Raw genomic sequence first — 56,012 nt, 5'->3', positions numbered from 1 at the left:
TTCTCGATTTGCCCTGGTGCGTTGGCAATCGGGGTAATAAGCCCATAGCTGCCACTAAATCCTAGATTAATCATGTCTCCACGAGATACCTTCCATGATTAATCTGTAAGTTACAGTAAATAAACACACACACCTGAAAAAATCATTTATTAGAAATAAAAAACAATAACAAATTCCCTGGTTCACCAATTTAATAAGCCCCAAAAAGCCCTCCATGTCCGGCGTAATCCAGGATGGTCCAGCGTCGCTTCCAGCTCTGCTGCATGAAGGTGACCGGAGCTGCTGAAGACACCGCCGCTCCTGACAGCTTCACGCAGCAACTGAGGTGAGTAGCGCGATCAGCTGAGCTGTCACTGAGGTTACCCGCTGTCACTGGATCCAGCGGTGGCCGCGGGTAACCTCAGTGACAGCTCAGCTGATCGCGCGGCTGTCTTCAGTTGCTGCGTGGAGCTGACAGGAGCGGCGGTGTCTTCCTCAGTCGTCGCTGAACGGGGGCGTCACTCACTTAGGACGCCGACCCCCGTAGTGTAGGAAGGAAAAAGGATAGGGAAAATTTCTCTCCGCTTCCTCCTCACTTTTAATCTAAATGATTATGTGTGTTTGTGATTATATAAATTAATAAAATTTATTTTTATGGAAAAGTAGTGAAGACTATTGGTTTTGAGCCAACATCTACTTTGCATGACTAGAATTGGTATATAACCTAACATATGGTTTCTCATGCTGGAGGTGCCCAAGCTGGAAGTATTTTTGCCTCTGCTAAGCTTGGTCTGACAGATTTGACAAATGGCAACCGTTTTGTCCGAAGGAAGGACTCTTGAAAAAAAAAACCCTACACAATCACACCACGGACCCTTGGACTCTGAGATGGCTGAGGTGGTGCATGGCCCCTTGGACTCTGAGATGGCACAGGTGGTGCATGGACCCTTGGACTCTGAGATGGCACAAGTGGTGCACGGACCCTTGGACTCTGAGATGCCACAGGTGGTTGCAGACTATGGGCACATGCTCCTCTGCACTGCTGCTCTCGAAATCCATGCCACCTGTACATGTTGGATCAGTCACCTCATCATCGACCAGGTCGTCTTCAAATTCCTGAAGGTCAATATCTTCAGGAATGGAGGTTTCAGGCTGACCGGAGGGCAACTGTGTATCATCATACTCCAACACTTTCACCTGATTGCCCAGCATATCATGGCCAACAACATGGCTTTCTTCTGGCCTTGGGTGCTCAAAGATCTGTGCATCACTGCACACCACGACCTCACCTGCGTTGGTGGTGTGCGGTGAGAGGCAAGAAAGGTCAAAGGGTCCCGTAAACAGTTCCTCAGAGTAACCTGCTTTGGTGTCATATGTTTCCTTAGGCTGCTTTCAAACATCAGTTTTTTGGCATCAGGCACGATACGGCGAAAAAACTGATGCGACGGATCTAGCGAAAAAACTAATCAGTTGCATCAGTTTTTTTTCATCAGTTCCTTCAGTTTTTTAACAGATCCGGTGTGATTCTGAGCATGCTCAGTTCCGTTTTTTTCCGCATTACGCCGGATCCGGCGTCTATAGGCTTCCATTATAAAACACGCCGTGCAGCGCCGGATCCGGCGCAATCTGTTTTTTTTGCCGGACACAAAAACGTTCACTTAACCGTTTAATCCGGCCGCCAGACAAGTACATTTTGCCGGATCCGGCAAAAGATGGATGAAACACAAGCCCATCCGGCACAATCCGGCGCTAATGAAAGTCTATGGGGGAAAAAACGGATCCGGCGGCAACAGACACCGGATCCGTTTTTTCATGCTTTTGCCGGATTGTGCCTGATGCCAAAAAACTGATGTGTGAAAGCAGCCTTAGAATACTGATGTTGTGAGGAAGGAGGACCAGGCTGAGGATTCGATGGGCCAGCCTCTAGGCTACTCAAGTCTGTCTGTGTGGACCTTTGGGATTTGCTACTCGACAAGTAACTGGAGGCATTTTCTGCTAGCCAACTTGTTACCTGTTCGCGCACTGTTCAGGGCGAAAGAGTGCTTTCCCATGTGGACAAGAAAATTGGGATAGGAAGGCAGAGATAGATAAAGCAGGAACCTTTTTCTTTGGCTCGATCACACTGCTTGGGCGACCACCACTGTCACTACCACCTCGTCCATGGCCCTTACCCCCTCTTTTTCCCATTTTTTTGGTTTGATTATTTGAAGGTTCTGCTGAAGAAAGCTAGTGCAATCTGGAGGCCTACGCCAATAGCAACCACTCAGATGGCCCCCTTCTTTTACCATTGTTCCTTTAATCTACAGCGCTACAATCTAGTTCATTGCTATGTTCTGCAAAGTCACACTTTCCTTACCATTATACTCAGGCAATAAAACTATGAAGCTCCTGAATTGGAATAAAAAAGCTATATTTTTTCATGCAACATTACAATATGTGGGAATAAACATTGTCTCTGTGAACTGTGTGGACTTTGCTGCCTCAACAAAGATGGCTGCCAGGATCAAAGAAAGGAAGATCAATTACTGTAGCGAACCTCCTGGAATTAACGTCACTGTGTTCGCTAGTTGCCGTCCTCTCTGGTCTCCGACAAAATGGCGGAGTGTTTGCACTTTTGTTGACTGGTTCCTCTCTGGTGTTCCACTGTAGTTCGGCGATTTCCCAGCATTGTGTGAGAGGTGTGTAGTGATCCAGACTTCCCGATGCAGCACTTACGGGTAAAGTGACACGACACAGAGAGAGCAGCGAGTGTGTGAGCACAGAGCTGGATATATGGGCGGAGGGAACTGTAGAAAGTGGCACATACAGTGCCGGGTATATGAGTACTGGGCATGAAGTAAAGGGTACAGTCCTGATCATGTGGAGAGAGGACTGTGAGCATAGAGGAATAGGAGCAGTGCGCGTCCCGGACAGTGTAGGTGGAGCAATGGGGGAAAAGGCTGCGTGCATGGCCAGAGTGCTGTCAGTGCTGGTGTATAGCTATATAGTATATGGCCAGAGCGCAGTCAGTGCTGGTGTATGGCTATATAGTATATGGCCAGAGTGCTGTCAGTGCTGGTGTATGGCTATATGGTATATGGCCAGAGCGCAGTCAGTGCTGGTGTATGGCTATATAGTATATGGCCAGAGCGCAGTCAGTGCTGGTGTATGGCTATATAGTATATGGCCAGAGCGCAGTCAGTGCTGGTGTATGGCTATATAGTATATGGCCAGAGCGCAGTCAGTGCTGGTGTATGGCTATATAGTGCAGGTGTGTGGCCATAGCGCAGTCATTGCTGGTGTATGGCTATATAGTGCAGGTGTGTGGCCATAGCGGAGTCAGTGCAGGTGTATGGCTATATAGTGCAGGTGTATGGCCAGAGCGCAGTCATTGCTGGTGTATGGCTATATAGTGCAGGTGTATGGACAGAGGGCAGTCAGTGCTGGTGTATGGCTATATAGTGCAGGTGTATGGCCATAGCCGAGTCAGTGCTGGTGTATGGCTATATAGTGCAGGTGTGTGGCGGAGTCAGTGCAGGTGTATGGCCTTATAGTGCAGGTGTATGGCCTTATAGTGCAGGTGTATGGCCAGAGCGCAGTCAGTGCTGGTGTATGGCTATATAGTGCAGGTGTATGGCCAGAGCGCAGTCAGTGCTGGTGTATGGCTATATAGTGCAGGTGTATGGCCATAGCCGAGTCAGTGCTGGTGTATGGCTATATAGTGCAGGTGTGTGGCGGAGTCAGTGCAGGTGTATGGCCTTATAGTGCAGGTGTATGGCCTTATAGTGCAGGTGTATGGCCAGAGCGCAGTCAGTGCTGGTGTATGGCTATATAGTGCAGGTGTATGGCCTTATAGTGCAGGTGTATGGCCAGAGCGCAGTCAGTGCTGGTGTATGGCTATATAGTGCAGGTATATGGCCAGAGCGCAGTCAGTGCTGGTGTATGGCTATATAGTGCAGGTGTATGGCCGGAGGGCAGTCAGTGCTGGTGTATGGCTATATAGTGCAGGTGTATGGCCAGAGGGCAGTCAGTGCTGGTATATGGCTATATAGTGCAGGTGTATGGCCAGAGGGCAGTCAGTGCTGGTATATGGCTATATAGTGCAGGTGTACAACCAGTGCTGGTGTATGGCTATATAGTGCAGGTATATGGCTATATAGTGCAGGTGTATGGCCAGAGCGCAGTCAGTGCTGGTATATGGCTATATAGTGCTGGTGTATGGCTATATAGTGCAGGTGTATGGCTATATAGTGCAGGTGTATGGCCAGAGCGCAGTCATTGCTGGTGTATGGCTATATAGTGCAGGTGTATGGTCAGAGGGCAGTCAGTGCTGGTGTATGGCTATATAGTGCAGGTGAATGTATAACGCTCACCGCAGCACGACGAGCGTGGATGTGTGAGCCCACTAGACCCTGCAGTAGCTGATCACAAGCAGGACACGGGAAAGGGTAGATGGTGAGCAATAGACTGCGTTTATTGACAATCCTTAAATAGGAAAGGAGTGCGAAGGTGACCGAGAGAGGCTCCACCGGACCATGCACCGGAGTCCCCTGGAGGAGCAACCGAGAGCAAACCCCTATACAGGGGATGTGTGGCCCAACCCCAGGGGGCATAAATGCACGATCTCCCAGACAGTGGTTACGGCTCACCGCGTCACAAGAAAAGAGCAAAGTCTCAGGTTAGGCTAAGTTCACATTTCCGTTGATTTGTATCAGTCACATGCGTCGCTTGACGCATGTGACTGATGCGCTGTTCAACGCTGTACAACGGATGACAAAGAATTCTTTGTCGGATTCCGTTGTGTGCGGGGGGCGGAGTTCGGGTGCAGAGCCGAGCGGGGGGCGGGGCCAGGCGCTGAGGATGTCAGTGGAAGTCCTGCGGTCTGCATGGCTGGGGACAGGTGAGTGTATCTGTGAGTGAGTGAGTGAGTGTGTGTATGTGCATGTATGTATGTATGTATGTATGTATGTGTGTGCACATGCAAAGTGCGGGAGGGGGCGGAGCCGAGCGGGGGGCGGGGCCAGGCGCTGAGGATGTCAGTGGAAGTGCTGCGGTCTGCATGGCTGGGGACAGGTGAGTGTATCTGTGAGTGAGTGAGTGAGTGTGTGTATGTGCATGTATGTATGTATGTATGTATGTATGTGTGTGCACATGCAAAGTGCGGGAGGGTGCGGAGCCGAGCGGGGGGCGGGGCCAGGCGCTGAGGATGTCAGTGGAAGTGCTGCGGTCTGCATGGCTGGGGACAGGTGAGTGTATCTGTGAGTGAGTGAGTGAGTGTGTGTATGTGCATGTATGTATGTATGTATGTATGTGTGTGCACATGCAAAGTGCGGGAGGGTGCGGAGCCGAGCGGGGGGCGGGGCCAGGCGCTGAGGATGTCAGTGGAAGTGCTGCGGTCTGCATGGCTGGGGACAGGTGAGTGTATCTGTGAGTGAGTGAGTGAGTGTGTGTATGTGCATGTATGTATGTATGTATGTATGTATGTGTGTGCACATGCAAAGTGCGGGAGGGTGCGGAGCCGAGCGGGGGGCGGGGCCAGGCGCTGAGGATGTCAGTGGAAGTGCTGCGGTCTGCATGGCTGGGGACAGGTGAGTGTATCTGTGAGTGAGTGAGTGAGTGTGTGTATGTGCATGTATGTATGTATGTATGTATGTATGTGTGTGCACATGCAAAGTGCGGGAGGGGGCGGAGCCGAGCGGGGGGCGGGGCCAGGCACTGAGGATGTCAGTGGAAGTGCTGCGGTCTGCATGGCTGGGGACAGGTGAGTGTATCTGTGAGTGAGTGAGTGAGTGAGTGTGTGTATGTGCATGTATGTATGTATGTATGTATGTATGTGTGTGTGTGCACATGCAAAGTGCGGGAGGGGGCGGAGCCGAGCGGGGGGCGGGGCCAGGCACTGAGGATGTCAGTGGAAGTGCTGCGGTCTGCATGGCTGGGGACAGGTGAGTGTATCTGTGAGTGAGTGTGTGTATGTGCATGTATGTATGTATGTATGTATGTGTGTGCACATGCAAAGTGCGGGAGGGGGTGGAGCCGAGCGGGGGGCGGGGCCAGACGAGGGTGTCAGTGGCAGTGCTTGTCTGCATGGCTGGGGACAGGTGTGTGTGTGTACACACATGTGCGGAGTGCGGGAGGGGGCGGGGCCGAGCGGGGAAGTGTCGGCCTCCCTGCACACGTAACCAGCCTAAATATCGGGTAACAGCAAAGCACCCGATGTTTACCTTGGTTACCCGATATTTACCTTGGTTACGGGCCTACACCGCTTAGCGCTGGCTCCTTGCACCGTAACCAGGGTAAATATCGGGTAACCAACCAAAGCTGGTGACGTGTGCAGGGAGCCAGAGAGCATGCGCAGCGAAATCCGACGGATCTCGCTGCTCAAAAAACGTTACATGCTGCGTTCCTCCCGCCCGGCGGTCAGTCGTTCCACGACTGATCAGTCGGGCGGAGGGTGCAACGCAGCATCATCAGTCACAATCCGCTGCTCATACAAGTCTATGGGAGCAGCAGAATCCGCTAAACGGATTCCGCTGTTTACAAGAGCAGCGGATTGTGACTGATAGATTTTAGCGGAAATGTGAACTTAGCCTTAGTGTACCCCAACAGTGGCACTGCACAACATGCAAAGACATGGCAAACATGAAAGAAGGGGAAGTGGCTCCTCCGGATGTGGCACTGATACAACAAGGCTCTGTGGACGTGGAACCAAGAGTGGAGCTGGAGACCAGGAAGGAGGCACAGCCTGCAGGTAACAAAGAAGCAGCGGTTCCGGAGGCTCAGCAAACAAGAAGAAACATGAGGATAGGAAATGACATATTCGGAAGAGGCACGCAGCGCGACCCCTACACTGACAACACAACACACCTAAGGAAAGGAAATGCTGCCCAAGCGCTTCCCATAAGGGGAGGGTGCTTTATGTATACAGGGCTGCTCAGCAATAGGCTAGGAGGGAAAAGCACTCAGAACAGCTCTGTACTAACAGGACCTGCGATGATGTCAGAGGGAGGGGAGGAGTCAGAGATCACATGATCCCTAGTGAAAGCAGGGCTCTCTGCCACTGTGGACACAGGAAATCAGGGCGCACGCGTGGGCTGTGTCAGCTTGCTGGAAACGGTAAGTACAGAACGGACAGAAGCTGTTCCAGCCCTGGTGACGCTGCGGAGACGCCCCCGGTACCCATGGCCAGAGCGCAGTCAGTGCTGGTATATGGCTATATATAGTGCAGGCGTACAACCAGAGCGCAGTCAGTGCTGGTACCAGTGTGCGGGCAGAGTGCGGCCAGCGGTGGGGAGGGTGCCGGTGAGCGGGCAGAGTGCGGCCAGCGGTGGGGAGGGTGCCGGTGAGCGGGCAGAGTGCGGCCAGCGGTGGGGAGGGTGCCGGTGAGCGGGCAGAGTGCGGCCAGCGGTGGGGAGGGTGCCGGTGAGCGGGCAGAGTGCGGCCAGCGGTGGGGAGGGTGCCGGTGAGCGGGCAGAGTGCGGCCAGCAGTGGGGAGTTTGCCGGTGTGCGGGCAGAGTGCGGCCAGCAGTGGGGAGGCCGGCGGTGAGCGGGCAGAGTGCGGCCGGCGGTGAGCGGGCAGAGTGCGGCCGGCGGGCAGAGTGCGGCCGGCGGGCAGAGTGCGGCCGGCGGGCAGAGTGCGGCCGGCGGGCAGAGTGCGGCCGGCGGGCAGAGTGCGGCCGGCGGGCAGAGTGCGGCCGGCGGTGAGCGGGCAGAGTGCGGCCGGCGGTGAGCGGGCAGAGTGCGGCCAGCGGTGGGGAGGGTGCCGGTGAGCGGGCAGAGTGCGGCCAGCGGTGAGCGGGCAGAGTGCGGCCAGCGGTGGGGAGGGTGCCGGTGAGCGGGCAGAGTGCGGCCAGCGGTGAGCGGGCAGAGTGCGGCCAGCGGTGGGGAGGGTGCCGGTGAGCGGGCAGAGTGCGGTGAGCGGCCAGAGTGCGGCCAGCGGTGAGCGGGCAGAGTGCGGCCAGCGGTGGGGAGGGTGCCGGTGAGCGGGCAGAGTGCGACCAGCAGTGGGGAGGGTGCCGGCGCGTGGGCAGAGTGCGGCAGCAGTGGGGAGGACAAATTGTGCCGAAAGTGTCAATATTTTGTGTGGCCACCATTATTTTCAAGCACTGCCTTAACTCTCTTGGGCATGGAGTTCACTAGAGCTTCACAGGAGCCTCTGGAATCCTCTGCCATCCTCCATGACATTATGGAGCTGGTGGATGTTAGAGACCTTGTGCTCCTCCAGCTTCCATTCCATGAAGCCCCACAGATGCTCAATAGGGTTTAGGTCTGGAGACATGCTTGGCCAGTCCAGCACCTTTAGGCTGCTTTCACACTACGTCTTTTTAACATGCGTCCTGAACGTTTTTTTGCTGCAAAAGCGGATCCTGCTTTTACAGCAAAAAATGCATGCAAACGCATGTGTTACTTTGCAGGATCCTGTCACTGGATGTTTAGGGGCGGGCATTGGAGTCATGTGATCGGGAGTGAGGGGAACTAAACGTGCCAGACTGGGAGCCGGCATCTGACAGCTGCGAGGCTCGTAACCAAGGTAAACATCAGGTATACTTGCTTGGATACCCGATATTTACTTTGGTTACAAGCGTCTGCAGCTGCTAGGAGCCGGGCTCCCTGCACACGTTACCAATGTAAACATCGGGTAACTAAGATAAGTGGTTACCCGATATTTACCTTGGTTACGAGTGTCCGCAGCTCTCAGGTGGGGGAGAGACAGAGAGAGAGGAAGGAGAGAGAGGGAGCAGAGGGAGACTGATCATGCGAGGCTGGTTTCTGGGCATGCTCAGTAGAGCAAGCAGGATCCTGCCTATCAGCACGCCAGCGTTCACATGCGTTTGCGTGCAGTATAGTCAGGATCCAGCAATTTGCAGAAGTTGGTCGCAGCTCAAAAACACTACAAGTAGCGTTTTTGAAAGATGTTAAAAAACTGCAAATCGCTGGATCCTCACTATAACGCACGCAAACGCAGGTGAACGCATGTTGACACGAGTCCATTGCAAATGCATTGAAATGAAAACGCATTTGCACTGGATCCGTTTCTGCGTTAAAAAAACGTTCAGGACTCATGTTAAAAAGACGTAGTGTGAAAGCACCTTTACCTTCAATTTCTTTAGCAAGGCAGTGCTCATCTTGGGGGTATGTTTGGGGTTGGAATACTGTCCTGTGGCCCGCTTTCTGAAGGGAGGGCAATATACTTTGGGTCAGTATGTCACAGTACATGTTTTAGCATTCTTCATACCCTCAATGAACTGTAGCTCCCCACAGTCGACAGCGCTTATGTAGCCTCATATCATGACTCTCCCACCACCATGCCTGACTGTAGACAAGACACACTTGTATTTGTACTCCTCATTTGGTTGCCTCCATACACACTTCACACCAACTGAAACAAATAAGTTTCTCATTCATCAGACCATGGTTCCAGTAATCCATGTCCTTAGTCTTTTTGCATCATCTCCCCCCATATATGCAATTTACTCAGCAGATGGCCGAAGCAGGAAGAAATGATATTAAATGCATAGACAAGGTTAGGGCAATTGATCTGTGTACAGGTGGTGCGACCCTCTGTGACAATATTATAAGAATGAACCAAGCCAACCAATTATATACTTATATCACATACCACTATAGCCTGGGTCCATCCCTGTAAACCCCATGCACAGCCTTAGGAAGGGGGTTTCAATCAGAAGTCAAATCTGAACCGTATGAGCACTCGTCTCACAGTCTGCGTGGCCAGGCCTATCCGTTATTCTCCACTACCTGCACTGTGCTCAATAAGCATCTTGTAACACTGATGAGTCACATGACACCGGGAGGGAAAATGGCTACTTAGGCCTTTTTAACTTAGGGGTGTACTCATTTTGTTGCCAGCTGTTTAAACATTAATGACTTTGTCGAGTTATTTAGAGGGCACACCAGATATACACTGCAAGGCTATATGTGCACTTTGCAGATTTAGTGCACACATTTTCTGCAGCAAATCTGCACCTTCTGGCAGAAAAATGCACCAAAAAACGCACGCGGTTTTATATCATGCGTTTTTCTTAATGAAGTCAACGGGTGCAAGGACTAAAATCGCACCGAGCATTGACATGCTGCAGATTCTGTTCTGCAAAGAAAACATAAGCAACGTGCGCACAGCACTTCAGAACTCTCATTGACTTTGCTGGCGTGCAGATTTGTGCCAAAATATGCATCAAAAACGCACTGTGCGCACACAGCCTTATACACGCTGTACACTGACTACTTTACATTGTATCAAAGTGTCATATCTTCAGTGTTGTCCCATGAAAAGATGTAATGAAATTTTTACAAAAAAGTGAGGGGTGCACTCACTTTGTGACACACTGTATGTATTATTGTGTATTGTTATGTTTTGAGTACAGTCATGGCCAAAAGTTTGGAAATTGCCACAAATTGTTTTTCAGTTTGCTGCTCCAGTATTTTTAGATCAGGTTTCTATTGTTGCTGAGCTACAATTATCAGCAATGCAGACGTTTTTACACTTGTATTCACAAGATCAGGTGTATGTAAAGACAATATTTCCAGTGTTACCCCTTATATTACAAGTCTTCTGGCTGTCGCCTCGACACAGATCCTGACTGATGACAACACATTTCTGCCTAATGGGCAGCTCAGTGGTTAGCACTAAGGTCTAACAGCGCTGGGGTCCTGGGTTCAAATCCCACCAAGGACAACAGCTGCCAGGAGTGTGTATGTTCTCCTGATGTTTGTGTGGGTTTCCTCCCTGTTCTATTTCCTCCCACATGCCAGATACATACTAATAGGGATGTAGATTGTGAACCCCAATGGGGACAGTGATGATCACGTATGTAAAGTGCTGTATAAGTAAAATAAATCCGGTGCTTAGCATTTGAAAGCGAGAAACTCCGGAGCGCTCCTTGTGTAAGCCCGTAGAGCTCAGCGAAAGCGAGCCAAATGTCTGCGAGGCTCACCTGAGAAGGCTGTGCAATTACAGGAGGACGATTGCTGCACTCATCGATGGCAAAGGAAAGCCACAAAATTGTCATCTGGTTCAGCCAGATTACGTTAAACCCAGGATTTATTGGAATAAAAGAACATGATACAATTCTTTTCTAAAGCGGACCGCTCTTCTTCACGTTGGACAAAAGACTTCATAGTATCTTATAGTTAACCCTCTGGTGAATTAGTACTCATTAACCCTTAAGAGGGCTTTACACGCTACGATATCGTTAATGTATTATCGCCGGGGTCACGTTGTTAGTGACGCACATCCGATATATTAACGCTATCGCAGCGTGTGACACTTATGTGCGATTTAAAACGATCGCAAAAGCTGCAAAAACCGTTTGTCACGGAGAGGTTGTCCTAAAACAAAAAATTGTTCTCTTTGAATTAGCGATGTTGTTCCTCGTTCCTGAGGCAGCACACATCGCTGTGTGTGACACCGCAGGAGTGACGGACATCTCCTTACCTGCCTCCACCGGCAATGCGGAAGGAGGTGGGCGGGAAGTTACGTCCCGCTCATCTCCGCCCCTCCACTTCTATTGGACGCCTGCCGTGTGACGTCACTGTGACGCCGCACAACCCGCCCCCTTAGAAAGGAGGTGGTTCGCCGGCCAGAGCGACGTCGCAGGACATGTAAGCCCGTGTAACGGGGGTAAGCGAGGTTGTGCGACACGGGCAGCGATTTGCCCGTGACGCACAACTGACGGGGGTGGGTACGATCGCTTGCGATCTCGCTAGCGAGATCGCAGCGTGTAAAGCCCGCTTTAGTACTAATTAACAGGCAATTTAAACATGCACACACCATATACAGAAATAATAGATGTTGCCAAAATTAAAAAAACACAAATGCAAAAAAACACCCCCCCACCCCAATAAAATTTAAAAAAATCCATAACTCCACAAAATGTGTATTGAGTCATGTATATTAAAAAAAAATAAATTGATCAACACACATTTGGTTTGATCCTTCAGGAACTGGTAAAGATAACTTGTAAATCCAAAACCTCTCCCTCTTAAGGCTGCTTTCACACCTCCGGTTTTAGCAGACCCGGCCAATCCGGCTCTAAAACCTATGCAACGGATGCAGTGACAAAAACGCATCCTTTGCATAAGTTTTTGACATGCGGCCTATCCGGGTTTTCTTCAGCGCTCTATTGGGAGACCCAGACGATTGGGGTATAGCTACTGCCCTCTGGAGGCCACACAAAGCACTACATCAAAAGTGCAAGGCCCCTCCCCCTCTGGCTATACCCCCCCCGTGGTATCACGGGTTCTCCAGTTTTAGCTTTGTGTGCGAAGGAGGTCAGACATCCATGCATAGCTCCACAGATTTTAGTCAGCAGTAGCTGCTGACTATTTCGGATGGAAGAAAAGAGGACACATATAGTGTCCCCAGCATGCTCCCTTCTCACCCCTGGATGGTGTTGTAAGGTTGAGGTACCTATTGCTGGTACGGAGGCTGGAGCCCACATGCTGCTTTCCTTCCACATCCCCCTGAGGGGCTCTGTGGAAGTGGGATCCTGCCGGCCTCAAAGCTCTGACGCCGGGCTCCATCCACAGACCCATTTGAACCTGTTGGATACGGAGCTGGAGTACCGTTCAGGGACATGGCCCTGCACCATTACAGGTACTCTGTGTCCCCGGTCACACGGACACAGCACACTCCAGACTTGCTGGGTGTGCTAGTGCGCCGGGGACAGTAATGGGTTACAGTCACTACAGCTTTGCTGAGTGACTTTGTGTTTTGGGAACTACCGCGCCGGACGCTCCGGGAGCGGCGGCGCGGCTGGGACTTGTAGTTCGCCGGGGACTGGGCGCCGACCGCGCTTTTACGGCGGCGGCGCTTATAAATCCAGTCCCCGGCTTCTGCGGCCTAGTGCCGCTTCGTTCCCGCCCCCTCCCTGTCACTCAGGGAAGGGGACAGGCGCTGAGCAATCAGCAGCGCCGAGGGCTGGAGCCTTTTTACATGCTCCAGCCCTCACTGCACACTGTCGGGCGCCGGATTCCCGCTCTGCCTTGGGGGCACGCCCACGGCCCGCCCCTCCTCACATGAGCTGGGGAAGAAGCCGGCAGCCATTACTGAAGTCCGAGCTCGGATTTTCAGCAACCAGGCAGGACGGTGGCGATCATACACCCGCTTATAGGCGGGCGGTAAGCGGCACACATAGTGCTGACCACAGATAACTGCAGTGTGTACATGTGTTGTTTTTAACTGCACAGGTCGCTATATGCCCGCTTGGGGAGCGACACATCAGCAGCAGGAAAGCAGGTGTGCTAAGGCACAGGCTTTCTAGGCTGCTTGTTTTGCACGACTGAGGTGTTCATTTGTGTTTATGTGTTATACATTGCACTGTACAGTCGCTAGTCTTAGCTATATTCTTCTGGAATGGCTAGACTACAGCAGCAGAAAACCAAGGGTGCTGGGGCACAGGTTTTTTTTTCTATGCTGCTTGTATTGCATGGGCTGCAGTGTGCATTTGTACTTGTGCTTGTATGCTATACATTGCACTGTATGGTCACTCTTCTGGGCTATATTCCCCTAGATGACCAGTCTACAGCAGCAGAAGAGCAGAGGTGCCAGGGCATAGGCTTCTATGCTGCTTGTATTGCATGTGCTGCAGTGTTCATTTGTACTTGTGCTTGTATGCTATACATTGCACTGTAGGGTCACTCTTGGCTATATTCCCCTAGATGACTAGTATACAGCAGCAGAAGAGCAGGGGTGCCAGGGCACAGGCTTCTATGCTGCTTGTATTGCTTGTGCTGCAGTGGTCATTTGTACTTTATGCCTGTATGCTATACATTGCACTGTACGGTCACCAATCTTGGCTATATAATTCTAGATAGCTAGTCGGCAGCGGCAAAACGGCAACACAGATTTTCAGTGCTGTTTTTACTACATGGGATGCTGTTCATGACACCGTCCCATTGTGTGCATGCTCCCCCGTAGCACGTGCCGGGGTCTCTAGCACTTCGTCTGCCTGGGTCTCTACTAGTTGTGGCCAAAGAAACCACCTGTCAACCCTGTCCATGGACAGGGACGGAGTAGTCATAATATAGAGACTTGCAGTCCAGACAGGCCATGGGCAATCTACTTGACCAAAAGGCAGCTCTTCAGGGCTTTGATACTGACATAGCTATCGATCCGGATACACCGGGTGGTAACGCCATACGGAATGATCCTATACCGCCCATCAATGGAAGGTTGGATCTTTCTCCCTCAGCTCCCCCAGTGGAGATAGGAGACGAACAGGAGAAGTCCCTTTTCAGTATCTCACACAGATGTTGAGTATTTTTCTGGCCACGCTGACTTCAGAGAAGCAGTCCAGGAACACCACGCTTACCAGATAAGCGTCTTCTCCAAACGTTTTTAGGATACACGTTATCCCTTTTCCCCTGACGCGGTCAGTGCTGGACCCAGGGTCCAAAGGTGGATTCTCCAATCTCCAGGCTTGCGTCTAGAGACATAGTTACACTGAAGATGGGGCTTCACTTAAAGACGCCAGTCACAGACAGATGGACTCTGGTTGAAATCTGTCTAGGAAGCTATCGGCGTGTCGGTTGCTCCGGCATCCACAGCCGTATAGGCAACCTAACCTTTTCAGCTGTTCTTGCGCAGCTGGCCTTGAGCACAGGGACATCTGTACCGCAGAGGCGTCCGTAACCCGCAATGTCTGCACTGCGACTTACCCTGTTAATACTGTCCTAAAAGTACAGTCGAGGTTTCGGTCCTTCCCAAGCTCCGGTAGGTCCCAATTGTCCTCGGGCAAAAGGGCTACTAAACCTCAGACGGGCTCAGATTCCGGCCGGGCTCAATCACGCCCAAGGAAGGCAGTCGGAGGAACCGCTACAAGGCGGTCTCCTCAGGACTCTCAGTTCTCTCTCTCTCTCCGCATCCGCGGTTGATGGCAGAACCCCCCGCCTTTGGCGACATTTAGCTGCCACAGGTCACAGACCGGTGGGTGGCGAACATTGTGCTCACGTGCACAGGACAGTGTTCTAATCTCGTCCTCCGACTCCATTTCCCTGCTGCAGGCGGTGGATGCTCTAAGAGCAGAAGGAGTGGTGATCCCTGTCCCCCCTCAGGAACGAGGGCGAGGGTTTGTACTCCAATCTCTTTGTGGCTCCAAAAAAGGACGGTTCCTTCCGTCCCGTTCTGGTCCTGACACTGCTCAACGAGCATGCGAACTCCAGGCGGTTCCGGATGGGATCCCTCCGATCCGTCATTACCTCAATGTCTCGAGGAGACTTCCTTGCCTCAACAGACATCAAAGATGCCTATCTCCACGTGCCAATGGCTACGGAGCACCAACGTTTTCTACGTTTTGTGATAGGAGACGAACATCTTCAGTTCGTAGCTCTGCCATTCAGTCTGGCGACAGCCCCACGGGTGTTCACCAAGGTCATGGCAGCAGTGGTAGCAGTCTTGCACTTTCAGGGACACCCGGTGATTCCATACTTGGACGATCTACTCGTCAAAGCACCCTCCCTCGAGGCATGCCAATGCAGCCTGAATGTTACGCTGGAGACTCTCCAGACTTTCGGGTGGATCATCAATTTGGCAAGGTCAAATCTGTCTCCGACTCAATCACTAACGTATCTCGGCATGGAGTTTCATACTCTATCAGCAATAGTGAAGCTTCCGCTGAACAAGCAGCGTTCACTGCAGACAGAGGTGCAGTCTCTCCTTCAAGGCCAGTCGCACCCCTTAAGGCGCCTCATGCACTTCCTAAGGAAGATGGTGGCAGCCATCGAGGCAGTTCTCTTTGCGCAGTTTCATCTGCGCCATCGGCAATGGGACATTCTCCGCCAATGGGACGGGCAGTCAACCTCCCTGGACAGGGAAGTCTCCCTTTCCCAGACGGCCGAGGACTCTCTGCTATAGTGGCCATAGCCCCCATCCTGGGCACTGGTCACGACAGATACGAGTCTGTCAGGGTGGGGAGCAGTTTGTCTCCGCCACATGGCTCAGGGGACGTGGACTCAGCAGGAGTCCACCCTTCAGATCGATGTTCAAATCGGGGCAGGGTATCTTACCCTATTAGCCTTCCAGAAGTGGCTAGAAAGAGAGCAGATCCGAATCCAGTCGGACATCTCCACAGCGGTGGCATACATCAACCACCAAGAAGGGGCGCGCAGTCAGCAAGCCTTCCAGGAAGTCCGGCGAATCCTCATGTGGGTGGAGGACACAGCATCCACCATATCCGCAGTTCACGTCCCGGGCGTAGAAAACTGGGAAGCAGACTTCCTCAGTCGCCAGGGTATGGACGCGGGGGAATGGTCCCTTCACTCGGACGTGTTTCAGGAAATCTGTTGCCGCTGGGGGGTGCCGGACGTCGACCTAATGGCGTCTCGGCACACCAACAAGGTCCCGGCATTTATGGCACGATCGCGCGATCACAGAGCTCTGGCGGCAGACGCCTTAGTGCAAGATTGGTCGCAGTTCCGGCTCACATATGTGTTTCCACCTCTGGCACTCTTGCCCAGAGTACTGCGCAAAAATCAGATCAGATTGCAGCCGCGTCATACTCGTCGCACCAGACTGGCCGAGGAGATCGTGGTACCCGGATCTGTGGCATCTCACGGTCGGCCGACCGTGGTCACTACCAGACCGACCAGACTTACTGTCCCAAGGGCCGTTTTCTCCATCGGAATTCTGCGGCCCTGAACCTGACTGGGTGGCTTTTGTGTCCTGGATCCTAGCGTCTTCAGGATTATCCCAAGGGGTCGTTGCCACCATGAGACTGGCTAGGAAGCCCACGTCTGCTAAGATATACCACAGAACGTGGAAGATTTTCTTATTCTGGTGCTCTACTCAGGGAGTGTCTCCCTGGCCATTTGCATTGCCTACTTTTCTTTCCTTCCTACAATAGGAGTCAGAAAAGGGCTCGTCGCTCGACTCCCTCAAAGGGCAAGTCTCAGCACTATCCGTGTTTTTTCAGAAGCGGCTAGCACGTCTTTCTAAGGTGTGCACGCTCCCGCAGGGGGTTTGTCATATCGTACCCCCGTACAAGCGGCCGTTAGATCCATGGGATCTGAACAGGGTTCTAGTTGCTCTCCAGAAGCCGCCTTTCGAGACTCTGAAGGAAGTTTCTTTTTCTCGCCTGTCACAGAAGGTGGCGTTTCTCGTTGCGATCACATCGCTTCGGCGAGTGTCTGAGCTGGCAGCTCTGTCATCCAAGGCTACCTTCCTGGTGTTTCACCAGGACAAGGTAGTGCTGCGCCCCATTCCGGAGTTTCTCCCTAAGGTCGTATCCTCGTTTCATCTTAATCAGGATATCTCCTTACCGTCTTTTTGCACTCATCCGGTTCACCGGTATGAGAATGATTTACGTTTGCTAGATTTGGTGAGAGCACTCAGAATCTACATTTCCCGCACGGCGCCCATGCGCCGTGCCGATGCACTTTTTGTCCTTGTCGCTGGTCCGCGCAAGGGGTTGCAGGCTTCTAAAGCCACCCTGGCTCGATGGATCAAAGAACCAATTCTAGAGGCCTACCGTTCTGCGGGGCTTCCGGTTCCTTCAGGGCTAAAAGCCCATTCAACCAGAGCCGTGGGTGCGTCCTGGGCATTACGTCACCAGGCTTCGGCTCAACAGGTGTGCCAGGCAGCTACCTGGTCCAGTCTGCACACTTTCACCAAGCATTATCAGGTGCATACCTATGCTTCGGCGGATGCCAGCTTAGGTAGAAGAGTCCTGCAGGCGGCAGTGACACCCCCGTAGGGGAGGGCTGTTTTGCAGCTCTAACATGAGGTATTTCTTTACCCACCCAGGGACAGCTTTTGGACGTCCCAATCGTCTGGGTCTCCCAATAGAGCGCTGAAGAAGAAGGGAATTTTGTTACTTACCGTAAATTCCTTTTCTTCTAGCTCTTATTGGGAGACCCAGCACCCGCCCTGTTGTCCTTCGGGATGTTTTTTTGTTGTTTGCGGGTACACATGTTGTTCATGTTGAATGGTTTTTCAGTTCTCCGATGTTATTCGGAGTTAATTTGTTTAAACCAGTTATTGGCTTCCTCCTTCTTGCTTTGGCACTAAAACTGGAGAACCCGTGATACCACGGGGGGGGTATAGCCAGAGGGGGAGGGGCCTTGCACTTTTGATGTAGTGCTTTGTGTGGCCTCCAGAGGGCAGTAGCTATACCCCAATCGTCTGGGTCTCCCAATAAGAGCTAGAAGAAAAGGAATTTACGGTAAGTAACAAAATTCCCTTCTTTGCCGCTTGCGGCAGGCTACTGAGCATGCGCAGTGGAAAAAAACGCATGTTGCTGCCGGATGCGGTGTTTGCCGCAGGATGCCGCATGCGGCGTCCACAGGCATGCATTGCAAATCGCGCCGCATCGGCCGGATGCGGCACGATGCGGTTTTTTTTTTGCCGGACAAAATAAACGTGCCAGGCAACGTTCCATTCGGCTGCTGCATCGGCTAAATCTGCCGCATGCGGCAAAAACCGGACGGAACGCAAGCCCATGCGGCACAATACGGCACTAATGTAAGTCTATGCAAAAACCCCGCAACCGGCGGCAAAAAAAAAACGGTTGCGGTTTTTCTGCAAAGCGCCGGATTCTGCTGCACAGGAAAAAACTGATGTGTGAAAGAAGCCTAACCTAGTTTTGATGTTTGTTAGTACAATTATCGGATATTTGATAGTTCCAGAGCAGCAGGGTGGTTTTCATGCCATGCGCTCTAGAAACGTATTATGTTCTTTTATTCAGATTAATCCTGGTTTGAACTTTGAGTAGCTGGAGCAATGCTATGCATCGAGGGGAGCAATCTCAGGAGATTATAATATAATCTAATATTGTAGATTAAACCAATGCGGACAGCTCTGCAAAACATAAGATTTATTCTCTTGCTTACGGAATGAATGTATCAGTTCCTCTTTGAGATTTGTTTGTAGATCCCCCCCCCCCCCCCATTGATGATGGTTGCAAAGAGGAGCTGAATGTTGCATATTAGTCTTGTAAGGAATGGCTGCCTTTCCATGCTCCTCATATTATTATGGGGTTTTTATTTCATTTTTTTTTTTAAATTTCTTTGAAAATGTTCTTCCCTGTCTAAGGCTATGTGCGCACTTACCAGATTTTTCGCGGATTTTGCCGCGGATTTGCTGCATGTTTCGCTGCAGAAAATGTTCATAACATCTCTGCAGTGAATCACCAGCAAATCCTATGGAGAAAAAAAATCCTGTGCGCACTGGGCGGAATTTGACAGCTGCATGTTTTGCTGCGGGAATCCCGCAGCAAAAACAAGTGCATGTCACTTCTTTTCCGCACAGCGCTGCGGGATTTTACTCCATTGACTCAATGTTAATCAAGAAATCCCGCAGGGAATAACGCAGGCAGCAAATTCTGTGCGGTTCACTGCGTTTTCCTGCGTTATTCCCTGCGGTATTTTGCGGTTTACCTCCGGTAATGTGCATCGCTTGCTTGCGGTTTTGCAGGGAAGTGATGTCATTACAGGAAGAGGAAGCCGTGCAGAGTAAACACACACACATCAGACACAGAACACATCACAGACATAGATCACATAGACACAGACACATAGACCACACATAGAAAGAAAACGGAAATATAGGAAAAAAAGAACGTGGGCTCCGCTGCATATTTACCGTCCAGCCGAGGTAAGCACACAGCGGCGGCCCGGTATTCTCAGGCTGGGGAAGGAGAGGGGCAGGGGTAATGTCCCCCGCCTCACTCCCCCTCCGGCAGCCGAGAATATCAGCCGCAGCTGCCCCGGCACTGTCGCATCCATTATGCGGCACTGCCGGCGTGTCCTCGGCTCTTCTTGCCACCGTGTAGCAGTGGTGGCAAGGTAATACAAGGGGTTAATGGTGATGGGGGACCACCGCCATTAACCCCAGGCTTGATCATGGCAGCGTCTATGTGACAGCTGACATGATCAACCCGTAAGTAAAGTGAAAAAAACACAGACACCGAAAAATCCTTTATTTTAAATAAAACAAACAAGCCTCGTTCACCATTTTATTAACCCCTCCCGCACCAAAGCTCCGGCGTAATCCAGGTCCGACGTCCAGCGCTGCTTCCATCCAGCCGCGACTGTCACAGACACAGGCTGAATGAAAGCAGCAGAGGTAATTACCGGTCATTTCCCACGGCCGGTAATGTGAACTCACTGCCGACCGTGGGAAATGCAGCGATCTGTCATCTATCTCTCTATCTATCTATCTCTCTATCTATCCCTCTGTCTATCTATCTATCCCTCTATCTATTCTTCTGTCTATCTACTCTCAGAATTAAATTACTTTTTTTTTTTTTTTTTCTTCAATGTGCTTTATTGCATTGAATGCAATAAAGCACATCCCAACCCGCACGCGGCAAAACCGCGGCAATACCGCGAATAATACCGCGGTAAAACCTCAGCAAACCGCGGCAAACCGCATGCGGTTTTCGGGTGCGGTTTCCCGCGGTTTTTTACCGCGGGTGCGGTAATCTTTGAGGGCATGCGGAATTTTCTCAAGAAAATTCCACTTCCCAGTGCGCACAGAGCCTTAATGTGGTGACACCTGGTGTATATGAATTTAGGACATTGTAGGGTCTGAACCCAACTGGTGAATAGATGGCATCACAGGGGATGAGTCAACATTAGTTTGGTGGTGATACTGTAGACGCCTCTTAAAGATTCCTACTTGCTACCCACTTGGAAATCATATTTGCTTTTTATACCACTATTTTCAGTACTCCCCTTTTAGGAAAGTGCCATTTTCCTGGACCACAGGCCAAAAGTTCTTCAGGATGGAGAAGGAAACTGGTCACACGAGTAAAGAGATATTGAACCTCACCCTTGAGATCATCTACCTGCTGACTGGTGAGGTAAGGACCCCAAGAATAATGTCACAGCATTCTTATCTTTTAAAAAAGCATGGAAATTCTGAGTGTTTTGTCATGCACACCAGTCTCATCTGTCACTGAAGGTGAGCCTGTTCTGCTTATATTAAATCCCATCTTTTTTACCATATAGGATTTTGTGGTCGTGAAGAAATCTGGTGAATTTGTTGCATGCAGGATTTCTCCGAGTGAACTGGAGACCTCCTGCGAGGAACAAGACCCCACCACATGGTCTCCTTCTAATACCCAGTCTTCTGAAAAGAACCGTGAAAGAACAATCCTTAATCTGAGCAACAAAGTGATTCACCTACTTACTGGAGAGGTAAACATTGCTGGGGCGTTGTACAGTGTACCTCATTATTGATGGTGTCGCTTTCCTAGAAGGTTGGCAGTAACTGATCATTGTATTTTTGCAGATTTGGAAATTTATAGGTGAAGATCCACAAACCAGAAGGTGTATGGAGGAACCGCAGGGTACGTGCATATCTTAATTCTATTATTCGTTCCTATTTATCCTAAGGTAAGTTAATACTGATGCTCACAGTAAAAAAAAAACGACGAAAAAGATTTTGAGCATACGATTTAACATAGTGAGCAGTATTTGTAAAATGTGTGATGTGATATACACTGGAGATCAGAATTAGAGAACAAGAAATAATGTAATCTACATTGATGAACATTTGAAGGTTTTGTGTAAGGGGGGCACCATGCCGCTAGGACAGTGTTTTACAAAAGATCCAAAGTTTATCAACATAAAACCTTTATTTTGCCCAAAATATGATGACCATAACTAGAGAATAACAATGACTGCAGCACAGAGAAAGATTATAGCTACATTTTCTGAAGGTAACAACAGTCATCAATTTCTAGGAGGTGTACAGGTCTTTGCTTTGAATGACTTCAGCACATCTGCAGCCACAGAACATCACTAGTCTCTCACACTGCTCTGGTGTGGTTTTGGTCCACTCTTCTTCCAGTCTCTTCCACAGTTCTTTGACGGTTCTGGGTTTCTTGGCCATAACTTTGTCACCAAGGATTTTCCAGAGGTTTTCTATTGGGTTTAGATCAGGACTCTGGGCTGGCCATTTCATTGTTTCAATGTTTTCTGTTTCAAGGAACTGCTTTACCCATTTTGCTGTGTGACAGGGGGCATTGTCCTGCATGAAAATTGCTGGCTGATTAACTGATTAACTGATGAACACAAGTAAGAAACCACGTGTTCTGAAGAAGGTTCTGATACATACTTATATTCATTCTGCACCTTTTCACCTGCTTGTTTTGCCTGTATCTCCCAACCCCCTTTCCCCACACCCCTCTTTCATTGACGCTCTGGCTTCATAGAGTCAGAAATGGGCGGAGGTAGATGGAAAGGTTCACTTAAACGATTAGCTGCCATGATGCACTAGCCCCTGTATTTGGTGTGAACAGTGATTCTGTTCTGTCTTAGTACCTTTAAGGCTATGTGCATTTGTTGCAAATTTGGTTGCAGACAATCTGTAGCTGTTCTGGCAGGAAAAAACCGCTGTGGAAAAAATGCGCGTTTTTTTTTCCTTCCGAACGGGGAAAACGCAGGGAACAAAAACCCAGAAGGAATTGACATCCTGTAGATTTTTATCTACAAGCAAAAAAATCCTGAAGATGTGAACAACAGTTTAGAATTCTCAGACTTTGCTGTTGTGACGCCCCTGGACTAGACAGGGCGTCACAGGGTACTGCACTTGTTGCTCCTTAGTGCAGGGCTCAACCCCCCATAGTTCTGGGTTCCCAACCTATAGTACTGCCTCCATCCGCATCCAAATCCCTACCACACCTCACACCACAGCCTGACAGACACACCAGTGGGCTGCTGAGCAGGAATAGGGCTGCCCACCTAGGGGTCAGGCAGACTGGTCGGAGGGAAGGAAGGAGAAGTAGAGAGTAGAGTGTTAGCCCTCGAGAAGTGAGGAGCTGGGAGTGTGTGGCTCCCAGGGGGTTACAGGTTGGGTCGCAGATGGTGGTTTGGGCCCAGAGGAGTCGGAGACCCATTCGCAGGATATTGAGGCTGGGTGCCTAAACCTGGTCTTGGAGGACGGTCAGCAGCTCGAGTCTACTAACCGGTCCAGGGCAGAAAGCACGGCGGGGTACAGGACCCTAGGTCGGGTAGTAGCTTCAGGCAACCCGGCAATTAACCTGTGGAGGATAGTGACTTTATGGACTGTCCCCAAGAAGCTCTTAGATCATGGACACTAGTGCAACGAGGGTGATAGGCCTGTCCAACCGACGTAGCCCACAGAAATCCTGAGCGTGAGCCCTTGAGAACGCAGCTCCACTACCAACAAGTAGGGAGCGGGGCCCGGACAGCTTTACGCAAACAGGCCACGAGAATACTTCTAATTTGTGCACGGAGGCAGGCTCCGGACCACCCGGCCGTACTATAGGACTCCCCCAAGAGGGCAGCGGCTATATGGGCTCCCCCAAGAGGGCACCAGCACCCAGAGACTTGGTTTACCTTGTTGTCAGAGTCTGCTTTTCGGTCGCACCATCACCGATACTGCCTGAGTGAGTACATCTCCCTGGAAAAAGACTGCACGTTGAAACGTGCGTAGGAGCCAATTCTTATTTGCCTTCTATTTACTGTATTAAGGGGGTTTCTGCTCGCACTCCCTGCCTTTTGAATTTTACTTTTACATGTGGCCTTTTGGCCCCTAGTTTATCTTGCTGAACACATTGAGGGATTCCATTTTTTATTATTCTGTGTGTACTTTGTGCATGTGTGCTTCATATAATATTCTGATAGTAGATTTTGCAATTATACTGACCTGTTGTGGAACAATTGTCCTTTGTCTTCACTTCCCTGCTGATGTCATGCCCATCATTTTATTTTTTGTTTATTGAATCACTTAATAAATAAATCATTATTTACTTTATGTCGGTTGCGCAATTCCTTATATGCTTTCTTCTGAGTGAGTACATGGTCCTCCCCTGCTTCCAACCAGCGCTGCGCTCCCCTGCAACCAGCATCCCACCATACAGAGTCCCGGGGCCTCCCCTACCCGTGGAGGGAACGTCTTCTGGCTGCCACACTCCGTCTGCCCCTGGTACTCCCATCGGCAGCGGCGGAACTCCCCTTACCGCGAACCACGGGTGGCGTCACAAACTCTTATTCCCCTGTAAATAGCCCCCTTTACATTTGAGTGGCTGCAAGCCCACGGGTCCGGAGACCCTCGAGCCACAGGAACCCTAGATCCGAGCGGTTCGACCACTGCATTGGCGGCACACTGTCATCAAGATATCCTTGCAGATTTCTGAAATATAATGCATTTTTCTTGTTAAATCACCACCATTGTTTTCAACTGCTCTTTTTTTTGACAGATGACTCAAGTGGTGTAAATAGCCCAGCGAGATGTTCAAGTCCAGAGTACTCTCCACAAGAAGATGAGAGCATCACTGAGGATATCAATCAGGTACCTGTCAGTAAACTGTAGCAGGGCTGGAGGATGCAAACAGACTTTTGGTAATAACAGTATTGTATGAACCCTACCTGATTTGATCTTACGCTGAACTAGTCTAATCCCTCAGCCTTCTTTACAGAGCCAGCTGTATAATGTCCCTAGGAACATCCCCCTGGTCAGACTTGCCTATTACATTCAGGAATGTAGCTACTTGTGTCTGCCCTCGGCTGACCATCACTTTCCCTCTCTAATGTCATCAGGAAGAATTTATCAGAGCAGAAGCAAACTATGATCACACTTATTAACCCCTTAATGACCCATGACGTACTGGGTACGTCATGGATCGTGTCACTATCATCGCTGCGGCCTGCATCCGCGCACATATCAGCTGATTTCAACAGCTGACATGTATGCCTGCAAGTTAAGAGTGGAATCTCATTCCATCTGCAACTTTTAACCCCTTACATCTTGCTGCCAAAATCTGGCAGCGAGATGTATATGCGTGCGGCCATTACTTTTACTTACCGCCGCCCCCACCAGAAGTCATGTGCGTGATCACGTGACTTCCGGTGGTTGCCATAGTAGTACAGGGTCATGTGATGATACCTGTAGCTAACATGAGTCACTTTCTCTCCTTGTTGGCATAATGCCGGCATTGAAAGTAAAGCACCATATCTGCAGTTCTCGGCTCTGTAGCTGTGATCTGAAAATATGGCAGAGCGATTGGATTGCTGATCCATGTAGTCCCCTAGGGGGACTAGTAAAATAAAATAAAAGTAAAAAAAAATTCCTTTCTCGCCTTTTCATTGGGGGACACAGACAGTGGGTATTCTGATGTCTCCAGGGAGGCGTGACACTAGATTTGCAAAAGTGTTAGCTCCTCCCCCACCACAGCATATACCCTAGCTAGGCAGGAAACTAGCTCCGTTTTTTCTAGTGTCAGCAGTGAGGCTGACATGTCTGGCCTTGCCCTGCCAGGTGCCTCAGGCCAGCTTATTTTGTTTTTTATTTTTTATTTTGTTCATTCTATTTTTGATTATGGGGCAATACCAGGGTGCCTTGCTACCCCCGTTTCCCCCCCCCCCCCCGTGTACGGGCAGAGGAAACCTGGCGTGCACAAGCCGTCAGTCTTCCCTCGCGCCCAAGTGGTCATGTCTGCGTACCCCTCCAGGCTCCCTGGAAGCACCTCACACCAAGGTAGCTCCAGAGGGCTAAGCAGAGCCGAGGACCTGCTTTAGCCTTGAGCCGAAGATGCGTCCCTGAGATCCCCGCATCTATCACCGACGCGTCTTCAGATGGAACCAGGAGCAGGTAGGGAGACGACGAGTCATCTATCCCCTGCATCCAAACCGCTGCCTGGAAAGGCACCGGTGGGGCGACGCAGGTCGTGATCCCGGGGAGCATCATTAATTTAGCCCCCGGCTTCGGCCTGCATTCTAGCAATGCCCCCTCTCACTGCTCTGGAAGCCGATCCCTCACTCAGGAGCAGCTCCTTTCCGATTGGCCGTCAAGCTTAGTCCCAGCCCTGAGACCAATCAGTCTCCGGGGGCCGTCTCTCTCCTCCAGGTTGCCAGGAACACTGGACGCCATTTTCCACGTGGGGAGCAGACACGGGTGAGATCGCCTCCTTGGCTCTGCACTTCTGCAGCACTATATACTGCTCTGCTCAGCGGTATATCGCTATCTCTCTAGCGGTGTGCCTGCTGGCTAGCGGTGTATATCAGCTACTAGCGGTATATACTGGCTCTGCCTGCAGGTATATGCCGACTGACTGTATATGCCATTTTGCTATCGGTGTATATACCGGCTCTGCATAGCAGTCACTTTATAATACTGCTAGTGGCTCCTCACTCATACTAACAGCGGCATATCCCTATAAAGGGCTGTGGGACTCTGTTGCTGACATGCGTAACCGCAAGGGTGATAAAGCTTCCCAGGCGTCCTCTACGGATCTGTACTATGCTTGTACCACCTGTGGACGCTCGTTTTCTAATGGCCGAAGCTATCCACTATGCCGGGGCTGCGATGCCCCTACTACCGTGTCACAACAGACCCAGTTGCTGGACCAGGAGGCCGCGCAGGTTTTGGATTCTGCCCCGGCCACTGGCCAGGCAGCACCCCCGTCTGATGACGTTCTTCTTGTATGGGCTCTTCTAATGTCTAAAAGGATAGATGACCTTGTCACTCCGATATCCCAAACCTCAGGCAGCCTTCCCCCGGCTCAGCTCCTTCAGAGGAGCCTGCCTGCTTCGTCTGGTCCTTCTTCCCCAGAACGTAAAAGGGCTATTTCCAAGAGGCGCCATTGCGACCTCTACGCCTCTTCCGACTCGGATGATGGTCAGTCTGACCCAGGCTCTGTGACTTTTAGTAGTCACGATTCCCAAGACTCTGACTCTGATTCAGATGACCCTTCCGAGCCTAGGCATATAGAAGACACTAATTTCGGCTGTCAATCACTCTTTGTCGATTTCTGATCAGCCTCCGGACCCGACTTCTCAGTCGGCAATCAAGCGGGCCAAGAAGCCTCCTAAGTCCTTTGCACAGGATCCGGTTTTTCGTCAAATCGTGTCTAAACGGTGGGATCACCCTGATAGAAGGTTTAATATAAAACCTTTCACTTCATTCGCTTATCCTTTTCCATCTGAAATGGTTAAGACCTGGTCAGTACCCCCCGTTGTTGACCCGCCAGTATCCAGGCTGGCTAAACGCACGGTTATGTCCGTTTCAGGCAGCGCGTCTCTCGAGGACTCATCCGACCGCTCAGTTGATGCGGCGGTCAAGTCTATTTTCCAGGCTTCAGGCTCCTCTCTTCGCCCCCTGTTTGCCTTGATATGGGTCGCGAGAGCTATGGGTGTGTGGAGTAAGAACCTACGCAGGATGCTTCGCTCTTGTAATATTCCTCCGGAGGCTTTTGAGATCCTTGATTTGATCTCCCTAGCCTCTAATTATTTCCTTCACGGCTCCCTAGATGCAGCTAGTTTGTCAGCCCTAACTGCAGCCAATGCTGTTTGTGCCCGCAGAGTCCTGTGGGTAAAGATATGGACGCGGACAGTGCCTCCAAGAAATCCCTGTCCACACTCCCCTTCCATGATCTTCGCCTGTTTCGAGAATCCCTGGACAAACTCATATCTGAGACGACTGGTGGAAAAAGTAACCTTCAGTACAAGGATCGTCCCAACGCTCAGATCGAGGATCTGGCCCCTCAAGGGGCTCTTCTTGGCGTTCCCACTCCAAACAACCTAAACCTAAGGGACCTCGCCCTGCACAGGCCCCCTCAGCATGACGCCAGGTATCCCTCAGATCCGACTCCTGTTGGAGGGCGGCTTCTGCTTTTTCGGGATATCTGGCTAGACCACACTCACGATGCTTGGGTTCGAGAAATCGTCACCTCAGGTTACAAGATCGATTTCCATTCCCTGCCAGCCAGCAGGTTTCTGCAAAGTCCGAAACGCAAAGCCAGGCCTTATTTCAGGCCATAGCCTCGTTACAAAAAGCAAACGTTATCATTCCAGTGCCCCTGGAATAGCGCGGCAAAGGTTTCTATTCAAACCTTTTTGTCGTTCCCAAAAAAGATGTCTCTATCCGCCCTATCCTGGATCTCAAAAGACTGAACAGATCCGTACGCATTCGGACCTTCCGAATGGAGTCATTGAGAGCAGTACTAGCCGCCATGGAACCGGAAGAATTCCTAGCCTCTATCATCCATAGATGTTTAAGATGCTTATTTACACATTCCCATATGTGTATCCCACCAATGGTTCCTTCGTTTTGCCGTAGGACACCGTCATTACCAATTCAGGGCCCTCCCCTTTGGACTGACCACTGCGCCTCGGGTCTTCACAAAGGTCATGGCGGCCGTCATGTCCATTTTGCACCCCAGAGGCGTTCTGGTCGTTCCCTATTTGGACGACCTACTTGTCAAGGGGAGCTCTCCTCCAAGTTTGCTCAGAAAGCGTGCAGATATGCTTAGACACGCTGTCAAGGCTAGGGTGGCTTATCAACTTCAACAAGTCATCCCTCATTCCTTGTCAGCGCATCACCTTTTTAGGTATGCTGATAGACACGGTTCAGTCCCGGGTTTTTCTTCCAGAGGACAAGAGGTGTTTCCTCATCCGGGCCGCCCAATCCCTGCGCTCCCGCCATCACACATCCCTTCGGAATGGGATGAGAGTGTTAGGCAAGATGGTGGCAGTCATGGAAGCAGTGTCCTTTGCCCAATTCCATCTGTGCCCTCTACAACTGGATCTTTTATCCTCCTGGGACAAGAATCCAGCTTCTCTAGACCAGTCAGTCCGCTTATCTCGGACTGCGCTCCACTCCCTCGTCTGGTGGACTCAAGTCTCATCCCTATCTCAAGGGAAGTCCTTCTGTCCTGTCCACTGGCAAGTAGTCACGACAGATGACAGCCTCATAGGCTGGGGAGCGGTGTTTCTCCACCACACAGTTTACGGACGCTGGTCTCCCTCCGAATGCTACCTTCACATCAACGTTCTAGAGATCAGAGCCATATTTTTGGCCCTTCAGAACTTTCAGCCCTTGCTATTGGGTCTCCCTGTTCGGATCCAGTCAGACAATGTCACGGCTGTGGCTTACATCAACCGTCAGGGAGGAACTCGCAGCAGGGCAGCGATGAAAGAAGTATCCAGGATTCTTCTTTGGGCAGAGATGCACATTCCCATTATTTCAGCTGTCCATATTCCGGGAGTAGACAACTGGGCCACAGACTTTTTCAGCAGACAGGGTCTAGCGGCAGGGGAATGGTCCCGCCATGACGAAGTGTTCCATCAGATCACTCTTCGTTGGGGACTCCCAGATGTGGACCTCATGGCGTCTCGGATAAATGCCAAGGTACATCCCTTCATATCCCGGGTGAGAGACCCACTAGCGCTCGGCTCCGATGCTCTAGTCTTCCCGTGGTCGCAGTTTCGCCTGCCCTACATCTTCTCTCCGTTTCCTCTCATTCCGAGAGTAATCAAGAAAATCAAGGCGGAGGGAATTCCCGTGATCCTCGTGGCGCCGGACTGGCCCAGGAGAGCCTGGTACCCAGAGCTTCTCCAACTTCTCAGCGACACTCCCTGGCATCTCCCCGACCGCCCGGATCTTCTGTCGCAAGGTCCAATATTCCACCAGAATACAGCACAGCTGCATTTGACGGCGTGGTGCTTGAATCCTTGATTCTAGCCAAGTCAGGTCTTTCTTTTAAGGTAGTTCATACCATGCTTAATGCTCGGAAGCCCTCCTCCGCCAGTATCTATCACAGGACCTGGAAGACCTATCTTTCCTGGTGTGACCGTCATCACCGGTCGCCCCTTGTTTTTTCAATCCCTGATGTGCTTGCCTTTCTGCAAGACGGTCTGGACTTGGGACTAGCCCTCAGTAGTTTCTGCCTTGTCAATTTTTTTTTTTCTAGAAGCAGCTGGCTTCTCGCCCTCAGGTCCGTACCGTTCTTCAAGGGGTAGCGCATTTGGTCCCTCCTTATCGCCATCCCTTAGATCCCTGGGATCTGAATCTGGTTCTTGGAGCTCTTCAGCTTCCTCCTTTCGAACCATTAAGAGAAATCTCTCTTCAACGTCTCTCTTGGAAGGTTGCCTTTTTAGTCGCCATTACCTCTATCAGACGAGTGTCCGAACTGGCGGCCCTTTCCTGTCGCTCACCTTACCTGATATTCCATCAAGATAAGGTGGTCCTTCGGCCTTCCCCCGCCTTTCTTCCGAAGGTCATATCTTCTTTCCACTTGAACGAAGACATTGTGTTGCCGTCATTCTGTCCGGCCCCGGTCCACACCTTTTTAAAAAAGTCCTTCACACTCTAGATCTTGTTAGGGCTCTGCGGATCTACATCTCCAGAACAGCGCCGTTGCGCAAGTCCGATGCCCTCTTCGTCCTCTCAGAAGGACACAAAAAGGGCAACCAGGCTTCTAAATCCACGATTTCTCGATGGATCAGGACTGCCATCTGTGAGGCTTACAAAGCACGAGGTTTTGTTCCACGGGCCCACTCTACGTGAGCAGTGGGTGCTTCCTGGGCTATCCGCCATCAGGCTTCGGCGGCCCAACTTTGCAAGGCCGCTACCTGGTCCAGTGTGCACACGTTTACAAAATTCTACAGAGTGCATACGCATTCCTCCGCGGATGCTGCTCTTGGAAGACAAGTCCTTCAGGCGGCAATGGCCCATTTAGAAGTGGCCACTGCTCTGTTTCTTGACAGTGATATGTGTTCACTGCAGTTGCAGTTGTTAGTCAGCTCTTAGGCGGGCTTAGCACGTTGCGACATCGCAAGCCGATGCTGCGATGTCGCGCGCGATAGTCCCCGCCCCCGTCGCAGGTACGATATCTTGTGATAGCTGGCGTAGCGAAAATCATCTCTACGCCAGCTTCACATGCACTCGCCTGCCCTGCGACAGTCGCTGTGGCCGGCGACCCGCCTCCTTCCTAAGGGGGCGGGTCGTGCGGCGTCATAGCGACGTCACACGGCAGGTGGCCGATAGCGGCAGAGGGGCGGAGATGAGCAGGATGTAAACATCCCGCCCACCTCCGTCCTTCCGCATAGCCGGCGGCAGGTAAGCTGATGTTCCTCGCTCCTGCGGCGTTATACACAGCGATGTGTGCAGCCGCAGGAGCGAGGAACAACATCGTACCTGTTGCGGCAGCACAATTATGAAAAAGTCAGAGCCTGCAGCGATGATACGATAACGACGCTTTTGCGCTCGTTAATCGTATCATCTAGCATTTACACACTACGATCTTGAAAGTGACGCCGGAAGTGCGTCACTTTCGATTTGACCCCACCGACATCGCACGTGCGATGTTGCAACGTGCAAAGACGCCCTTAGTCTGATGTTATACACTGTTAATAGTTCAGTTCCCACCCAGGGACTGCTTTGGGACGTCCCACTGTCTGTGTCCCCCAATGAAAAGGCGAGAAAGTAAATGACATTTTTGTGTACTCACCGTAAAATGTCTTTCTTGGAACCTTTCATTGGGGGACACAGCTCCCACCCTTGTGGTTTTGGTTGTCCTTCTACTGCTTTTACACCAAACTGAGCTAGTTTCCTGCCTAGCTAGGGTATATGCTGTGGGGGGAGGAGCTAACACTTTTGCAAATCTCGTGTCACGCCTTCCTGGAGACATCATAATACCCACTGTCTGTGTCCCCCAATGAAAGGCTCCAAGAAAAACATTTTACGGTGAGTACACAAAAATGTCATTATTTTAAAAAAATAAAAAAATAAATAAAAGTTCAAATCACCCCCCTTTCGCCCCATTGAAAAGTAAAGGGTTAAAAAAATAAATATACACATATTTGGTATTGCCACGTTCAGAAATGCCCGATCTATCAAAATATAAAATCAATTAATCTGATCAGTAAACAGCATAGCGGCAAAAAAATTCCAAACGCCAAAATTACGTTTTTTGGTCGCCGCAAGTGTTGCGCAAAATGCAATGATAGGCGATCAAAATGTAGCATCTGCGCAAAAATGGTACCATTAAAAACGTCAGCTCGAGACGCAAAAAATAAGCCATTACTGAGCCATAGATCCCAAAAAATGAGAATGCTAAGGCTTTAGGAAAATGGCGTAAAATGTGCGCCATTTTTTTTTTGGGAAAGCTTGTGAATTATTTTTTTTTTAATCCCTTAGATACAAGTAAACCTATATATGTTTGGTGTCTACAAACACGCACCAGCCTCAGGCATCATACCCACATATCAGTTTTAGCATATAGTGAACATGGTGAATAAAATATCCCAAAAACTATTGTGCAATCACACTTACTTATTTTTCAGGTTTTACACATTTGTAAAAAAAATTTTTGCCGTTTTCCAGTACACTACATGGTAAAACGTATGGTTTTATTTAAAAATACAACTCGTCCCGCAAAAAACAAGCCCTCATATGGCAAGATTGACAGAAAACTAAAAAAGTTACGGCTCTCGGAAGAAGGGGAGCAAAAAAGAAACGGAAAAACAGAAAACGCCCAGGGGCTGAAGGGGTTAATTACCGATATTGCCCACTTGTTTACAAGCCATCAAACCTGTCCATGTCAGTATACTGCCCAACCAATGGGGAAAGTACTTTACTTTTCTTAGGTTAATTTCTTTATCGTTCCTTTGGGAGACCCAGACCATGGGTGTTTAGCTTCTGCCTCCGGAGGACACACAAAGTACTACACTTAAAAGTGTAGCTCCTCCCTCTGAGCTTATACACCCCCTGGTAGCCAGTCCTAGCCAGTTTATTGCTTTGTGTCAGGAGGCATACATCCACACATGCATTCTCATCTGATTTGTTTGACTTTTGGAAAGAGTTTGAAGAAAAGCGGGTCCATGTCTGGACTCCCGGCATGTCCCTTCTCACCCCACTGTGTCGGCGGTGTTAAGGTTGATTTACAAGGCTGCAGCCTTACATGCCGCGCTCCTTCACCATCCCTTCTGGGCTCTGGCTTGAAGTGGGAGCCAGCACGGTCTCCATGCCTGGCAGGAGTCCGGTCTCCATCCACAGCCCCTTGAGGATTCTGTTGGACCGGAGCACTCATCCCCAGGGACATGGCCCTGCGTCTCAGCAGCTAAGTACCTGAGACGTTTATGTTGGGGGTCCCGGTTCTTTATTGTAAGGGGAGAGTATGCTGTATGTGATTGTTTTAACTTTTCCAGCGGGTTCTCTAGCTTTTGCCTGAGAACCGCGCCGATGGTGCCTGCTTGTCGGCCTCACCGCTTAAATTTAGGCCCCGGCTTCGCCGGAGGCCTAGTTTCATTTTCCTCCCCTCGCATGTCACTCATGCAGAGGGACAGGTTCGGCTCCTCCCGGCGGCCGTTCTACACAGGGGAGGGACACTCCCCACTGCTGGCGCGTCCCTCCTTCCCTGCAGGTCTCTATAGCCCTCCAGTTCCCGCTCTTTTATAGGAACGCCCTCTTCTCAGGCAGAGTTCACTCTGCTCTGGGACATCCTGCATTCTGCATCTCTGCTGAGGTGCTGCGACTGGGGGACCGGGCTTCGGGATCTGGAGGGCACACAACACCGCGCTCAGCGGTCTGGGAAGCCACAGCCGGTCTCCGGTTGTGGACCTCTGTATATTCTCCCTGGGGTTCATTCTCTGCAAAGCCCCCACTCCAGCAGCATGTCTCACACAAGGAGCAAGGCTCCAAAGCTTTATTCTGCATGCACTGCATATAAGCTCCTGCTGCCTGAGCCGAGCACCTATCCACATTGTGATGTCTGCTCTAACTTGGCGGTGCCACAGCCTGGAGTCTCACCCCCAGTGGTCTCTCAGGCTGCTGCTGCACCTGTGATTGAACCCCCGGCCTGGGTAGAGTCCTTTTCTAGGTCCATATCCCAGTCATTTGCTGAGTCCATGGGGCTTTTGTCCAGGACTTTGATGAATATGCATCAGCCCCCCTCACAGGGTGCCTCTAATACTCTTGACAGAGGACTCCTATCCTCTGACCTCCGTCCATCGGAGCTCACGGAGGATTCATCATCTGATCCCAGACCCCGTCCTTCTAAGAGAAGGCGCGGGGTTTCATCCCCCCTCCCCATCCCACGGCTCTGTCTCAAGAGCTGACTCTCAAGATGAGGAGGATGCCCTCACTGGGGGCTCGAGGCTATGTATCCCATCGATTTCTCTGAGGGTGACTCAGATCTTAGTGATTTGATTGCTTCTATTAATTCTGTGCTGGATCTCAATCCGCCAGTGTCAGAGGAGCAACTCTCTTTGGCAGAAAAACATCAGTTTACCTCGCCTAAGAGAGTGAAGAGTGTGTTCTTTAACCACTCCAGTTTTCAGACCGCTGTGACCAAACCCAGGGCCTGCCCTGACAAACGCTTCCCAAAGCGTGGTTCTGATGACCGGTTTCCATTTCCACCTGAGGTGGTCAAGGAGTGGTCTCACTCCCCAAAGGTAGACCCTCCGGTGTCTAGGCTATCAGCCCGGACCGTTGTGTCGGTGGCTGACTGCACCTCACTTAAGGATTCCACTGATCGTCAGATTGACCTTCTGGCCAAATCTGTGTATGAAGCTGTGGGGGCCGCGTTTTCCCCGACTTTTGCAGCAGTGTGGGCTCTCAAAGCCATCTCTGCTTCTCTAGAGGAGATGCATTCCCTCACCAAGGAATCTATGCCTGAGATGGTTACCTTAACTGCTCAGGCTTCAGCTTTTTCAATGTCTGCCATGCTAGAGGCTGCTCACCGCACTGCGGTGGCTTCAGCTAATTCTCTTGTTATCCGCAGGATTTTGTGGCTTCGAGAGTGGAAGGCAGATGCTTCTTCCAAGAAGTTTCTTGCTGGGCTCCCTTTTGCTGGTTCACGGCTGTTTGGTGAACAGCTGGATGAAATCATTAAAGAAGCTACTGGCGGGAAGAGTACTTCCATGCCACAAAGCAAGACCAGGAAACCCGCCCAGGGTAGGAATCAATCGAGGTTTTGTTCCTTTCGTTCCTCCAACTGGTCATCCTCTAAGCCTTCCGCCTCGTCCGCTAACTCAGCCAAGGATCAGAAATCCAACTGGCGCCCAAAAGCGCGTCCGCAGAAGACCGCAGGAGGTTCTGCCACTAAGGCAGCTTCCTCATGACTCTCGGCCCGCTCCAGCCACGTCCTTAGTCGGTGGCAGGCTCTCCCACTTTGGCGACGCTTGGTTAAAGCAAGTCTCCGATCAGTGGGTGAGAGACATCATATCTCACGGCTACAGGATAGAATTCTCTTCCAGCCCTCCAAACAGATTTTTTTCTCTCAACTCCCCCCTGCTCCAAGGCTGCCGCCTTCTCGCAGGCCGTGGCGTCCTTGCAGGCAAACGGAGTGATTGTCCCAGTTCCCGCTCAGGAACGGTTCAGAGGTTTTTACTCAAATCTCTTCCTAGTTCCAAAAAAGGACGATACCTTCCAGCCCATCCTGGATCTCAAGCTTCTCAACAAGCATGTCCGGGTGCGGCATTTTCGCATGGAGTCTCTGCGACTTCGACCCCTCTCCCTGTCCCAAGGGCGCTCCTTCCTGACTCCGTCCTGGGTGATTCTCACCACGGATGCCAGCCTATCCGGCTGGGGAGCGGTACATCTCCACCACAGAGCACAGGGCACTTGGACTCCGTCCGAGTCAGCCCTTTCAATCAATGTGCTGGAAACCAGAGGTGTGCTTCTAGCTCTCCTAGCCTTTCACCATCTGTTGGCGGGCAGGCACATTCGAGTCCTGTCAGACAACGCGACAGCGGTTGCCTACATCAATCACCAAGGCGGGACACGCAGCCGCCTGGCAATGTTGGAGGTCCAACGCATTCTTCAATGGGCGGAGGACTCCAAGTCCACCATATCCGCAGTCCACATCCCTGGCGTAGAAAACTGGGAGGCAGATTATCTCAGCCGTCAATCCGTGGACGATGGCGAGTGGTCCCTGCACCCAGCAGTGTTTCAGTCAATCTGCCGCAAGTGGGGCACTCCGGACGTGGACCTAATGGCATCCCGTCACAACAACAAGGTTCCGGTTTACGTGGCTCGCTCCCACGATCCTCAGGCCTTCGCCGCGGACGCTCTGGTTCAAGACTGGTCCCAGTTTCGTCTGTCCTACGTGTTTCCCCCTCTAGCTCTCTTGCCGAGAGTCCTGCGCAAGATCAGAATGGAGGGCCGTCGAGTCATCCTCATTGCACCGGACTGGCCCAGGCGAGCTTGGTATCCGGACCTGCTCCAACTGTCCGTGGAGATGCCGTGGCATCTTCCGGACCGTCCAGACCTGCTCTCGCAAGGTCCGTTTTTCCGCCCGAATTCTGCGGCACTCAAATTGACGGCGTGGCTCTTGAGTCCTGGATTTTGACGGCTTCTGGTATTCCTCCTGAAGTCCTCTCCACTATGACTCGGGCCCGTAAGTCTTCCTCCGTCAAGATCTATCACAGGACTTGGAAAATTTTCCTGTCCTGGTGTCGCTCTTCCGGCCATTCACCTTGGCCATTCTCGTTGCCGACCCTTCTGTTTTTTTTTTTACAGTCCGGTCTACAGCTAGGACTGTCCCTCAACTCTCTCAAGGGACAAGTCTCAGCTCTATCAGTGCTGTTCCAGCGGCGTCTCGCCCGGCTGGCTCAGGTCCGCACCTTCATGCAAGGTGCGTCTCACATCATTCCGCCTTATCGGCGGCCCTTGGATCCCTGGGACCTTAACTTGGTCCTCACGGTATTGCAGAAACCCCCTTTCAAGCCCCTTAGGGAGGTTTCTTTGTATCGTCTTTATCAAAAGGTGGCCTTTCTAGTTGCCATAACTTCTCTCAGGAGAGTCTCTGATTTGGCTGCGCTCTCCTCTGAGTCACCTTTTTTGTTTTTTCACCAAGACAAGGTAGTTCTCCGTCCGACCCCGGACTTTCTTCCTAAGGTGGTCTCTCCCTTCCACCTTAACCAGGATATTTCCCTGCCTTCCGTCTGTCCGGCCCCTGTTCATCGCTTTGAGAAAGCGCTGCATACTCTAGATCTGGTGCGTGCTCTCCGGATCTATGTGTCTCGCACCGCTGCGCTTAGGCGGTGCACCTCTCCTTTTTGTGCTAACCACAGGGCGGCGCAAGGGTCTCTCTGCTTTTAAGCCGACCTTGGCCCGTTGGATTAGATCGACCATTTCGGACGCCTACCAGAGTACTCAGGTGCCTCCCCCACCGGGGATCAAAGCACACTCAACCAGAGCTGTCGGTGCCTCTTGGGCTTTTAGGCACCAGGCTACGGCTCAACAAGTCTGTCAGGCTGCCACTTGGACTAGCCTGCATACCTTTTCAAAGCACTACCAAGTGCATGCTCATGCTTCGGCAGATGCGAGCTTGGGCAGACGCATCCTTCAGGCGGCTGTCGCCCACTTGTGAAGTTAGGCTCCGCCTACTTCTTAGTTTTCTCTGTTTAATTCCCACCCAGGGACAGCTTTGGAACGTCCCATGGTCTGGGTCTCCCAAAGGAACGATAAAGAAAAAGAGAATTTTCTTACTTACCGTAAATTCTTTTTCTTATAGTTCCGTATTGGGAGACACAGCTCCCTCCCTGTTGCCTGTTGGCAATTTTCTTGTTCCGTGTGTTATCACCGGCTGTTGTCGTGGACAGAGTCTCCGGTTGTTCCGGTTCTTACTCGGTTCTACTTGTGGGTGGCTATTCTCCTTCAGCTTTTGCACTAAACTGGCTAGGACTGGCTACCAGGGGGTGTATAAGCTCAGAGGGAGGAGCTACACTTTTAAGTGTAGTACTTTGTGTGTCCTCCGGAGGCAGAAGCTAAAGAACCATGGTCTGGGTCTCCCAATACGGAACTATAAGAAAAAGAATTTACGGTAAGTAACAAAATTCTCTTTATTTAGGTTAATTAGGTAGTTGTGGGGGGGGTGAAATGCTAGCTGGCCCATGCCTACATTCATGTCACAGTGACACAAGTTTGATTGATTTTTGGTTAGAAGGTATTGGTCTTATGATGAGACTACATTCACAGTTGTGAAAAAATTCTCAGTTAGATTTAGAATTTGGAGATATATATAATTAGTCTCCTCCTGTGACGGTGATGAATGAGTGGTTTTGCCGCTGGTTCTCCAAGGGATTGTGTGACATTATGCCATGTAATCTCGGCGGCCACTTCACTCTCCCCTCCGTCACCGCATGTACTGTATCTAGAGGAAATGAGAGCTGCCGCTGCCTTCTCTCTTCCTCTGGAAGACCTTTGACAAAAAAAAAGTGGGTCATGCAGGGGACTAGAAGCCCCTGAATAGAACAAAATGACCAGTAATACACAGATGACCACTATAACATCATGCTGTCCAAAGCTAGGGAATAAATCCATTCATTTTCACAGAGAAAATGCTATGAAATAAAGTGGCATTCGCAGCTTCAGCAATGTTAGGTAAAATGTTCCATGATAGAACAAAATATACTGAGAGTGAATGGAGACTGAGTTTTGGCTCAGGGTCTTCACTTTATGCTGAATTCCTATCTGAAATGTTGTATTAATGTTTCAGCAAATGATTGGCTATAGGTGAAAGCCCAGACTCAGACCACACTGAACCGGGCAGAGTGGTTTGGGTTGGTACGACAGTTATTCATCACTTATTTATTTAAAGTATTCTGGGCAAGTTTGGAAAAAGAAAAAGGCGATTGGGTCTCTTTAAACTTTATTATTGGTTTAACTTTTAGTCTGAAGACTTTAAAGATGTGAAGCTGGTTTTTGTGCCACAAACTGGAAGAGAAGACTCATACGTAGAGATTAAAGAAGAACATCTGGCCTTAAATATCTGTTTGGGTATGTAACTTCAGTTGTAATAACATGAGAGTGAAGATACTGCAGGGTTAATGAGAACCTGTCATCAGGATATTATACTCCTATCTAAGGGCATGTATGTAAAGGTGCTTAAATGCAGGGTAAATCCTTATCTTGATTACAAACCTCTGTTTTGCACTTTTAGGGTACGTGCCTACGATTCGGGCACACTGCGTTCTAGACATAGTGTGTCTTCTCTTGCGGAGACTGCAAGTGTTCGCCGTGGGAGAATGAAGCGTCCGTGCCCTAGATCAGGGTTCTGGGCACTGCAGGTTTTCACTCTGTTTTCCTGCTGAGAACACTCGTGTCTCCGTAAACATAAATTGACAGGCTGCAGGTCCAAAACGTTACTATTCCTGATCATGGGCATCTACCCTTATGCATCATTCACACACCAGTGTTTGCATGCCAAAACCAGGTGTTGAACTTACTGTAGATGAAAGATTGATATTAGTTCTGTGTTTTGGAGACGTCTGGTATTTGACATACAAATTCGTGTGTGTGTGTGTGTGTTGTAAAGCCTTAGGGAAACCCATAGTTAGAATTGTATGCTTATGAGTTACAAGTACAGCGGGTGGACTCTGCCCTTACCGCTCTCCTGCCTCTCTCCATATTTCCCGCCCGATGCCAGCTTCTTGTTTTTAGGGCACTCATATTTGTCTGCCAGACAGGTGGCTGGCAGCGGATGAGCAATGATAGTGGGTTATTCCAGAATGTGTCCAACCTTTTACACTCCCAAAACACGTCCAATTCCCATTCCACATCTAGGACACTGCATTTGGTCTAACTCCAATCTTGCGGAGATACTGTGGTGTTCTATACACTCTATGGATAACGTAGATTTGTAAGAGCCTTTTTGCTTTTGCATAGAGACACCCTTTGAATAGGTTGCAAAATCTTTCAACTGCTTTTCAGAAATTGGGCCAATATCCATTTCCCACTTTGATCTAACTACCAAAGTGTGCATCAATATGAGATATTGTAACTGTCTGGTACGCGTGCTTTAACTGTAAATCCTGGAAAAAGTCACTATTGGGAAGTGTGTACTCCTGTCGAAGTTTATCAAAGCATTTGAACACATCATTTTACGCCAGTTGTGCCACAACTTGAATTTTTTTTTTTTTTTTTTGTTGCCACCCTCTAAAGCCAGGTAACTTTTTATAAAAACTTTTGTAGTTGAGTGGTGCCACAATGCTGTATGTTTAGTATAGCTAGTAATTCCCAGCAACCTTCTCCCCCTGTCCCACACCTTATACAGCAATGTTAGAGCTGGCCTACATTTCCATCTGCTGATAACCAATCTATATCTGAGGACCCTTCTTGCACTTTGCCCCGCACGCTCTCCCTCCAGAAAATACTTTTTGTTAAACATTTGTCTCTGAGACGCCATGGTATATAGTAGATTAAACCTTTCTGTGCTACCTCCCGTTGTCTGCTTTTATGAGGCACATCTTGCACATACCTTGCTTCATAAGTCGAGACCTCTTGTAATTTTAATGATTTCTTCGATTTGCATCCCACACTACGTTTTTCCTTGCAATCCCATCAATAACATTAAAGTATTGTAGAATGTTAGATGAGAAATAGAAACCACCTGCACCCCCCACCAACACAGCCTGTATCCAGTATAGATGCAAATGCCAAAAAAACTTTCCCATACCACCCCCACCATCTAACTTAAGCTGAAGCGGCAGAGGGGAGTAGTTTGAAATATTTCTGGCTAAAATTTTTATAGATTTGCCTGGGGTGTGCTAACATGCTATTCAATGCCCATTGCCCAGCTTCATCAGCGATGACACATATACCTGTCTGTTGTCACCCCCTCAGACGCTGGGTTTAGGGTTGTTGCACATGATCAGATGTCTCAGCAATTCCGGTCATGCACAGTAGACATCTCTGAAGACTGAACGAGTATACCCAGCTTCATAGTGTGCATAACCGTAAGGCTATGTGCCCACGTGTGCGCTCTGCACCGCAGCTAAAAGGTGCGCTTCAGAGCGCAGCTGAACAGCTGCGTTCTGAAGCGCATGGTGCCTGCAGAGAACGTGTGCTCTGCATGCTGCCTCTCCCTATAGACAGCATGCAAACTGCACGGAAGAAGTGACATGTCACTTCTTAGAACGCGCGCTTCGGGCAGCAGCCGAAGCGCTGCGCTCTAATACGCCACGTGGGCACGGCTCCTGCACAATCTCCATAGATTGTGCAGGGGACGCATGCAGTTACGCTGCGGTGCAGATCGCAGTGTAACTGCATGTAAACACGCAACGTGGGCACATAGCCTAAGTCCTGGGACTTCTTGCACATTAACCCTAAAGGCGGTGACAATAGACAGGTACACGCGTCCATGACGACGCTGGGCAATGGGCATTGAATAGCATGTTAGTACACCCCTGTGAGCGTGCTACATGCTAAGAGGGCGGACTAGTCAGGGAAACGAATGCCTTTGTGACTAGTTCCTGCGCTCATTAGCATATAATGAAGGATCTTAAAGAGATATTTAGAAAAAGTATTTCTTATGCATGCTACTAGATACAGGGACTGTTAGGCAAGGATTAGCAATATGCACCCTGAACTGCTCGTGGTTCTGGGTGCATATTGGACCTGACAGGATCCCTTTAACCTCTTCATGTCACATGATGTACTGGGTACGTCATGGGTCATGTGAGGTTAATCCGCACGGGCTGCCGTGGGCAGTCTGCGGCGATCCGTGGACATGTCAGCTGATTTCAACAGCTGACATGTCTGCCTGCCAGGCGCAAGCGGAATCGCATTCCACCTGCGCCTATTAACCCCTTAAATCTCGCTGTCAAATTCTGACAGCAAGATGTAACAGTGCGCCGCTATAAGGATAACTTGCCCACCCCCATCGGAAGTCACGGGATCATGTGACTTCCGGTGGTTGCCAAGGTAGCACAGGGTCATGTAATAACTCCTGTAGCTATCATGAGTCACTTTCTATCACTGCTGGCAAAGGGCAGTGTGTGAGAGTAAAGCAGCTTTTCTCCAGATCTCAGCTGTGTAGCTGTGATCTGGAGAAATAGAAGAGTGATCAGACTGCTGATCGTTATAGTCCCCTAAGGGACCTAGTAAAAAAAGTTTTGAAAAATTAAAAAAACCCCTAAAAGTTTAAATCGCCCCCCATTGCCATTTTCAAGTACACTACATGGTAAAACTTATGGTTTCTTTTAAAAGTACAACTTGTCCCGCAAAAAAACAAGCCCTCATTTGGCAAGAATGACGGAAAAATAAAAGTTACGGCTCGGAAGAAGGAGAGCAAAAAAACCCTGGAAAATTGCCCGGGGGTGAAGGGGTTAATCTCGTGCATCTCCAAGAAGAATACTAATCCTGGCTGGCTTTGGCATAGCCATGAAAATATTGCACATCTCTTCACCGATTTCTCCCATACCTCTGGTATTCCAGGCTAAAATATTGATCTCACAGAAAATTTCTAAATCTGTACATAAAGGATCGGCACTCCAAACTTTATAAACAATTATAAGGGAGCCTTTTTCAAACACATGTGGTAGCCGAAAACGTGTTCTTTCCTTTGCGTGTATCCTGCAGAATTCTGTAATACATCCCTTTTATAATTGTTTATGAAGTTTGGAGTGCCGATCCTTAATTTTCTGCATATTGTGGATGCCTTCCCTGGATTCGACATGGGTAAGGATGGTTGACCTCGGGGAGATCAACATCCAAAACTGCGGAGACACCATCACGTGTTTCTCAACGCAGTGACACCAGAACAAGGCCCCCTGGGAAAATATGCAAAACAAGAATGCCGCGGAGACACCATCACATGTTTCTCAACGCTGGAAGGAAACTAGCAAGGTCTTTCACCGGGAAGGAACAACCACAGGAAGGGCAGTCTTCAGTCAAGGAAAACGCCTATACCAAAACATGGTATCCATCCACAGACAGCTGTTTCGGGGTATTTGCCCCTCATCAGTGTGGAGTAAGTTGTTCCTTCCCGGTGAAAGACTTGGCTAGTTTCCTGCCAGCATTGAGAAACATGTGATGGTGTCTCTGCGGCATTCTTGTTTTCCATATTTTCCCAGGGGGCCTTGTTCTAGTATCACTGCGTTGAGAAACACGTGATGGTGTCTCCACTGTGTTGGATGTTGATCTCCCCGAGGTCAACCATCCTTACCTATGTAGTCTTCTACTAGGCATTGCTCCCACTAGCCAGTTTCCTACTCCATACTGATGAGGGGCAAATACCCCGAAACAGCAGTCTGTGGATGGATACCATGTTTTGGTATAGGCGGTTTCCTTGACCAGAGACTGCCCTTCCCGTGGTTGTTCCTTTCCGGTGAAAGACCTGGCTAGTTTCCTGCCAGCGTTGAGAAACATGTGATGGTGTCTCCGCGGCATTCTTGTTTTGCATATTTTCCCTGGATTCGGGCACTGTGGATTTTGAGTGCTGCTTGGATATTTTGATTTGTAAATATGTACATAAACATGACAATTATACAATTGCTTCCACATATGTCAATCGCCCTATTTGACGGCTTGCTGTATTGCATATATTTCTCTGGAGTACGTTCCACTTATAAAACAAAACAAGGGAAATATAATATATCAGGGTAAAATTCTTGTCTCTGACTCTTCTGCTTAGACATGACAACCACTTTAATGCTAATTTTAGATTTTTAGTCATAGTAAAGCAGGGAGGACTGTGGCAACCTTCAGGGCATTGTCAGGAAAACTTGCAGTAATACATGAAATAGTGGTTACAGGTTGTATAGATGGCCACCTGCACAGAACACATGCACATGTAACAGTACCACTTTTATGGAACTGAGCATTTTCTGAACAATGGAAAGAAACTGCTATTCTACAAAGGGATTTTGCACACAACAATGCGAAAATGTGATCTAATTCAGCAAAGCTGATATAAAATTGACAAATGTCCTGTTTTCTATTCTAGATGGCGAGGAAAAGGAGCACAAATTCTCAGATGCACTTTCTGGAACCTCTAGTCCGGTTGCCACCGATGAAGACATGTATTTATGTTCACTGTGTGGAAAATGTTTTAAATTCAAAGGCCGATCCTCCCACCAGAACGATAACACAGGAGAAAAAATGTATTTGTGCTCTGACTGTGAGACTGCTTTTCATTTAAATCCCCAAGTTGTCGTTCCACGGGAGACAGAGGAGACCTCCTTTTGCTGTTTGACATGCAGAAAGAGTTTCACCAGTAAAACTCTTTTCCTTGCTCACCAACGTATTCATTCTGGTAAAAAATCATTCCAGTGCTCTGAGTGCGGATTGTCTTTCTCCAATCAATCCATCCTTGAAACTCATCAAAGCATCCACACAGGGGATAAACCATTTTCTTGCTCAGACTGTGGGAAATGTTTTGCCATGAAGGCCAACCTTGTCAAGCATTTGAAAATTCACAATGGCGAAAAGCCATTCACGTGCCTAGATTGTGGAAAGTGCTTCGGGATCAAATCCAACCTTGTGAAACATCAAAGGATTCACACTGGAGAGAAGCCATTTACTTGCACACATTGTGAGAAGAGTTTTGGGATGAAGTCAAACCTCGTTAAACACCAGAGGATCCATACAGGAGAAAAACCTTTTTCATGTCAAGAATGTGGAAAATGTTTTGCTTCAAGGTCCAACCTGGTCAACCATGAACGGATCCACACAGGGGAAAGGCCATTTAATTGTCCTTATTGTGCTAAGGGCTTCATAACGAGTTCAGACCTCTTCAGGCACAAAAAAACTCACATGGAAAACAAACACTTGATCTGCAGTGAATGTGGAGAAAGCTTTATTAGCAAATCTGGGCTAGCTGCACATCAGAAAATACATACAGGAGATAAACCTCTATAATGACATTTCAGGGAAGAGTTTGTGCATCATTTCCCTATTCTAATATGGAGAGACAAAAAGGATAGAATCTTCCTAAAAAACCTCCAAACTTTGCAAACGAAGATGGATGATAATTTTGTTTATATAGCAATATAGGAACACTGCACTTCTGGGGTTATGACCGGTGCTCAGATAGGATCCTAGTCCATGTCCATATAGAAAGAAAAAATTGACACTCGATGTTGTGAAAAAGAAAAGGTCCCTTTTAGTTAGATTAACACAGTTGCAATGTACAATCTTTGACGTTTCGGTTAGAACGACCTTCCTCATAAATACACTGGATAATAAGAAAATGGCAAAGGAAAAAATGTCAAAGATAAAACCGTAATCACAACCAGTACAATGATTCAGGAAACCTCACACTGAGAGAATAGAACAAGTAAAAATATAAGATAATATCATTGTTTCTGTTATCACTCAAAATGAAAATGACTCCGATCTGGTATAATGGAGTGAACGTCCCAGTACATTGGAGAAACCCTATTAGTTACTGTTTCTGAGATATCAGGTATTTTAATACAATATATTTAGACAAACAGTGAAAAATTGTTCATAGGGCTTTAAAGTCCAAGATCAAACAGACCATATATGATACAACCTGCATAAGTACAGTGGATACGGCAAGTATTCAAACCCTTTTAAATGTTTCACTTTGTTTCATTGCAGCCATTTGGTAAATTCAAAAAAGTTCATTTTTTTTTCTTATTAATGTACACTGCACCCCATCTTGACAGAAAAAAAACACAGATGTCGAAATTTTTGCAAATTTATTAAACAAGAAAAACTGAAATATCATATGATAAGTCACATGCTGTCTATTTCATTGTGATCCTCCTTGAGATGGTTCTACTCCTTCATTGGAGTCCAGTTGTGTTTAATTAAACTGATAGGATTTGATTTGGAAAGGCGCACACCTGTCTCACCTGTTCACAGCTCACAGTGCATGTCAGACCAAATGAGAATCATGAGGTCAAAGGAACTGCCCAAGGTGCGCAGAGACAGAATTGTGGCAAGGTACAGATTTGGCAAAGGTTACAAAAGAATTTCTGCAAGGTTCCTAAGAGCACAAGTTCCTCAAGGTTCCTAAGAGCACAGTAGCCTCCATAATCCTTAAGTGGAAGACAATTGGGACCACCAGAACCCTTCCTAGACCTGGCCGTCCAGCCAAAGTGAGCAATCGTGGGAGAAAAGTCTTGGAGAGAGAGGTAAAGAAGAACCCCAAGATCACTATGGCTGAGCTCCAGAGATGCAGTAGTGAGATGGGAGAAAGTTCCACAAAGTGAACTATCACTGCAGCCCTCCACCAGTCGGGCCTTTATGGCAGAGTGGCCTGACGGAAGCATCTACTCAGTGCAAAACATATGAAAGCCCACGTAGAGTTTGCAAAAAACACATGAGGGGCTCCCAGACTACGAGAAATAAGATTCTCTGGTCTGGTGAGACGACGATAGAACGTTTTGATGATAATTCTAATCGGTATGTCTGGAGAAAAACAGTCATTGATAATCACCTGCCCAATACAATCCCAACAGTGAAACATGGTGGTGGCAGCATCATGCTATGGGGGTGTTTTTCAGCTGCAGGGACAGGATGACTGGTTGAAATTGAAAGAAAGATGAATGCGGCCAAGTACAGAGATATCCTGGAAGAAAACCTCTTCCAGAGTGCTCTGGACCTCAGACTTAGCAGAAGGTTCACCTTCCAACAAGACAATGACCCTAAGTACACAGCTAAAATAACAAAGGAGTGGCTTCAGAACAACTCTGTGATCATTCTTGACTGGCCCAACCAGAGCCCTGACCTAAACCTAATTGCGCATCTCTGGAGAGACCTGAAAATGGCTGTCCACCAACATTCACCATCCAACCTGATGGAACTGGAGAGGATCTGCAAGGAAGAATGGCAGAGGATCCCCAAATCCAGGTGTGAGAAACTTGTTGCATCATTCCCAAGAAGACTCATTGCTGTACTAGCTCAAAGGATGCTTCTACTAAATACTGAGCAAAGGGTCTGAATACTTATGACCATGTGATATTTCAGGTTTTCTTGTTTAATACATTTTCAAAAATTACTACATTTCTGGGTTTTTTTCTGTAAAGATGGGGTGCAGAGTGTACATTAATGAGAAAAAAAATGAACTTTTTTGAATTTACCAAGTTGCTGCAATAAACAAGTGAAAAATGTAAAAGGGTCTAAATACTTTCCGTACCCACTGTATATCATAGTAATGTTATATACATAGGACAGGTCACTTTGTGGTTAGTGACTAAACAATATATGAAAATGAACAAAACTTCCAAGACATATCTCTGATAAGGGGACTACAAGTACCTGTCACACGTACTAGGAGAAAATTCGTGTGGCCACTGGAGGGGCTATGTGTCACAGCTCTGGAAGCTATTGTGATAGAAGAGCAAGAGTGAAAATATATTATATATATATATATATATATATATATATATATATATATATATATATATATATATATATATATATATATATATATATATATATATATATATATATATATATATTAGTAAAATTACAAGTGGAGAGAGCCGTAAGGAGGAGAGCCCAATGACTTACCATTTTACCATTTTCTGGGGTCTGGAGTGAAGGCTGTTTGTCTGTGTATAGCGATATCGCTGCTGTAAATGGCAGGGACTATGCGTGGCAGGGTGGGCTTTTTAAATGCTCAAATGGGCGGTGGTGGTAACTTGCTGCGGAATTGTCACAGATTCTGGCCCTGCTTGAGTGAAGAGATGATGTGAAGGCGTGATGTCACTTCCGGAGGCGCCTCTGTTGTGGTTGGCGGATGGCAATGTGAATTAAATGTGGATGGTGTTACTGCGCATGCCTACAAATTGAACCATCTCTCGTTACTATGAGTTGTGACATTATAAGTGTGCACGTTAGTGGACCAGGGAAATCAAAGAGGGGAGGATTGACCTTGTGAAAGGGGAAGGAGTGCAATGATTTGGGAGAGGGAAAAAAAAGGCAAGAGTGGAGAAGAGTAGAAATGGTAAAGGATAAAGCGGTTAATAAGATGAAATGAGATAACAAGAATAAAATAACTGAAAATGAAATGAATGAAAGGAAAATAATGAAAAAATAAAATGAAAAATAAAAATGTAAATACAAACAAAAAAATAAAATTAAAATATAAAAGGTGAGAGTCGAGGAGGGAGAAAGGGGGAGGGAATGAAGGAAGGGAGAGAAAGTGCTACCAATCCTGTGAGAACGTGGAGTGGTCGTCCGTGGCACGTTATGACCGCTACTGAGGGAAAGGGAAAAATTAGAATAATGATGGCTTATGAAAGCTACGAATATCAAACTGTCTATTGAGAACCCTTGGTTCCAAGGTTTGTAGTGTAAAGATCCAAAAGGCCTCCCTCTTTTAGTAGGGAGATCCTGCTACCTCCCCGTCTGTGTTGGAACCTGTTTCAGAACTTGGAACTGCAATTGGGAAAGTGTGTGTCCCTTCTGTTGGAAGTGAAACGGTAAGGGAAGAGACAGTTTCTCTCAGTGAACTAGTGGACTAGTGTTGCAAAATTCTGTCTTTTACCTGCTGTTTGGTTTCCCCTATGTAAAGTAAACCGCAGGACATTTAATAGCATAAATGACCTATGTGGACTCGCAAGAGTGACCTGTCCTATGTATATAACGTTACTCTGATATACTTATGCAGCTTGTATCCTGTATGGTCTGTTTGATCTTGGACTTTAAAGCCCTATGAACAATGTTTCCCTTTTTATCTAACTCTCTTGTATTAAAATACCTGATATTTCAGAAATAGTAACTAATAGGGTTTTACCAATGTACTGAGCTGTTCACTGCATTATACCAGATCGGAGTCATTTTCATTTTGAGTGATAACAGAAACAATGTCATTATCTTATATTTTTGCTTGTTCTATTCTCTGTGTGAGTTTTCCTGATTCATTGTACTGGTTGTGATTACGGTTTTATCTTTCACATTTTTTCCTTTATTTTCTTATTATCCAGTGTATTTATGAGGAATGTCGTTCTGAATGAAACGACAAAGATTGTACCTTGCAACTGTGTTAACCTAACTAAAGGGATGTTTTGTTTTTCACATAGAGTGCCTACATATTTTGCACTTTACAATTGAGGACATATACAGCTAATACAGAGTAATACACAGTTCAACAGTAAAGTTAGAGTCACACTTGCAATCCTCGCGTGAGTCACACGCATCACACTGCCCGGATCAGCCGGCGGCTCTCCTTACAGGAGCGGGTCAGGTGCATAGAAATGCATAAAGCTGACCTGTTCCTGTCAAAATAGCTGCCGTTCGGGCTGTGCGGTGCGATCTTCGCACAAGTCAAATGCAAGTGTGACTTCAGCCTTACAGGAGAACTGAGGGCCCTGCTGTCAAGCTTGCAATATATAAGGAAATGAGGTTGACCCAACAGGTAAACGTGTTTGCCATGTAAAGTCCAGCCATCATTATAATAAATTGGGCATTTCACATAAGCTGTGTGATCTGGTCATCAGCCAGGATCTGTCAATGTGCAGTTACCACATACCGTATTTTTCGGACTATAAGACGCATCGGACCATAAGACGCACCCTGGTTTTAGAGGAGGAAAATAGGAAAATAAAATTTTAAGCAAAAAATGTGGTCATGACACACTGTTATGGGGCGAGGATCTGCTGCCTACACTGTTATAGGGGTAATGTCCCCAAATTCTCTGCTACGGTACCCCATCCTGGTAATGATTCTCCTGCCTTGTATATGTACCCCATCCTGGTGTATGCCCTTATCCTGCTATATACTGCCATCCTGCTATATGCCCTTTTCCTCTTTCATACCCCCATCCATCCTGCTATATGGCATGTATCCTGTATCACACAAAAAAATAAACATTTATACTCCCCTTTCCTCGCTCCATGCAGCATCGCTCCACCCCCTGTCTGTGGCGGCAGCAGCACTGCTTGACCTGGGTGGAGCCGTACCCCGTTCCCCTGCAGCGCAATCTCCTCCTGTCTGCCGGTCAGCTGACCTGCGTGACTAGCGGCGCGCACAGCGATGACATCGCTCTACTCGCCGCTCGCTACACCGATCAGCTGACCGGCAGACAGGAGGAGATCGCGGTGCTGCAGGGAATGGTCACGGGTGAGTATACTGATTCACTGGACCCGGCGTTGACCTGTGTGGAGCCGTTCCCCTGCAGCATCATGATGTCCTCCTGTCTGCCGGCTGATGTGTGTGGAGAGCGCGCACAGGGATGACGTCATCTCTGTGCTCACCGCTCACTACACAGATCAGCTGGCCGGCAGACAGGAGGAGATCGCGGTGCTGCAGGGGAACGGTGACAGGTGAGTGTACCGTACTTATTCACTGCCCCCCGCGCTGATGATGGTGCACGGGGGGAAGTGAATACAGCCGCACATGATCACTCCAGGCTGTAGTTGCCAGGGGTGATCACGGCAGGCTGTTTAATATGCGCGCACCCCCTGCCCATCATCTCGCCCACCTTCAGCGCTGAGGGATGATGGGTGTGTATATGTAATGAGCGGGGCCACGTGGTCACAGCAGGTGCTGCTGCAGCCTGCTCATGCCCCCGATGACCCATAGCACCCTCATTCCCGGCCGCAGCCCTATATTCAGACCATAAGACTCACCCCCTACTTTCCCCCAACATTTGGGGGGAAAAAGTGCGTCTTATGGTCCGAAAAATACGGTACTATTGGGTGCATGCAGGATGTGGATACAGATGAATAGGAGGGAGCAGATTCTGATTAATTTTTAGAAAGAAGTAACTGGAAAGTTAGGTTAATGAGTAGAGGCGATAAGCCTTTCTATAGAGATGTGGTTTTTAACCCTAGCATGTCTGACGTCACAAATCTACACTGTTAGGCCCCTTTCACACGTCAGTGATTCTGGTACGTTTATGCTTTTTTTTTTTTTTTTTTTTTTTAAACGTACCAGAATCACTGACATACGCAGACCCATTATAATGAATGGTTCTGCTCACACGTCAGTGATTTTTCACTGCACGTGTGTCCGTGCGGCGTACCCGCGTGTGCGTGATTGCCGCACGGAGACATGTCCATTTTTTTCTGGCATCACTGATGTCCCACGGACCACGCAGTGGTGTGGTCCGTGAAACACGTGCCAGAAAAAAAAACGTACTTTTAAAATAAAAATCATTTTTACTCACCCGGCGTCCAGCGTTGTCCTCTGCAGCCCGTTCTCCCTGCTGCTTCTGAGCCGGCTCATTATTGTCGCGCATATTCATTATGCGCGACACAACCGACCCGGAAGCATCTGCTGCGGGGGTCACCGCCGGACGGATGCTGCACTGCGGGAACGATCAGCACCATGGAGAGCGGGAGCGCGCACAGGTGAGTTATTTTCTAAGTGCAATCACGGGCCACGGAGAACGGAGCCCGGATTGCACTTAGACAACCCACGTGTGCCGTGAATCACGGCACACGCAGGGACATGTGCGTGTTTTACACGCCAGTGAAAAACTTCACTGTTTTTCACTGATGTGTGAAACGGGCCTAACGTAACGGGGGCCTTTTTAGGCCCCCGTGCAAATCATATGAAGAAACTTACATAAATAACTTTTACAAGTTTATTTTAAAATTGCAAAATAAGATATGATTAATGCACATTTTAATTATATTTTTCTGCACAAAAAACATTTTTTTTTCCAAATTTCAAACAAAGATATGAAAAACATACAAAGATATATAAATCTAGAGTAAACTAGCTGCAGCTACATTTATTTTCTAACTCTTTATTTTCAATTTTATTGGTCTTCCAAACAATTTTCATATGTTATCTTTTTCTGAAGAATGTTCTTTACATACATTTTTCCCACAAGTGGTACAATATCGCTCAGTTTTCCTCTCTACTCTTCTTGGACAAATGAAACAATGCTTTTGTTTTCTTTCTCCTGGGCCTGGAATATCCTGAAACTGTATGCCACATTGTTTCATTGCTTCTTTAGTTTGCTTTGGCAAGTACTTCATGTTGCTTCACTCCTTGTGAGGTATTAAACGTTCATGGCAAAGGTCCTTCAAGAATAGGTGTCTTCTGTCCTTCCTCCTTGCATGAAGTTCTTGATGAGTTTCTGTATAAATAATGAATAAATTCAGGGCTGCTACATTAAGCATATTTGAAAAAAATTACTACAGCCTTGTTTGCCTCTTGCATGAATATTCTCCCACCATTTCATCCATTTTGTCTACACCGCCTTTAGTTTTAGTGTAATGCAGAATGTTTTCTGGTTTCAATTTCCTGTCAATGCTGCAATCATGATGTATGGTACTGAGTAATATAACGGAGTTCTCCTCCTTCGCTTTGTAAGATACCAGTACTCTCTACACAGCTCATTACTGTGTTCAGAAGAACCTGAGATGATGTCATGGCCTTATCACTCCCTCCCAAAATCATATGATATCCTCACATGGCATGATCCACCCCCCAGCCTCCCCACCAGCAACCCTGACTACAAATAAAGTAACTTGAGACACAAACACTGTTGAGTACATGATAAAAATAGCAGGGGCCTAAAAGGCCCCCGTTCCGTACAGAAGTGGTTTTCCCCAAAAAAGCATTGTGTTATGATCCAGAACCATGGAAGACCACCACAAATCATTGGCAAAAGGTGACAAGAGCATTGGCAACTAATCTGGCCGACATCCCCTTACTAACCATCACAACTAGAAGTAGCCGAGGGGTGAACTAACATCCTGTGCACCGCGAACCCAGCCGGAGAACTAACTATCCTAAAGGTAGGAAAGATGAATAACTCTCTGCCTCAGAAAATAGACAAGAATAGCTAGCCCCCACATTCAAAGACTGCGGTGATATAGGAAAAACACAATACACAGGTAGATGACAGGATTAGCAAAAGGTGAGGCTCCCGCTGACTAAAATAGGAAAGGACAGGAAAGGGACTGATGGTGGCCAGAGAAAAACCCTGCAAAATACCAACTTCCTTATAGTACAAAAAGGCCCTCAGATCGCACGATCTGAACTCCGTCCTATACCAGGTGCCCTTGTCATACCAATGAACAGAAAACAAGAATCATAACAAAGTCAACAAGCCACATACACATGGACCCAAAGGAGCTATACTCCACACAGAACTGCAGGGAGTTCCTCAACAATCCACTGAGGGGGAAAATCCCTGCAAGCGAATAAACTGAAACCAACCACAGCAAATGACAAACCCAGATAAACAAAAGAACCAGACAATAAATAAAGAGCAAGCACTTATCTGGGGAAGATGTGGTGTAGAGCAGGATTAAGCAGGCTGGAGATACAAAGAACAACTGACATCCGGTAACAGCCTGCAATCAGACACGGATTTAAATAAGCAGAGAGTTAGCAAAGGAAACACCCACTGCACAACACACCTGGTCCAAGTCCAAACCATTCCTGGCCACCAGAGGGAGCCTCCCAGCAGCCAAAACATAACTAACATTCACAACAGCATTGTTACACCAAAATGCTTATCAAAAAAGTTATATGAACAACTGGATATTACCAACAACGACATACTTGAGGAATAACTAGAGTTTCAAAATCTAACTAAAGTAATTTTAAGTAATAATAATATAATAATAGCAAAAAAGTAATGCACCGGGGACTAAAAGGGCCCCGGTGTGTATTGTAGGGTTAATTAAAGTGCACTTCAAAACATGGGCTAGGTATTAGTCTGATCCTGTGCGGTAGTGCATTCTAGCACCAGAGAAGCCTTGGAAATGTAGGGGCAAGGTTTGGATTATGGAGCATGTTAGTCTTAAGCCCTGTCACACGTGGTGAGATCGCTAGCGAGATTGTGGAAACGTTGCAGGTTTTGTGACGTATCAACGACCTCGCTAGTGATATCGCTGTGTGTGACAAGCAGCAGCGAACTGAGCCCCTGCTGCGAGGTCGCTGATCATGACAAAACGATCAGGACCATTTTTTGCTCATTGGTCTCCTGTGCAGCACGCATCCGCGTGTTTGACGGCAGGAGACCAAGGAGCGCCAGTTCTGAGGGTGTAGGTAGCCGCCATTACACGGGTCGCTGTGGAGATCTGCCTGATTGACAGCTCAACAGTGACCATGTAGCGATATTCCAGCTATCCCTGCAGGTTGGATCGCTGGTGTGATCGCTGGTACGTCGCTATGTGTAACAGGACCCTTAGATCAGTTGCAGAATAGAGAGCATGGGCAGGGTGATAGACAGATAGATGGATATGAAGACAGATAGTTGGTGCAAGACTGTAGAGAGCTTTGTTGGTGACAGAGATAAGTTTGTGTTGCACTCATGTAGGGAATGTGTAACCAGTGCAATGGCTGTACAAGGTGGAGGCATCGGTGAAGCGGCTCAACAAAAAATATGACCCTGGCTGCAACATTCAGAACAGATTGAAGAGGAGAAAGCTTGGTTAGAGGGAAACCGATAAGTAGAGAATTGCAGTAGTCCAGACGAGAACGTATAAGAGTGACAGTAAGAGTTTTTACAATTTTAAAGATGAGGAAAGGTTGGATTTTTAAAATGTTTTTCAGTTGCAAAATGGTGTAGAGGGCACCACAGATATATATAAGTGGGATCTAAACCAATTACACACTGGTATAGACAAGGTGGATACAAAAAAGAGAGCGAAAGACAGTGTGTATAGCAATTGGGATCACCACAAATGTATGAGATAATGAAATCCTTTATTTAAAAAACATCAAAATTCAAGACACCAACATATAAAAACATTTAAAAACCCAGACAGGGTAAAATTCCATCGTGTGTTCCTGTATGGAATCACACCATCCCCCAACATGCACTAAGTTCAAAATAGGAAAATAAGATTCCAGTATGCAAACAAATATGTACTACCATAAACACTTAAAGGGAAGGTATCGTCAAAAAAAAATTCAAGAACTGAAAAAATGTAAAATAATAATGTTTTAATGTTTTGTTTAAATATTATTATTTGTTTTTAATCAAGCAAAATATAAAAAAAAATTAAAAGGTTTGATATTTTCCACTGTTAAACACTAGGGGGAGCAGCTGCTGAAATCCTACAGAAATCCTACTGTAAAAAAAAGCTCACGTTACATATGCAATAAGTGGGCGGAGTCTGGTCTCCTGTGTGTGATGGCACGCCTCCCCCTCCTAATCTGAGTGTTTACAACAGATAAGAGAGAATGACATGAAGGGACACAGTGCAGAGCCATTTTGTTGATGACCACAAATGTCTTAAGTGTCACCAAGGACAGCAGGAGTATCACACAGGATAGGATTAGATACACAGGTCTGCAGACAGTATAGCTGGGTTTACACACTGCAACATCGCAAAGGACATCGCTGTAACGTCACCGGTTTTGTGACGTAACAGCGACCTCCCTAAGTCTCTGGTGAGTCGCTGGTGAGCTGTCAAACAGGCAAACCTGGCCAACAACTCAGCAGCGATACAGACCTGCCGAACAACCTCGCTGGTCTTTGGGGACGTGTCACACAGCAGGTACTTGACGACTCCCACCTATGTGAAGGCGTGGTAGAGTCCTTTTTACACGCCCCCCTCAGCTCTGATTGGTTAACGCTACGGCGTTCTCCTGAGCTTGGTCCTGAGCTTCTGCATTGCTTAGCGGATCTTTGTAGAGTTCTGTATGCGGTGACTCTACACTGATCTATATAGCATCTATACAACTTCTATACAATACTCAACTCCATCTACAAGGTAAGCATCGTTACAGAGTCTCACATATGTATGATTTTTTTTTAGCGATTCCTTTTTTTCCCCTTTCTCATTTAAGGTCTCTGTAGCGATTCCGTTATTACTACTTTATAGGAATCTGCGATCAGGCTGCCAAATCATTTGAGGTCTCTGTAGCAATTCCGTTGTTCCTACTTTACTTTGCGATTATGCTTAATTTACTGTACATTTAGCATGGGCGGCCATTTTAGCATGGGTGGCCATTTTAGCATGGGTGGCCATTTTCTGCCACGTCCTACAAACACTAGTGCGGTTTGACTTGTTTTTTTGGTACTATGAAAAGGAAATGGAGGCCTTGATTTTACTGTACATTCCCTTTAGCGTGGGCGGCCATGGGCATTTTCTGCACTTTTGGAAAATGTAATAAGTTTGTTCCGTTCTCAATGTTTATTTTTATTTTTTTCAGATGCCCTCTTCTCAGGAATTTACCAGAGAACTTATTGAGTTATATCGCTCACTGCCTTGTTTATGGAAGATAAAATCGGCAGATTATACCAATAGATATAAAAAAAGGAGGCCTATCAGAAACTGGTAGCCCTTTTTAAGCTACACCATCCAGATGAACCCGTAGATGAAAATTTGGTAAAAAGAAAAATTCAAGCTCTACGTACAGTTTATAGGAGAGAGCTAAAAAGGGTGGAGCAGTCAATTAAGTCCGGTACCGGAACGGAGGACATATATACACCAACGTTGTGGTATTATGAGCTCCTTTCCTTCACTAGAGACCAAGAGCTACCACGGAGAATGGAAGACCTCATGGATGAAAACCCTGACACGGGGAGTTTGCCCCTTGCGGGTGATGTAAGTACCTTATTTTAGACCTTGAAACAGCATTTCAAACAAATTCAAAAAAAAGTTTGTAGGTATATGGTTAACTTTACTAGAAGATTTTGAACTATGGGTTTCAATGAAAAATTTTGCATATTTCT

General features: G+C 48.3%; 1 protein-coding gene across 1 annotated transcript; it reads left to right on the top strand.

Annotated features, from left to right (window-relative positions):
- The first annotated feature begins 6,994 nt into the window (after nt 1-6,994).
- On the top strand, nt 6,995-44,583 carry LOC142311096 (uncharacterized). The gene is made up of 7 exons (XM_075349191.1): nt 6,995-7,071; nt 20,637-20,771; nt 20,920-21,108; nt 21,203-21,260; nt 24,138-24,229; nt 38,335-38,440; nt 43,389-44,583. The coding sequence occupies exons 2-7, from the start codon at nt 20,694-20,696 to the stop codon at nt 44,300-44,302; spliced, it is 1,437 nt and encodes a 478-aa protein (XP_075205306.1). The 5' UTR covers nt 6,995-7,071; nt 20,637-20,693; the 3' UTR covers nt 44,303-44,583.
- The last annotated feature ends 11,429 nt before the right edge of the window (nt 44,584-56,012 follow it).

Source organism: Anomaloglossus baeobatrachus, chromosome 5, assembly GCF_048569485.1.
Source record: "Anomaloglossus baeobatrachus isolate aAnoBae1 chromosome 5, aAnoBae1.hap1, whole genome shotgun sequence".
NCBI classification, from domain to species: domain Eukaryota; kingdom Metazoa; phylum Chordata; class Amphibia; order Anura; family Aromobatidae; genus Anomaloglossus; species Anomaloglossus baeobatrachus.
Note: the sequence above shows the minus strand (reverse complement) of the source record. Positions and strands in the feature narration are given on the sequence as shown.

Bases quoted from the DNA above. Each gene is read 5' to 3' on its own strand.
- LOC142311096 (XM_075349191.1), top strand. From the start codon at position 20,694: ATGGAGAAGGAAACTGGTCACACGAGTAAAGAGATATTGAACCTCACC. The intron at 24,230-38,334 runs GTACCTGTCAGT...TTTAACTTTTAG, and splicing joins TCACTGAGGATATCAATCAG to TCTGAAGACTTTAAAGATGT. The intron at 38,441-43,388 runs GTATGTAACTTC...TTTCTATTCTAG, and splicing joins GGCCTTAAATATCTGTTTGG to ATGGCGAGGAAAAGGAGCAC.